The sequence below is a fragment of the Papio anubis genome, chromosome 19, assembly GCF_008728515.1.
Source record: "Papio anubis isolate 15944 chromosome 19, Panubis1.0, whole genome shotgun sequence".
NCBI lineage: Eukaryota > Metazoa > Chordata > Mammalia > Primates > Cercopithecidae > Papio > Papio anubis.
In genome coordinates this window covers 57434184-57506272 of record NC_044994.1, presented here as the reverse complement: position 1 = coordinate 57506272, position 72089 = coordinate 57434184, and positions in this window count along the sequence as shown.

Below are 72089 nucleotides of genomic sequence, written 5' to 3'. Positions count from 1 at the left end.
AAAGAATTTTAAGATCAGGTATTACCGCATTCAGTAAATTATTCTATTTTCTCTAGTCAGTGACCTGATTTATTCTCTTTTGATCTGTATTGATATGTACATTTCATACCAAAGGCCATATTGTAAAATAAAAAGCATGTAGGGATAGATAACTAGCAAAGTTAAAAGAATCTATCATGACAGCTGAATGGGAGAAGGCTGAGTGCAGTATGTACCTTTTTAAATCATCATGGGTGTCTTTCATGAAAAGAACTGAAAAGCACACAATGTGGGAGGTCAGGGGCAATTCAAACTTAAGTGAGTCAAAAGAAAATTTTAGGAGCACCTTTCAAGGCAATACAAATCCCAATAAAAAGGCTCTTTAAATACATCAAAAGGACTGATTCATTCAATAAGCATTTATCCTGTGCCTATTCCACAAGGATCAATAGAACTAGGGAAAAATCATTGATTTAAAGAATCCTAAAGGCCAAAATAAAAATGGAATGAAGGACAGCTGTGAAAATCTGTTCCCATCTATATTGAAGAAAATTATCAGAAAATCCCCCAAGTAAATTTACTTTCATGTCACATGATACACTTTTAAACAATTTTGAAGTTTTGAAATAATTTTAGAGAAGAGTTTCATGAAGATAGTATAGAGAATTCCGATGTACCTTTTCCCAACTCTTCTTATAAGATTTTACACAAACATGGTACATTTGTCAAAGCTAAGAAATTAACTTTTGTTTAATACCATTAAATAAGCAAGGAATTTTCATTTTGTTAATCAAATTTTTACATTAGCATTCTTTTTCTACATCTTTCTACATCTACACAGCAGGTAGAAAAGTTATCTTCCAGAGACCAAAACCTGTAAGAAAGCCATAAACCCTTGAGGATACAGCATGTGGCATATCATGGAATACGGATCCCAAGAAGTTACTAGTTTCACCACATCCTGGTAAACCGGCACCTTTACTACACAAGCAAGAGACTTGTACATCTCACTTCTATATACTGTGAAGTTATCCATTCTACATTAAACCACTGTTATGTTTAAACAAAGAATAAAGAGATAAGCATTCTATGCAAAGAAATTGTATTTTCTTAATTTCTTTAAAAAGTTGAACGAACGTCATCTATTGAATATTATTCAGAATAACCTAAAGGCTCAAAAAGTAACTCCATATAAAGGATTAATATTTAATCCTGTTCTTTTGAATTTGTCTTCACATCTAGGCATAATAAACCTATGTCCAAATAGTGAATATTCCACGAAGTGACCAAGTGGTAAACCCTCAGGGAATATTGGGTGAGAATATGCTGTATATTCCCAGCTATTGCTTAAGTCAAAACAGACTCCTATCTGCTGTCCCTCTGGCGGGCTAGAATGAAAGAGATGGATGTTGTAGAGCTTTTTTTTTTTTTTTTTTTTTTTAACCCCTAATGTAGCCAAGAACCAGTGCTGGAAGTCATATATACCCTTCTTTCAATCAATGCTAGGTCTCAGATTCTGTTAACCATCCTAAGTCTACTTTGAGTATTTTTCTATCATTTAGTACCATAAACATAATTTCTGCTTTTCATCACCACCTGTTCAGGCAAGTGTTTAAAATATTGTTGGTTTTTTTTGTTTATCTTGAAGATTGGGCCAATGTAGTCCTTTTACATTGTAAATATAAGGAGAAGCACTTCATGGAAAGCAAGAGCTGTAGTTTGCATAATATGCTGCAGGTTGCCAATCTTCCTTTTGACCTTTTTGAATTATTATTTTGATTTTGCGTGAACCAGCTGTTGCCAATTTTTCCTTATAAGTGTGGTCTTTGTGCTATTGTTTATAAGCCTTTTATCAATATGATGTGAGAATTTTTGAAGGTCCTAGAGAAATTTAAAAATTAATTGTGATTTTATGACCAAACTGGAGAATGATCTACTTTTGAAATCAGTTGTCTTCAAATTTTGTACATGAAGATCACCTGAGAAACTTACCACAAACTTGAATTCCCAGGCTCCACATATATTTTCATTGTTAAACAGCTCTCAAAATTACACTAGCCTTTGGGAACTACTAAACTACTTGATATAGGACTGTGAAAGGGTAGATGTAAAACATAAAATGACGTTTTTGCCCAATTTCTGTAGTAAACACTTCCAATAAAAACTAAAGTTGAAATCAGACGTAAGCATCTGTTTTGAATATGATGCTTCCTTTCAAGGATATGACCCGAATCTTTAATCACATTTTCATTATAATCATTATGCTTTCCAAATAAATTTACACAAAAGTTTATTTGCAATAGTTCTAAGTCTTTGCATATCTCCTTCATGATACGTTATAAGATATACTGAAATCATCATGCGAAAATGAGCTTGTCATTATATAAAGAGAAAATTATCTTGTCATTTCTACATACAGCATTACAAAATTTAAAAATACGTGATTAAAATAAAATTTCCAATCAAATTCTCACACTCCTAGATTAATCTATTTATCAATCAAATGTAAAAAATGTTCTCAACAATGTAATAGGCTGGGCGTGGTGACTCACGCCTGTAATTCCAGCACTTTGGGAGGCCGAGGGGGGCGGATCACGAGGTCAGGAGATTGAGACGACAGTGAAACCCCGTCTCTACTAAAAATACAAAAAAATTAGCCGGGCGCGGTGGCGATTGCCTGTAGTCCCAGCTACTCGGAAGGCTGAGTCAGGAGAATGGCGTGAACCCAGGAAGTGGAGCTTGCAGTGAGCCCAGATCGTGCCACTGCACTCCAGCCTGGCCGACAGAGCGAGATTCTGTCTAAAAAAATAAAAAAATGTACTAAATGGCTAATGATTCAAAGAAGACTATACACGCTTAAACATGCGTCATGTGTCTCCTTTCTCCAAATGTGGGCATTAAATTATAGTTTCTGATAATAACTGAATGAATAAGACTATCTTTTCTGTCATCAAAAATGACAAATTCTGAAAAAAATATACAAATCTATTTTCTGAAAGTATTAGAAAGCATACAATAACAGGTAGAAACTAAAAGATATAAAGTCCTTCAAAGATGGAATTCACAGTGTTTATGACTCAATTTTTATCTAATTTCTCTCTGGAGATACTCACAGATATGCCTGGTAATCAGGTAATACTCATGCAGAAAGTAAGAGTATTATTACATTGAAGAATACAGATGAAGATTTAAGCCCAGCAGAGTGGCAGCAAATTCAGACCAGAAAATCCAAAATAGAAGATGCTACAGTGGGAAAGCCTAATCTTTCTACATACAAAATTCACTCTAACACTTAGCTGAATCCTGAACTGCATGTATAAAAGGCAGAAATCTAGGAAATCCAGAGTAAAAAAAATAGGTAGAAAGGCTAAAAATACTGAGCAGAGATTTCAACATCTATTCAGTTCCAAAAAAGTTATATTTTAAATTTCAAACCTTAAAAAACTTAGGGGCTAGATAAATACCTTAGAATTTCCATTTAAACCATCAAAAAGCCATGCCATGGGAATAAAGATTTTATAGCACTACTAATAACTTGGAGAAAAACTGAAATATGCCAACTGAACCAAATCTAAAACTAAATTTTTAGAGTATGAAGGTGATCTGTCAGTAAAATAATTCCTCCTAGAGAAAAAAAAAAATCAACACATTAGACAAAGATAAAAATACCCAGGTTCTCTTCACAGTAACATCCACAAATTCCAGTAAGAAAAAAAATAATCAGACTTATGGAGTAAATAGAAATATAGAACTAGGAGTAATTATTATATTACATATAAAAGGCAAGAATTTTTAAATAAACCTAAGACTATGTTATTAAAAACTGTAGGAAAGAAAGACTATAACAATAAACAGATAGAAAATTTCAGGATATCTATGACAAATAGAACCAGTTGCAAATATTAGATCTGAAAATTAAAATATCTGTTATTGAAAATACATGGCATGGAACAAAGAGCCAATTGATTAGTAAATCAGAATAAAATGAACTTCAAGGTGAATAGAGAGCCATTATTAAAACTAAAGCACAAGGAATAATGTAACCAAACAAAAAACTGAAAACAAATGTAAACAGTCTTAATAATCCATAAAAAATACGCTATTATAAAATATGTATTAGGGCGGTGCAAAGGTAATTGAGGTTTTTGCCATTGGAAGTCATGGCAAAAAAAACATAATTACCTTTGAGCCAACCAAATATAATTGGAGCTGGAGAGTAAAAGCAGAAATGGACAGAGCAATTAGGCAAGAGAAAGAAACCAAAGGCCTTGAAATTGAAGGAGTAACTTAAATTGTCTCTTTTCACAGATGACATAAACTTTTCTATAGAAAACCCTAAAGACTCCACCAAAAATTGTAGAACTAACCAAAGAATTCAGCAGAATTACAAGAAACAAAATAAGCACACAAAAATTAATAGCTTTTCTATACATTAAAGAATGAACTATCTGAAAAAATAATCAAAAAACAAGCTTATTGGGAAGCTCAGGCAGGGGAATCACTTGAACTCAGGAAGCAGAGGTTGCAGTGAGCCAAGATCACACCACTGTACCCCAGTCTGGCAAAAAGAGCAAGACTTTGTCTCAAACAAAGAAAAAGAAAAAAAAAAAAGCATATTAACAATAGCTAAAATATATATAGTAAAATACTTAGAAATAAATGTTTAGGAATAAGTTTAACCAAGGAGATGAAAGACTTATACACTGAAAACTATAAAATATTAATGAAAAAAATTAAAGGAGACACAAACAAATGAAGACATGTTGCATGCTCATGAACTGGAAGACTAAATATTATTAACATGTTCATACTATTGAAAGCAATCTACAAATTTCAATGACATTTTTCACAGAAATAGATAAAAACAGTCCTAAAATTTACATAGAACCACAAAAGTTTCTGAATGTCTGAAGAAATCTTGAGAAAAACAAAAACTAAAACTAAAAAGCTAGAGGCATCACATTACCTGACTTCAAAATATACTACAAAGCTGTGTTAATCAAAACATCATGGCACTGGCATAAAAACAAACACATAGACCAGTGAAATAGACTACAGAGCCCAGAAATAAATCCACCCATTTATTATAGTCAATTTATTTTCAACAAAGGTACAAAGAACACCTAAACGGTGTTGGAACAACTGGATAATCACATGCAGAATAATGAAATTAGACCCTTATCTCTTATCATATACAAAAGTCATCTCAAAATGAATTAAAGATCTAAATGTAAGATTTGAAACTGTGAGACTACTAGAAGAAAACATATAAAAAAAGCTTCATGACTGGTCTGGGCAATGAATTTTTTTTTTTGGATATGACCCGTGAAGCACAGGCCACAAAACCAAAAACAGACATATGAAAATACATCAAACTAAAATGCTTCTGCATACCAAAAAAAAAAAAAAAAAAAAAATCAACAGACTGAAGAGACAACCTACAGAATGGGAGAAAAATTTTGCAAACCATACGTCTGATAACTAGAATGCTTGTGCAGAGCAAAGAAAACGATCAACAGAGTGAAGAGACAACCTACGGAATGGAAGAAAAATTTTGCAAACTGTACAACTGACAAGGAGTTAGTACCTAGAATATGTAAGGAATGGGTACAACTCAATAGGAAGAAAACAAATAACCTGATTTAAAAATCTGGTGAAGAACCTGAATAGACATTTCTCTAAAGAGGAAATACAAATGGCCAACAGGTATATGAAAAAATGTTCAACATCACTAATCATTAGAAAAATACAATTAAAACCACAAGAAGACATTACCTCACACCACTTAGAATGGTTATTATCAAAAAGACAAAAGCTAACAAGTGATGGTCAGAAAGTGGAGAAAAAGGAACCCTTGCATACTTTTGGTGGGAATGTAAATTAGGATAGAAATTATATAATAGAAAACAATATAAATGTTCTTCAAAAAACTAAAAGTATAACTAAAATATAATTCTGTAATCCCTTTTCTGAGTACATATGCAAAATACAATATTTAATTTAGAATTTTATACTGCTTTAAAGTCGTGATTCAGAGCATCAAATCTAATGAAGTAGTAAACACAGGCAAATAGTGTAAAAATTTGGGTTGGATTTGTACTGCTCTGAAATTTAGTGTTTTGGGGAAAGTTAAGATATTTGAAATATTGTAGATATTGTAGATATCTAAATATTGTAGATAACTGAAATACTGTAACTGAAAGTGACAATGGAGATCTCTAGCTCGGTGCTCTGGTTTTACTAGGGCTCAGAGAGGTTTAGCTAATTTGGTTTTCTAATGCCCAGAGAGATTAAATACTGTACTAAGGATCCTACAGTTGTCCGATGAAGGAGGAGATGTTATTATCAGGGATACAAAAGGTAAAGTTTCAGTCTATTTTTTTTCTACACTTTGAAGATACAATTCTTTGTTATGCTGCTTTATTCATACTATTTTTCACAGTAAGAGTTATGTCAGAAAAAATAAGCAATGGCTTACATTTTTGGTTGTTACCTACTTTGCCAACATTTTATTATGTTTAACTATTTCTTTATAAAACTATGTGTTTATGTGGCACATATACACCATGGAATACTATGCAGCCATAAAAAAGGATGAGTTTGTGTCCTTTGTAGGGACATGGATGCAGCTGGAAACCATCATTCTTAGCAAACTATCACAAGAACAGAAAACCAAACACCGCATGTTCTCACTTATAGGTGGGAACTGAACAATGAGATCACTTGGACTCGGGAAGGGGAACATCACACACCGGGGCCTATCATGGGGAGGGGGAGGGGGGAGGGATTGCATTGGGAGTTATACCTGATGTAAATGACAAGTTGATGGGTGCTGATGAGTTGATGGGTGCAGCACACCAACATGGCACAAGTATACATATGTAACAAACCTGCACGTTATGCTCATGTACCCTAGAACTTAAAGTATAATAATAATAATACTAATAAAACTATGTTATTTTCTTTGTTATAAGCCCAAATAACTTTCCCTTGTAATGTGTTGTTCATCAAGAAAAAGAAGTCCTATGAAGTTGAATAACTTAAAAAGTGGGTTAGAGAGATAAAATTAGAGATCATAAGGATTTATACAAGTTTCCAGTGAAAAATTATATAATTTATTATATCTAGAAAGTAATGGATGGTGGCTATGTGGTAGTTCCAGGTGACTAAGAGTTGACCTTTATCTAATCACGTCTCCTAATTTCTCTCATCTATCATTCAGAAGGTAAGTCCAAGCTATCTGAAGTTGAAAGTTTTAAATAAAAATCTTAAGTTAAAAAATCACTCATTTGAAGGTACAAAAGTAAATTCAATACTCGTTAGGGTTATGGAGCACTAAACAATGATGAGAGAAACATAGATGTTAATTTGTATTCTAAAATATGTTAAAGATAAAAGACTGAATAAAAAATTAACTTAAGGATTAATGAATAGCATTATTCACTTACAGGCATGGCTTTTTGTGTTTGTTATTCATAGAGTTTTTTATTCTTTTGTATATCTATCATTCAATAAGTAGAGCAATAAATTCAAAAAAGTATATTATATGGTTTCTGTTTGAATTATGTTATTTATTCATTTTTTAAAATGTTAATTAAATTTTCATAATGTGTCAGGAGGAACAGTGCTACATAATAGGGCCCAAGATGAATTAGATGTATAATTCCTATGATTTATTCATTTAATCTAAAATTTATTTAAATGAGTGCTTTCAATAACATGTTTTCAAAAATGAAGTATGCCATAGACATCATAGCTTGTGTTTACTCATACAACATGTACAACTACCACAATCATGAAAATTTGATCTATTTTATATTGAAAAAGTATAAACCGCTCTCTCTCCTGAGATAACCTTCTGGAGTTGTTATTTAGAATGGAGAAAAGCAGTGATTACCAGCATAAATGCCTCAGAATTAGACTTTAGTTTCCCAAACCAGAAATGATGCCACTTCCAGGAACCATTTAACCTGTCGGGTGTGAAATTGCATTGGCATCTGTTATGGTTAAGTTTGGCATTAATCTGGGCTAGTGCAGTAAAATATCGTATAAGGTGAAATCCAAATTCTTGAATTTTTTTATTGCCAATATGTTATTTAACAAACTATCAAGGATTATATCCTGTTTCTAGACATAGGAAAGCTAATTATTTACTGACAAAGACTTGAATTATGCATTCATCATCAGCAAGCCCTGCTCCTTCACTGTGGCTTTCGCAACAGCTCTTTCCCTTGCACTTTTAGTGCATATTCCTGTAGTTAACTTTGTTCATGTACTGTAGGTCTTCCTATTAAATGAAGTGAGTCTTTCTCTGAAAATTCTGTTTCAAATTGCAGCTTCACGCCTGTAATCCTAGTACTTTGGGAGGCCGAGGTAGGCAGATTGCCAGAGCTCAGGAGTTCAAGACTAGCCTGAGTAACAGGGTAAAACCCATCTCTATTAAAATACAAAAAGGCAGCGTGCGCCTGTAGTCCCAGGTACTCAGGAGGCTGAGGCAGGAGACTGTTTGAATCCGGGAGGCAGAGGTTGCAGTGAGCTGAGATGGTGCCCCTGCACTCCAGCCTGGGTGACAGAGCGAGACTGTCTCAAAAAAAAAAAAAAAAAAAAAGGCAGCTATTCATCCTGCACTCCCTAATATTCCCCAGCCTTTCTTCCCTTGCTAGCCTTAGAACCACCTTTCATCCTAGGTGGTCTTGCTGACTGATACGCTGTGTTGCCATAAACTGGAATGTACTCACCAAGAAACTTTGGTCTTTTATATTTGCTGCCACATTTCAGCCTAGAACAATGCCTGGCACATAGATCACATCAAATAAATATTTGCTATGCAACTGAACATGCTGTGTAACTCCAATAAGTATTAACAAATAATGTGAGGTCAAGACTTTGACTTAGTTAACTTTAGTGCACAAATTCGTTTAAATTCCCTCTTCATGCATAATAGTATCTTTTGCAACAATAAAGCATATGACAGTCTGAGGAAATGATTTTTTTTCTTATTGTAAAAACTGATTTCATTTGAGGATAAAAGTAACTTACCACATAACTATGATTTGAAATATTATACACAGATGGTTTCCAGACTACAGACCATATTACATCATACAGGTCGTATTACATCGATATGAGAAAATGTTGCCAGCACATGGGAATGTGAGCTAATTTGTAATATTTAAGTGATTAGCAGGAAGTGAATAAAATTTAGTTAACAGATTTATGGAATAAAAGAAAATAAAGCATAGCAAAGTTAATTTTTTCAGTCTAAATATAAGTAAAAAAAGGTATTATATACATAGGTCCTAGCAAAGTACATTGCACGTTAGGGTCTTCTTGATCAGTGATATAAAATTTTCTTTCTTGTTTTATGCATTAAAGACAAATATAGTTTCTCATGAAATGAGCTAAACAAAATATTAGGTAAAATGAATATACAGCTTTTGAGAATTATAGTGAGAGCCTGTTCAAGATTCATCTTGTTTATAGCAAATGCTTCAAATTATGAATTAAAGCATATTGAAAGCATATTGAAAACATGAATATTAAAAAAGGAAATCTTTCTTTAGAAAAGTTACCTGAAATATGGAAATAGACAAAATATATTATTGAGAATCCTTTTGATGTGGTTCTGGACTTGCACCTCCGATCAACTCACCATAAATTAGGCTATTTTATAACACTGTAAAGGCTGGCTTGAACTTACAGTTTGTTTTGTGAAAGTACAAACATATTTTACTCAAAAATAAGCCCAGCATTTACTATTTATGATCCTGTCAGACATTAACCAGTTTTGTATCTTTTTTTCTTTTTTCTTTTTCTTTTTGAAACTGTCGCTCTGTTGCCAGGCTGGAGTGTAGTGGTGCAATCTCAGCTCACTGCAATCTCCCACCCCCTGGTTCAAGCGATTCTTCTGCCTCAGACTCCCGAGTAGCTGGGATTACAGGCAGGTGCCACCACACCCAGCTAATTTTTAAATTTTTAGTAGAGACGGGGTTTCAGCATGTTGGCCGGGATGGTCTCGATCTCCTGACCTTGTGATCCACCTGCCTCGGCCTCCCAAAGTGCTGGGATTACAGGTGTGATCCACCGCGCCCGACTCAAATCAGCTTTGTATGTAACTCAGCAAATCTATCTTAATATTTCTTTATTAATTGCCTATGAATATTCCACTCTTCAAATGTACTTTAAACCAATTTAAACATCTTAATAGTTCCCTCTTTAACTACAGAGTTGAATAAAATGTTTGCAATGTGTGCATTTTATATTTTCAAGAGAATCTTCATTTTATTTTTTTCTCCTTGTGTAATATATATTTGTTGTTAACAGTTAAATACAAAAATATACAAATATATATGTACACACACATTGTTTTATAACTGGCTTACAACTAACACTACTTGTTTAACGTGTAAGAGTTGAAGCACTTTGACATATTTATACAGACATTACACCACTGCCCAAGTTAGTAAACATACTGAACACCTCAGGAGTTTGAGTTTAAAACACAGCTGCTCAACTTACGGGGTAAGTAACCATGATTCAGTCCCTAAAGCTCTGAAATCAGGTGGATTATCGATAAAGAACGTTTAGTCTTTTACCTATTGAAAAGGAGTCCTGTGAGGAGCAAAAGAGAGAGTGAACACAAAAGTACAGGGTGAGAAAAATATATTTAAGGCATAAAAGTTAGCTACGATGTAAAAATAACATTCTTTAAAAAATCGGCCGGGCGCGGTGGCTCACGCCTGTGATCCCATCACTTTGGAAGACCAAGGCGGGGGTATCACGAAGTCAGGAAATCGAGACCATCCTGGCTAACACAGTGAAACCGCATCGCTACTAAAAATACAAAACAAAATTAGCCGGGCGAGGTGGCGGGCGCCTGTAGTCCCAGCTACTCGGGAGACTGAGGCAGGAGAATGGCGTGAACCCGGGAGACGGAGCTTGCAGTGAGCTGAGATCGTCCCACTGCACTCCAGCCTGGGAGACAGAGCCAAGACTCCGTCTCAACAAAAAACAAAAACAAAACAAAGCAAAAAAAATTAAATTAGCTATAATAATAATAATCAATTAATAATTAAAAATTACAAATATTTCTGTGTGTATATATACACATATATGCACACATACAAGTTTATATATATAAACTTATATATGTTCTATATATATAAACTAGTATTGTTCTAGTAACTTTACATACAGTAAGCAATTTAATTTTTAGCCCACATTATTTCAATTTACAAACAATAGAGTTAACAAAAAGAAATGTTCAAGAATTTCTGTGGTGGTGTGAAGGCATTTGGCTAGGTAGAATATAGATTTTTATCTTAGCTCTCTGTAACATTATTGTACACATGACTTGTCTTAAAAACTGATGTTGATAATAAAATATTTAATTAAAGATTATTAGTTCTTAAAATATTAGTTCTTCTTCACAGGAAATTTGTTTCAGCATGAAATATTTTATTAATTCTGAAGCTAGTTACCAGAATACTGACATTTTTTATTTACTTTTGAGGTGTCTACAATGTCATAATCAAAATTATCAGATATTCACGGAAACCCGATTTTAAGTTCAACAGATGTTACAGATTAAAAAGCTATATGATATGAGATCTTTTGTGGCTGGCTTCTTTCATAATAATAAAAGCACAATATTTTTAAGGTGCAGCCACACCATGGCATATAACAGTACTTGATTTCTTTGTAAGGCAGAATAATATTCCATTATATGTAAAATCACAATCGGTTTATTTATTCATTCATTTATGAACATTTTGGTTGTTTTCACCTTTTGGTTATTGTGAATAGTGTTGCTATGACCATGTGTGGGCATGTATTTGATTATCTGTTTTCAATTTGGGGGGGTGTATATAACTGGGAGTGGAGTTACTGGTTCATACGGTAATTCTTTTTAACTTTTTAGTAACTGTCAAAATGTTATATAAAATACTCAAAATGGTAAATCTTTGGAGACAGAAAGAAGACTGGTAGTTGCAAGAGGCCAGTAGGAGGAAGGCAAGGGAAATGACTGCTTATTGAGTGCATCAGTCAGGGTTCTCCAGAGAAACAGAACCAATGGGATATATCTGTACATCTATATCTACATCCATCAATCTATTTAGAATGAAACTTATTGTAAAAAGTTGGTTCATGTGATTATGGAGGCCGAGAATTCCCACAACGCCATCTTCAAGGTGGAAACCCTGGAAAGCCAGGTGTAATTCACTCGCGGTCCTAACTGCTTTCCCTGCAAGCAGTGCTTTTGCCAAAGCTACTATTCATGGACTCAGGGAACACCTTATCCATGATCATGGTCTAACCCAAGTGTAGCAATGGGCCTGTGCATATGAGATTCATTGTGCTTACCATCTTACCCACCATCCTGAAGCAACTGGCTTGATGGAATTGTCAAATGGCCTTTTGAAGACTCATTTACAATGCCAGTGTGGTGGCAACATGTTGTAAGGCTGGGACAAGGTTCTCCAGAAGGCTGTATGTGTTCTGAATCAGCTTTCAATATATGGCGCCATTTTTTTCCATAGCCAAGATTCACAGGCACAGAAATCAAGAAGTGGAGATGGGGTACCTTACTATTACCCATAGCAATCCACTAGCAAAAGTTTGACTTTCTGTTCCTGTGGCTATGCTCTGCTGATTTACATGATTTAGTTCCAGAGGAAGAAATGTTTCCACCAGAAGATACAACTATTCCACTGAATTTGAGTTGAAGACTGCCCCCCAGGGACTTTGTAATCCTCATACCTGTAAATCAACAAGCAAACAAGGGAGTTGGCTGGGGTAATTGATTCTAATTACCAAGAGGAAATTGGACTGCAATTATACAGTGGAAGAAGAAAGAATATTTCTAGAATACAGGAAATCTCGTAGGGCATCTCTTAGTATTACCATGTTCTGTGGATAAGGTCAATGGAAAACTACAACTACACCATAGTGACAAAACTACTAATGACCCAGGCTCTAGATATGAAGGTTTCAGTTACCTTGCCACAAAAAGGACCATGACTAGCTGAAATGCTTGCTGAAGACAAAGGTATTGCCGAGTGAGTAGTAGAAAAAGGTAGCTATAACACAAGCTAGGACTACATGACCAGTTACAAAAATGAAGACTTTATGTCATGAGTAGTATTTTCTCCTTATTTCATTAGAAATATATTTGTGTGTGTGTGTGTGTATTAAAAATGCACACAGGGAAGGCAAATCTGTATTCAGAGTAAGTGTTTATTCTTGTAAGGAAAAAACACTGCCCTGTCCATGAGGAAAGTGGTCTAAGGTAATTAACTTGCCACAAAGTATTTGCCAGATCACCCTAGAGAATACTGCCATATTGGAGACTTAGGATCTCTGATGCTGGTAGACTGGGTACTGAGCAGTGGCTGAAGCCAGGTCGACCTTGATAAGTGAAAATCCATGCATCACCTCCATCCCTGTCACCATGGCCACTTTATTGATGAGCTCACTGGGTGATGACAAGGGTGACTGGGGAAAGGGGCTGACTGATACACACCAAATAGGCCATGCTATCCACTTGATTACTAAAATCTTTCTCTGCTGGAATCACCCTTTGATGAACATTACACGGAACACAAATATATTCACATTTATGTAAAAGGTCTATCTACATATCTATTCCCTAGATTTCCATGTCACCAATTTTCCAATTAGTTTTCTTTCAAGTCCCTGACTATCCAGAAAAATCACAACCAACATTACAATATGATCACGTATCTATCCATTTCTCTTTAAAAGCAAAGTGAACAATCGGGTGCACTACGGATGTTCTGCCCACTAAAAAAAATTCCCTTCACAACTGTCATATAGGGATGTCCAAGAAAAGGTCCCTAGGGCTGTAGCTGTTGACTTTCCATGAGATGCCTGCATTCTGTGAAGAATCATCTGTAAATCATGCCTGAGTTTTCTCTTCCTCCCCGTAGGTGAAGGCTGGGAGAGAGAAGGTAGTGTGGCGGAAAAGGAGACTATGGGCCTTTGGATCACTTTTTTGTATAACTTATCTGTGCCTTCAGGGCCTGCTGAGGCCCCATCTTATATACACCACTTCCATTTGATGATAGAATGCTTCTGTCCATCCCTAACTTTATACCACCCAGTTCATGATGGGCAGCTCAGGTTTCTGGGTAACTTGATGGTTACCCAGAATGGTTGTATTCAGTCCCTACTAAGGTCCACTAGTGGACCATTAGCTATTTCTTAAAAGGAGAGTAGTTTTCTGTGTCTGATGGCTGGGCTTTGCTCCAAAATCCTAAGCATCTGTGCTGTAATCCACCTATAGAAGCCTGACAGTGTCTCCATACACATCTCCATCTGCCACTGACACCTCAAGCATCATTGGATCTATTAGATCATATGGCCCAAGCAGCACAGGGGCCTGCATAGCAGCCTGGACCTGTTGTAAAAGACTTGTTTTTTTTGGTTCTGGGCCTCACTAAAAACTAGAGGTTTTGGAGGTCACTAGGTAATGGTTAGAGTAACACATTGAAATAAGGAATATGTTACCTACAAAATTTAGAGTCCCAACAGGTATTGTGCCTATTTTTTGGTTGTAGGAGGGTCCAGATATAATAACTTATCCTCCACCTTAGAAGGAATATTTTGACATTACTCATACCACTGGACCCTTAGAAATTTCACTGAAGTAAAGGTCCATATATTTTTTGTGGATTCATTTTCTACCTTCTGACATGCAAATATCTTATCATTAAGTCTAGAGTGGTTGCTACTTCTCACTCACTAGGTCCAATCAGCATAATGCCATCAATGTGATGGATCCGTGTGATGTCTTCTGGAAGAAAAAATTGATCAGCATCCCCTTGAAATAAATTATGATATAATTATAGAGGGCTGATATACCCCTGAGGTAACACAGTGAACAGATATTGCTGGCCTAACAGAAACAAAACTGCTTACAATGATCTTTACTAACAGATATTGAGAAAAGAAAATTGTCAGGTCCATACTACATACCAGGTACCAAAGAATGTGTTAATTTGTTCAAGCAATGAAACCGTATCTAGAACAGCAGCTAAAATTGGAGTCACCACCTGGATAACCTTATGATAACCCACTGTCATTTTCTAAGATTCATCTGTCTCCCGTGCAGGCCAAATAGAAGAGTTGAATGGTGATGCGGTGGGAATCACCATCTTTGCATCATTCAAGCCCTACATGGTAGCACTAATCTCTGCAATTCCCCTAGGAGTGCTGGATTGCTTTTAGTTTACTATTTTCTTGGGTAAAAGTAGTTCTAGTAGCAGTTCAGGTCCACTGTGAGATGGACTTGAGTTAAAATTCCATTAATTACCTGACTTCCTTAAACTCCTACTTTTACTAGTGGACCATAGTGATGTTTCGGATCTCCTAGAATTAGTATCAGTTCAAAGCCAGTGTCCATTAGTCCCAGAAAGAACTGATTACTTCATTTTTCCTAATGCAGTCACCCTGGAAAATGACATTACTAATGCCATTAAGTCTAGGAGAAAGATTAACAGTATAAAATTGATATGGTATTGATGAGGTCATTCCTCAAGGACACCAAGCTTCCCCTTCATTCAAGAGGTTCTGGGTCTGCGAACTCACTTAAGTCTAGGAATTGATTGAGGGTCCTCGACTCCACTTTTATGATTCAAGTTAGACTTTTTTTTCACTTGACTTAGTATTTTCCTGCTTTTATGGAACAAGTAAGATTTTAGTAAGTTTCTTATCTATTTCACTTCAAGAATCACCATGATGAACTAGTCAACATTATAGGGAAATGAGAGTCAGACCATTCTGATTGTTGCTTTAACTCTGTTGTCCACCATGGTGATCACACCTTTGCCTTTGGTTTTTTGCCACCTGGCCCCTACTATCATAAGAACCAATTACTCCCATTGTTTTATGTTTCAACAACGCAATGACTGCAGTTCCTACTGTGAGGTCTGGCCTACAAGTATAATCATAGAGTTCTTCCAATATGTTGGGACTCCCCAGACAAGTCTATTTCTCACACTATCAGTAAAAGGTTTGTTTTCTGAATGTTCCCAGTGTGGGCAAGTAGATTTTAGATAACAAATCCACTCTAAAATCTACATTAAAATAAGTCAGTTCTATCTTTTTCTTTGGGTGATGGTTGCACAATATTGTGAATGAATTAAATGTCACTGGACTGTTCACATAAGAGTGCTAAATTTTTAATATCTATTTCATCTCAGTAAAAAAAATTAAAGGACATTCAGTAGTAGCTGCTGACTCTTATAGAAGTAAAATTTAATATTTTAAGTAGGTTTGTATTCCTGAAAATATTGTGCTTTCTTCATGAATAACAATAAAAAATTCTCAATGTATATGATTATTCTATTTGTTGAACTCATTTATTATTTTTTGTATTATCTAAATCCTGTGTATTACTGGTTTTGTTAAATTATATGATGCTAGTCAAGAAATATTAAAATTATAGCCTAATTTATTAATAAATAGAAGTGACATACTTTTTAGTTTCCAAATTGGAATAAGTATATTGAAATGTTCATCTTCTGGAATGTACTTACTTATTCACATATTTTTAGAGGAATATTCACATATTTAAAAGAGATAATCCTGGTTCTTTTAATGCAAATCAATCAAAAGCACTCAATAAATATCTTTTAATGGAATCTGTATGTGTGCAAATGAAACTACAATTAAATACTTTTACATGCAATGCCAAGAGCCAATATTTCTTTGTATGTCTTGAATTCTGTATATTCATTCTACAATCAGAAAACACACTAGAAATAGCATGTTATGTGCTATTGGCTTTCTAACCTGTGTGTGTGTGTGTGTGTGTGTGTGTGCATGTGTGCTATATAATAGTCCTACAGTAATTATTTAAAGATAAGCTAAACAGCTTTAAAAACAAAACTTTCCCATGACAAACTATATTAGAATGATGATAATTTTTTCAAATTGAATAAGGAAATTAAATGCACTACTTCTAAATTCTAGAAGTTTTTATAACTTATTTTTCTCTTATCTATCTATGCAAACATACTCATCATAGCCTTTTAAATCAAAATATTAACATAGTTATTTTTTTTAAAATACATGTTGAGTTTTCAGATTATTGTTTTATTCTATTCTTATATTCTCCATCACAATAACATTACCTGGTTATAATTACAGGACCCATTTTTATATCTTCTTAATATGCAATCTCCAATCATGAATTTCATTGCTATTTATTTTTGACACCTAAATTTCTACAGCATGCTAAGATATTGTCAATAAGATACATCAGAGCTATTAAAATACTACATATGCTGCTAATTTGGATAATTATCTGTTATGTCTTTCAAAGGGTGAAAAACCATTTTATAGCATTTGACTTCCTGGAAGGAATAGTACTTTCAAAATTTGTCCAAATGAAAGGTGCCAACACATAGTATTTTATGTGTTGCATGCAGTGTATTGGTAGTTCTCATGTGATTCTTCCCTTGATCATGCTATGATTATCCTAGCCTGCCTAAGGAAAAAAAGGAAGAACAAACTTAGAACCTCCAAATGCTTACATACACTGTTATAGGGACAATGTAGTATAGGCTACAACTGAGGATGTATACAAAGGAATAAATAGTAATAGGTCAATTCATGGCCACTGGACAGGAATTAGTCTTGTACATTTAAGTTTGGCCCTGTAGTATTTAAAATAAATTAGAATATGTAAATCGGTTTCTTAATAAAATCTTGCAACATCAAATTTCATTCCAAATACTATTAATAGTCTCCTTTAAGTAACGATCTTCTTTAAATTTGAATAAGAATTTGGTGTTAAAATCAGAAAGTGGTTACTTAAAATAGCACTGAATTCTGAAAAAGGCCAATCGTTCAATTAATTTGACTTTCACGAACTACAAAATAAGTCACTGCATACTAGTCTAAATTAGTTAAAGGCCTATAGGGACAATAGAAAATTTACCAGCTGTGCATCACTACTGCAAGGACATTAATTTCATATATGAAGACAAACACAAGTGTTGTGATAAAGCTACATGATGATTCTGAGATTACATGAATAATGGAACTCTAAAATTAACCTGAGAGTCACCGGTTGGCAGAAGCTGCCTCGTTCTGTCAGTCAATCTTAAATCAATTAATAGATTCTGAATAAACTGTCTCCACAGAGAGAATCCATTCATTTTAACATGTCAATCTCATTGAATATTTTTCACTGCACACTAAAAATGACTTTAAGCAGACACACATTTAATTTAGACCACCTAAAGATTGTTTCTCCTTCCTATACCTTAAAGTACTGACCATAAAAAATTATGAAATAATATTAAATTTTATTCCTTAAATATTTGAAGTTTTGAGCAAGAGAGAAAGTGATAAAATTGAAAAGAGAGAATAGAATTTATGATTAAAATGGGAAGGGGTACGATTCAATTGGCATCTAGTCTGTAATGTAAAAGTTGTATACAGTATTTACTATCTTATTATTACTGTATTAGTCCATTTTCATGCTGGCATAAGGACATACCTGCGAGTGGGTAATTTATAAAGAAAAGAGGTTTAAGGGACTCACAGTTCCACATGGCTGGGTAGGCCTCACAATCATGGCGGAAGGTGAAGGAGGAGCAAAGTCACGCCTTACATGGTGGCAGGTAAGAGAGCATGTGCATGGGGACTGCACTTTATAAAACCATCAGATCTCGAGACTCAGTCACTCTCATGAGAACAGCACGGGAAAAACCCGCTTCCATGATTCAATTACCTCCCACTGGGTCCCTCCCACAGCATGTGGGGATTATGGGAGGTACAATTCAAGATGAGATTTGGGTGGGGACACAGTCAAACCATATCAATCAGGTACCACCAAAGTGAGCTAAAAGTAAGGCAGAGATAATTGATAGAGGTTTTCAGGAATAGAGAAAGAATATAATTTTTGATCATTTTAAAAATGATTATTCTTTGACTCTAATACAAATATTCATCTTGTAAGGCAAGTTCTCAAAAGAAGTCAAGAGAATTTGATGACTAAATGCACTACTGCTAAGTATCCGGTATTTTTATAACTCACTTTTTCTCTCACTATATCGATAAAAACATGTTCATCATTACTTTTAAAATCAACATATTAACATGCAGTTATTCTTTAAAAATGTGCATTAGTTTCCAGATTGTTATTTTATTCTACTGTTATATTTATGTATTTGACACAATTGATCTTTACCTGAATAATCTTCTATCAAAGGGTAATTGGCATAGGCCAGGAAAAATTGGTGGTCTAGCTAGGTCAATTCAGCCCAATTCCTTGCACTTGTCCTATAAATATAGCCAAGATGTCTTTTGAAGTTTTATTGCCTTTGAGACATGAGTAAGACATTTCCAATCTGTTGGCCTCAACCATTTGGAACTATTGGAATTCCACACCAAGTAGGACTTCCAGCCCACCTTCAGATTTCTGTGGATACTTCAGGGGCTTTCACTGTCATGAGGACCTGCTGAGCTTTTCTTCTCCTTCTGCAGAATCAGGTTCGCTGATGGGCTGGTCTGCTCTCCTACACGTTTTGTCCCTCATGGGTGTCTTGTATCTCAGACCCACATATAAAACTTAGCCACATCCTGCACCTCCAGACACACATGGAATCCTTCAGTTTTGTCTCCAAATAATTCTCTGCAACAGCGTTTACTGATGATCACTGAGATAGCTGAGGTGGAGTATGGCTCAATTGAGGAGAGGAAGTACAGGCTCGAGGAAGGAAGGAGGGATATTTACGGGGAGAAGGCTATCTTCAGAAGCACGCCAACTTCACATTAGACACCTCTGTTCTCAAATGTCTTTAAGGCACAAAACAAGTGTCCTGGCAATTTCTCTTCACTCCTTCCTCTCATTCCTTCCAGCCTGAAATTCCTCTTAATTCCAAATGTGGATCAATTTAACTATTTTTTAAATAATACTGTTCTCATCTAAGGGTTTTGATTTTCACTGGGGTCACTAAAATAAATTTTTCGTGGATCATCAGGAGGTCAAGAGTGACATCATAGCATCATAAAACAATTTGGTTTTGGTTATGTTTCTAAAGTGATAAATAAGTCATCAATTCCCCACATGTTTGGAGTGAGTACTAGTTCGGAGTTAATACTATAGGTATAGGGAAAGCAGATAGATGTTAACACTAACCAAGGAGAAAAGAACCTGAGAATGTTATGTCTCTAAAATACATATGGCAGTGGAAATACTGTCAAGAAATTCTCAGGGATGGCACAGGTATAGACAAAACCTACATCTGTTTCCACTGTTAAAATTATTCATTTAAACATAGAGAGACTTTTCAACAAATATATTTTAGTGTACACATCTCAAGGACAAACACTTGTAAATGTTATTTTATGTCACTTATTTATTATGGATAATATTGTAGTTTGGATTGTCATAGAGCCACCAGCAGTATTTTGTAATTATTATTTAGATAGTACATTGAATTGGGAAATTTGGAAAATGATTGTTTTCTGTGTATGGAGCCACTATGTATTGAGCCACAGCAGAACATCTCCTGACTTCTAAACGTTCACACTAAGAGAAACATTTGCTTAACTCCATGCTGTGAAGTAACAGTATCATCAATGATAGACAAATGTGTACATCTATAATCATATTTCATATACATGCACACACATACATAGACAGATGTATACATTAGATTTGAAAAGAATAACTTGTTTCCTTTTGGGAGTAAGAAGTTATTTCATTCCAATATGTGTTGGATTTCCTATATTTTGGCTAACCTGAGAAAGTACAACCCAAATCACATCCCAAACTAATGATTTGCAGTATTGTGAACATAATTTCAGAACTGTATTATCTAGATGAAATTTTATCATGTATCCCTTCATCTCTTTATTCACTCAGCATACGCTTTGACTTTAATAAGCCATCAATTATAAGATACACTATTATTTTATGAATCACTTATAAAGGAAGAATACTTCGTGAATTCAAGTCTAGCATAAATTAATAAGCCTAGGCTACACTTGAATCAGTTGCGCAATCCTCTCATTACTTTGTGGTTTCTTTTATCTGTTTCAAGGGATTTTGTGATTTTTTAAATCTTTATTTGGTTTACAATCCCTGGTATGGGATTGGCAATCATTTTACATGTATGTCAATAGTTAAACATTATCTGCTTGTGGGTATTTTTCTTTCTTACCATAAAGCACTTGGATGCAGCTTTGCGAGACAATATGGACTATCTGTCATTCTCTCTATGAAGACTATTTGTTTCACTAATATCATGTTATGCCCCACTGCTCCCTTTCTTTTCCTTTCTGTGAACACAATAACTTTTCATTTCAATGATGAGACATTTTGAAATTTTTGAAAGATCTTAAATGGCAATTAAACCAGCACACAAAGTGACAACAATCCATACAACTTGATTGTAGTAATGAAAATCTAACAAGTTTGACCAAGTTCTCGCATGCATAGACAAGGACAACTGGTTTACACCTGCTGTTTAGCCACTGTGATTGTAAAATGTTATTGATTGTACAATAATCATGCACAGGTAATTACATGAAAAAGTAAACTCTTATACAATGTACTGTAATTTTTAGTGAACTTCATTATGTACCTGAAGCTGAGGTAGGTGCTGGAATTTATCAAAAGAATATGCTGCCAGCAAGACCTGTGTAGTCAAGTATTAAATGTAAGTCCTCTACGAGATGATAAAAAGTGTGGCATAGTTTTTTAAAAAATGTTCTCAAGGAATACAAAGAGGATAGTCCTTTAGGGTGGCAAGACCAACAAACACTTAAATAGTAGTAGAATTTGGGTAAGTGGAGATCATGAGAGAAAAGGTATTTTAATTCAAAAACAGAGCCTGAGCAAATATTTGAAAAAACAAGCCACCAGGAGGATACTCAAGAAACAGTGGTTGGGTTATATGGCTTAAGGTTAGCCTGTGAGAAGCAATAATTACAGTTGAATTTGGAATGGACTTTGAATAGGGAAGATTCTTGAATGCATGGTTACAGAACAAGGTGAGCCTTGAATTGTTCTGGAGTTGCTAACATATGCTTGGTGATATTTCAGGAAGCCAAACCTATGTCCTTGACTTATGGAAGCAAACATGTTAACTTGACGAAAGTCAGATTTTTGGTGCATAGCAATAGCCTAGATGCTAAACAAGGCAGAAATGGGGGCGACAAGGTGAGGGTGCTAATTTTTCTCATCTCTGTCCTCAATGACAGACAGTGCTTGATAACAAAAGCATATTAGAACAATCACCTTTCCGATGTCAAATCTCCACCAAAAACGTTGAATGAGAGATTTGCCCCAAAAGAGAGAAGAGATGATTCTTCTGGCAGAATGGACAAAACTTATGGTCAGTTTCAACAGCAGGAGCTTGCATAATGAGGAGTTAGGCAAGACCAAAATCCTCTAAAGTTGAAGGACTAGCCCCAGTGGAGTTGATGTCAGTGGTTTTTACACCTTCTGAAACCAAGCACTACAGATAGTAGCATACCCAAAGGGCTTCTAATAAAGTAACCAACCACAGGGCATACATGAAAATTAGAATTAACTGGTATATGCAAATGCACATATGATACATTGCTCCTGATCAAATGTTTCAAACTAAATTGAAAAAAATACACACACAATATAAGTTGGAAGCAATGCAGTAAACAGATTAGTAGCTGGAGAAACTGCTAATAGTGTTTCAAGTACTGAAGTGTTTTAATGAGCCAATATGAAAATTAATGAGAAATTGAAATAGGACAATAGTCATGGAAATACAAAGGATGGAATATGTATTTTTAAAAGCCTCTGTGAATAACCTTCCTAAATTCAGTAATAGTTCTAAATACATGCTTCTTTTCTTATGAACTGAGAATTGCACAATGAGCTAAAACTTATCTAAAATCTAGTTAGGCTCTATTTCCCATGAATGTAGTTTGGAATTGAAAAATAGAAGAAAAAGAAGCAACAGAGCAACAATGAGCACATTTCTAAAGACTTGAAAAAATGAAAAACTACTGGGTTATTTGTTGTCCTTAGGTAACAGATAATCTAGAAGCAGAAAACCCTAAAATTTTTTTAAAAAAAAAACATGACTATGAAATTCACGAATTTTTCAAACCATTTCCCCATTCTAAAGCTTTCAAAAAAATCTAAGATTTTATTTAAATCAGTTGTGAAAAAATGTATTGTGTTTATTCGTTTATTTCATTCTCTCCACACACACTAAGAAATTATGGAAAATAGAAGGGAAAGAAATGTTGATAAACTCCATGAAAGCAACAAGTAGTCCTGATGACTTTTACTTGCCAACTTGTAGTCCTTAATTGCCATGCAAGTACAAACACAAAACCAACAAAAAAAGAAAAAAATCTACCGAAAATATGCATTATACTTTTACAATGAATGAGTAGAAATTTGGCAGTCCTTTAAAATTTTGATCCTGTCTGTATATCCATTGAAAATCCCCTTGGTTAATCTTACAGTCATTCAGTTCATTTAATGAAGAGTACTAGGCATAATAAAGAATGAGTCAGAAAATGCTTGACATGGAAACCCTCCATTATTTTTTATTTATTGAAAGAAAACATTTAAAATGCTATTTTCAGTCTGCAATTATTTTGTTTCTTAATTTCCCCATTTTTATTGCCATACAGCTTTCTGTGAGTTTTCAAATATCACAGGAGCCCTTACCTAACCATTCAATCCCAGAATATCTGCTGACCAAGCCACAGAGCATGACTTGGGCTCACCAGAAGGACCTGTTAGTCCCATGGAACCCACTTTACGTTGTATTTGACACACTTGTGTCACTGCAGTGTTAAAATGCTATGAAGAATTGTTTCAATAGGATTTGTTTCAAATCTAAGCATCTCCAAGGACTAAACCTTGCCAAAATCTTTGCATACGAATAAAAGTGACCTGAACAGTGTTTAAGCATCACTAGTCCACAGACGATGTGGACTCTCCCTGGCTAACTGAAGTGAGTTAAAACAGAACCAGGCAGTTGGGTGAGGGAGGCAGTCACATACTATGTTCTCAGAAAGATTTTGTAAAACTATCACAGGACTTCCTTGTCTATAAGCAGCCGAACCAGCTCCTCTTGTCAGTGCCAAGATAAATTACAGTGAGAACCCACCTCTCCCCACAGTCTTTGACAGAAACGTCTGACAGAAACTTTATGATTTGGGGATTGGAAAGGAACCAGTCAGAGTTCACCTGAACTAAATAATCAGAGCTCACCTGCCCCTGCCGCTCAGAGCTCAGCTATATTGACCAATCATGACTCAGTTGTGTTGATCAATCAGGTGACTTTGAATTCTTTGTTTGCATAAACAAACCTAATTGGGAACCGGACTGGAACCTTTGCTATAAAACCTGAACCTGGCCGGGCACCGTGACTCACACCTGTAATCCCAGGACTTCGGGAGGCTGAGACTGGTGGATTGCTTGAGGTCAGGAGTTCAAGACCAGCCTGACCAACATGGTGAAATCCTGTCTCAACTAAAAATACAAAAATTACCCAGGCATGGTGGTGGGCGCCTGCAATCCCAGCTGCTCTGGAGGCTGAGGCAGGAGAATCGCTTGAACCCAGAAGGCGGAGGTTGCAGTGAGCCGAGATCATGCCGTTGCACTCTAGCCTGGGCAATAAAGCGAGACTCTGTCTCAAAAAACAAACAAACAAAAACCTGAACCCTCTGTTCTCTGGACAGCACCTTCGATTTCCACTGAAGGCTGTCTGCTGTATTTGCAAACTGTTCAAAGGAAGAAAATATCTCTTTCTTCCAAATTCTTTTTCAGAGAACTTTTGTTCACAAGTCATAATTTTAATAGCTTTTGAAGTTAGAGTACTTCAAAAGTCTGAAGAAATATTCAAAACACAAGGACCCAAAAGCATCCAGAGTCAGCTACATCTAAGTTGATTTGGAAGATAAACTTATCCAAATGTTGAGGACAGTAAACAAAAATGTGCTCAACTTCACTTGTTATTAGGGAAATGCAAATTAAAACCACTCCAAACATCAAGATGGCTAAAATGAAAAAGATATATACCAAGCGTTGGTGTGTATCTGGAGTTAACAAAGATTTTCATATATTGCTTACACTATTTTTAGAGTATTATAAAATTATTTCTAAAAGTCAATTAAATATGCAAATACTATATTACATGACAATTCTAGTTTTATTTATGTACCCAAGATAAATATATACGCTCATCGAAGCAAAACAAAACAGTAAGAAAAATATGTGCAATTCATAGTATCTCAAAACTGGGTGTAACCCAAATGTCCATCAGCAATACAATGGACAAATACATAGTGAATTATTCAATAAAATGACACGCTATGTAACGAAGAGAACGAATGATTACAATAGTATGCAAAAACTTATATGGGCCTCATATAATATGGAGTAAAAGAAGTCTCAGATATATCTATGAGTTTACATACATAAAGAATGAAAATAGGCCAGATGCAGTGGCTCATGCCTGTAATCCCAGCACTCTGGGAGGCTGAGGTGGGTAGATCACCTGAGTCAGGAGTTCAAGACCAGCCTGACCAACATGGTAAAAACCCCGTCTCTACTAAAAATACAAAAAATTAGCCAGGCATGGTGGCACATGCTTGTAATGCCAGCTACTTAGGCGGCTGAGACAGGAGAATCGCTTGAACCAGGAAGACGGAGGTTGTGGTGAGCCAAGATCACGCCACTGCACTCCAGCCTGGGCAGCAAGAGTGAAACTCTGTCACAAAAAAAAAAAAAAGAATGAAAATAGGCAAAGAGCATACTGCTAGACATCAGGATACCAACTATCCTTGAGGCAGCAGTGAATGCCAGGGAACTTCTAGGTTGTTCATAATATTCAAATTCATAATTCCTACCTATTTATACTGGTATGGGGTGTTCATTCTGCAAGAATTCAATTTATACTTTTGAGTACTACAAATTGAATATATGTGCACTTTTCTGTTTACATATTTATTTATAAAATTAAAATTAAAAAGTTTTAGGTTTGTTAAAGTAGGAAAATACACTAAGTGGCTGCACAATCACGTAACATAAGGTTAAGATTAGATTTTTGCCAGGTGCAGTGGCTCAGGCCTGTAATCCCAGCACTTTAGGAGGCTGAGGTGGATGGATCACTTAAGGGCAGGAGTTCAAGGCCAGCCTGGCCAACATGGTGAAACCCTGTCTCTACTAAAAATATAAAGTGGTGTGCACCTGTAGTCCCAGCTACTCAGGAGGCTGAGGTGGGAGAATCACTTGAAACCAGGAGGCGGAGGCTGCAGTAAGCCAAGATTATGCCACTGCATTCCATTCCGGGCAACAGAGTGAGATCTTGTCTCAAAAAAATTTAAAAAGATTAGATTTTCAAGCATTGGATGTTGTTGTCTCTAGTATTACCAGAGAGTGTTGAAAGAAACATTATCTTCATGACCATTTTAAAATTTTACCTTTGCGCTGAAAATTAGTATACATGACATTAAATAACCAAGCTAAATGACAAACTATGTTTAAAGAGAAGAAAAAAAATATGATTTTAAGCAGCTGGTGTTATAGATGAACCACTTACCTAGGACGCAGACACACTGCAGACCCAGGCACAAATTATCTCTTCATAGTAAGGTGGATCCAAGAAAATTTGCTAGAAGAGTCTTGGTTCATTCAGGCTTTCATAACAAAATCACTTGGAAACTTATACACAACAGAAATTGACGACCTTCATTTCTCATAAAGGAAATGCATTCGTCATAAGGAAAGTCCAAGATCAAGGTGTCAGCAGAGCTGGTGTCAGGTGAGGCCCCTCTTCCTGCATCCTCACATGGTAGAAGTGGCAGAGGTATCTCCGAGATCTCCTTTATACAGGCACTTTATATCTCCTTTATATAATCCCATTCACAAGCGCTCTGCCCCCATGACCTAATCACTTCCCAAAGGCCCTACCTGCTAATATCACCTTAGGAATTAGAATTTCAACATGTAAAATTTGGGGACACATGAACACTCAAAGCCTAAAGAAGGGAGACAGGCCTAAAAGTTGTGGTAAATCTGACTCCCCACATAGATTGAAATTTAAAATATGCTCAAATGAGTATATAGGGTTAGTTCACCTATGTTAAAAGAAGTTATAGATTACAAAAACATTGGTAATGAAGGATGATGCACATTTTTTTTTTTTCCTTTTCTGTTAGGAATAAGGTAGCGAGGGCTACCTGGGCTCGGTGGCTCACACCTGTAATCCGAGCACTTCAGGAGGTCAAGGTGGGTGGATCATTAGGTCAGGAGTTCAAGACCAGCCTGACCAACATAGTGAAACCCTGTCTCAACTAAAAATACAAAAATTAGCTGGGCATGGTGGCAGGTGCCTGTAATCCCAGCTACTCGGGAGGCTGAGGCAGAGAACTGCTTGAACCCGGGAGGTGGAGGGTGCCGTGAGCCGAGATTCTGCCACTGCACTCCAGCCTGGGTGACAAAGCAAGACTCCATCTAAAAAAAAAAAAAAAAAAAAATGGTGGTAAGGCAAAGTGTTTCCTTGACCCCTTTGCTGGACTCATGATAAGGGAGCCTTGTTTACTTAGCCCGCAACTGTCAACTCCTGGCGGGAGGGAACTGGAGTGCTGGAATCAGCTGGCCGCTTAGGCGCACGTGGGATCGAACTCCATTCACGCAGACCGCTGCATTCCACCCCTCCTGGAAGGAAGCGCGCAGGTGAGCGGGTGCAGGAGCCGGAGCAATCAATCACTTTTGGGCTCTGAAACAAGCACTTTTGGGCTCCAGCAGAAGCAAACTCCGTGCAGGACCAGCAGCGTCCAGGCAGGATGCCTGCGATGCCTGAAGCCCCAAGGGGCGCCTTACAGTGCTCTTTTAGCTGTGCTGTCCACAGACGGCTTACGTGTTAACAGCTCAGTGGGCCCTCCACGCTTTCGTGTGAGACAGCTGCCCTCCACCAGTGAGGGCAAAGGGCCAGCTCACTCCTGGCTCCTGAGCTCTTGTCCGGCATCCAGGATAAATGAGGTCACAGGAATGAATTGAAGGATGGTAAATGCAGAAGAATTTATTGCTAATGAAAGTGGTTTTCAGTGGAAAGGGATGCTGAAAAGGTGATGGGGGGTGGGTAGGTAATCTTGCCCTGGAGATACTCTGCAGTTACACCAACAAGCTGTTCTTCTGAAGTCAAGCTGCTTCTCTCTGGCAGCCAGCTACTTCTCCTGTATGCCAGCTGGGTCTGAGGATGTGTCTCCTGTGTGCCAGCTAGGCACAGGATGGGGGTGGGGCAGGCCATGGGTAGTTTAGGAAAAGGCAACATTTGAGCAGGAAAGCAGGGATACAAGTTCTCACTTTTGACACAGCTTCAGGCTTTGTGCCTTGAGTGTGGGATTTCGTTGGGGACCCGCCCTTTTCTGGCTAGAATTTCTCTGCCTCTTGTCCCTATCAGTAGTATCACTAATTTGTGCTGCAATAACTCATAATGATTTAGGAGTTACCTATTACTTCCTATCATCTTATATTTAATAAATCAGGGTTAAGATACATTTATCTGATGTCAATGTATTTGTAAAACTACTTTGTTTAAAATAAAACATACAAATATTTTAAATTGTGAATAACTTTGAGTGAAAGGAAAATTATCTAAAAAGATGTGCTAAAAATAAATATCATTTCCAGTAAACTTTCTTTGTTAATATGGATGTTCATTCCCAGTAGTTTGAAGTACAGAGATAATCAAAAAGATGAAAAAAACTGCTTAGCCTGGAACGAAGAGTTAAGCTTTCCTCAGCTGTTATCAGATGTTGGCATCCTCAAAATTTTTTGTACCAAAAAAGTAGGACTAATTTGCCTTTCTTAAGTGGTTACTTTACTCTCGCCCCTGGAAATTTACATTTATAAACACCAATGCTTAAATTTTAGTTATTCTAGCCTATTGAATATAAACATAACTAAAGCAACAAGGAACCAGTTCTGTCATCCCCAAATAATGTGGAACATTTTGACTGTAATGAGAGAAGAAACTATATGAGGGCTTAATTTTACATAGTCATTTAATAGAAAATTGTTATATAACGCAGATAATTGAACAATCCATTTACACTTAGTAACAAAGGAGAATAAGTATTTAATATTTGATGGATAACCTAATTTCACATTTTCCTTTTCGTTTGCACCAGTTGCTTTAACTATAAGTTCATCTTGTCTTAAAGAAATGAGAATATAATCACATCCTAATTACATAGCTTTGGGTTATTTGCACAATTATGTTATCTGTTACAAAGTTAATGAATGTTAATAATGCAATTCTCTTTGGTGACTTGATGGATATACTAACATTTATTGTATAGCACAGTCTATTAACTGTGCGTGTGTGTGTCTGTATATATATCAACACATTTTTCCAAATCACAATGTCATTTATGGCAATTGTATTTTTAGACAGACTCTCAACTCTTAAAGTTCTAAATATTTTTGAAAAGAGCACTTATGCTAACATATTTATGTTAATTTATTTAAAAAAGAAAAAAAAAAAATCCCTCTTCGGCATCAGTGTAAACCAATCTCCTAAAATTTGGGGGGAAATGTGTCCTTTATCGCAGCTAGGGCCAAAAATTGAAAAGTTACATAGCCAAAAATGTGTCTCAAAGATTAATGCTCTTGAAAAAGTAATGCAGAAAAATTTGGACAATAATGGAGAAAAACCTTCTTTATAAAACAGGATAAACTTTTAAAAAAATCAGGTTCACAAAGTTAGCACTAAGCATTACAATCACTGGGGAAAATCTTGTTGCCTTTTTTCTTCTACTTAGTGTCAGCAGTCGCAAATCAGGTTAGGGTTTAGATCACTGTGTGTCCTAAATTATATTTATGCCCTTGTAAAGCTGTGCAACATGTTGCCTTGTGTAAGAAATCTTTAAACCACATGTTCTGGCAAGTAACTGCTGATATTTACTTCCAAAATTCGATCTGGTTGCCTTAGATACTTCAACAATGATCTTTAAAATAATCAATTTTAAGACTGTCTTTGAGATGCTTTATTGTATTGTAAGTCATCACTGGCTTCTACCTTATTATGATAATTTTGAAACAGTTACCTTATTTCTTCTGATGTCTTTTGATACCTAAGATTTCTAGAGTTAATTTTAGATCAAAAATCTTCATAAAGTACAATATATTGTGTTAAAAAAATTTCCCATCACTGTAACCAGCATGCCAATGCTGCATCAAGATTAAAGTTGAATGATGTAAGTAATTATAACCTAAAGATTCCTTTCTTCTGAAGTATCCACATAATTGAAGCAAATGTGATTTCTGCTTGTGGGAATTATCTCAGTTTTCCACTTCAGTTGGTTAGTGTAAAAATAAAGAATTTTAACATTTTACATTCTCAAGCAATTAATACTTAAGCACAAATAATATACTACTGTTGATTTTCCATGGCCTTCTGTTTAGCATTGAAAATGTATGCTACTTAAATGGTTAGATAAAAGTGTTGAAACCTCTTACTTGTTGACATTCAGAATGCATCTTAAACTACTTCATTATGAAAGTTGAGAACTTAACATTTTGCCACTATTTGTTCTTTTACACAATTTGTATAATAAAAATAGATAAAAATATATAGTTCCCTAGATGTCGTCATACTGGAATTAAATTTTAGAAATGGTTTTAAAACAACCTATGTCCCCTCAGGAGTGGAATTGTAGCATCGTTTGCACAAGTTTACACTCAAAGATGTTTCTGCCACCTTACAACAATCTATTTTTTCATATTTTTTATATATATATATGAAATTATAACTAATATAGTTTTAGTTTCTCTAGTTTTATTATTTTCTAACTATTCACAGATATTGGTAAGTGAACTTTTGGCAAATGTGAAAATATAAAGTTCACTTTTAGAAAAGTAAATCTAAAAAACGTGAATAATTTTTAATTGACTATGTTCATATAACTAGATTTTCAGCACATTAAGCAGATAAATTGATATGAATTTATGAAAATGAAATTATTTTTGCTAGATTGATGGCATCAGCGTTTTCCAGAAAAAAGACATACAAACATGCTCCAAATAACCTGTTTAGATTTATTAACATGCCTTTGACATACACGGACATGCCTAGTTTTGAGCGGAAATTTTTTAGAATGAGAAAAAACGGTGTTGGTTACAATTTTATAGGAAGATGTTACTTAGATAAGCACCATTTTTTGGCTTTTGGAAAGTTTATTCATTTTTATGTATTTAATTCTTTGAGACAGGTTCTCTTTCTGTGACCCAAGCTGGAATGCAGTGACACAGTCATGACTCACTACAGCCTCAAACTCCAGGGCTGAGGCAACCCCCTTACCTGAGTCTTGTGTACCTCGAACTGCTGGTGTGTATCACCACACTAGTGAATTCATTTTTTGTAGAGACGGGGTTTCACTATGTTGACCAGGCTGATCTCAAACTCCTGGCCTCAAGCAATCCTCCTGCCTTGGTCTCCCAAACTTCTGGGATTACAGGCGTGAGGCTTTTCTCCCGGTCTCTATGGGAAGTTTACATATCCAACCTATCGTAACTTTAACTTCTAATGGGTACGATGAAAGTACGGAAGATATGTGACAGAATGTATTGGATTGACCAATTTTTGTAGCCTTGTTTTATAAGAAGAAACAATTTTTAACTTATATATACTTCAGAAAATAAATTGTGATTCCTTTCATTGATCTTAGTACCAGATAGTCCCTTGGAATGTAGTCAATGGTAATGATAAGAATATTATAGTGATGAACACTCAGAAAGTTATTCTGTGCAAGAAATATTAAAATTTAACATATAATCTTAGGGACTCTTTCTCACTTTTTCTGAATTCAGTTCCACAGTTTTCCATTGTTACAGAGGTGAATCCTAGTCATGAAGATAATGACCCTGAGCCACAGGTGCCTAATCTGATAGCAACGTATATAATAGACAAGATAGAAAATTGAAGACATATCAAGGCAAATTTAATCCACAAAAGTAAAGTAATAAATTCAGTCCTAAAGGAGAATTTATAGATGTAATTGACAGTGAAAGAGTAAGAAAACCACTCTTTAACAAGTATTTTTGTCATTTTTCCTTTTTTAGTAATATAACAAGACGATGTAAAACTTACATTTTGTTTCTCATGGTATGACATGACTCTGTCCTCAGACTATGTTAATTAGATAATTTCTCACTCCCCAACGGTGGAACAGATGTAAACATAAAAACAATTAAAATCATAAGTGTTACTGTAGTGATTTTATATCTATATATCTCTCTTATAATGTGAAACTTTAATATCATTGGTTTTATATATATAAGTGTACATATACATAAATATATGTGCATATATACGTATATATGTATTCAACCCCAAAACAAGCAGTTCTAAGGACTCAAAAGTTAACTAATATTTATAGAGTGTGAGGTAACATCTCACACATGACATCCCCTTTTTATTGATATGAATGCTGTATTTCAGAGTAGTTAAGCAACTTTCTGTAGGTTATGTGAGTTCAAAATGATGAAGCAAATATTCAATCTAGATAGGACCCTGAGGTTCATATTTTTTCCATCAAACAGGCTGTTAAGCTACATGCCAAATCCTGATCTTTCACCATTTCATAGAAAGTTGAAATAAAACTAATTTTACATATGCTTTCTTTTGACAGGGCTCTATTATAAATGTCAATATTAAATAGTGGGTAAAATTGCTGAAAGTGTGAGACATTCACAGCTGTGAGTTGGAAATCCATTATCTCAAACTGTGTTCATATTGACATGTTCAAGCAGCATGTGTATCTACCTACCTACATTTATCTAGGGAACAGTGAATTTCATAAGTATAACTAATTAATCATCAAACTCATGCACTATACCCACAATGCAGCCTAAATGTGCAAAATGATAAGAAAGTGCAGAAATGTATATATTTGCTATTTACATATGTAGGAGAGAGAGACAGAGAGGAGAAAGAATATTAAAATATGTAAGTGTGCACATCTTTTGTCCGAAACATATTTTTTCTCTCTTGCTTTCCCTGTCTCTTTCTTCTATGCATTAATCTTTAATCCATGTATCACTTTCAGTTCCTTGACACGCTGATTAGCTGTCCTGTATAATGGCTACACCAATAGCAAACGTTGCTGATTTTGTTCAATTAGGCTGACTATGGTGTCTACGGATATATCACAGCAAATATTTTGGTTTGATCACATTTTTTGGCACAGTGAAATTGTTCCAGATTCATGATAATTTAAACAGTAATTAAGTCCATTTTATATATAGAAACTATAAAACTAGTTAAAATTTTGCAACTTATGAGGCATTCAGATCTATATTTCTTCAATATATGTGGGGATGAGAAAGAATATGTCACCAAAGAATAGAAGCCATTCACCTATCTTTTTGAAAAAGGCAATTTCAATAATATTTTGTTTAGATATCTGAAGAGATATAAAAGGTGTTTATAATATAAAGTAATCCAGTTATTTTTATTAATATTTTTACTTTATTAAAATTATATATATACATATAAACACACACACACACATATATTAGGAAAGAGGTAGAGCAAACTATAGCATTTGCCTCAATGGATGCTCAAGTATTTTTTCCGAAATGTATTTGGATACATAGCTATGGGGTTGTGGTCTTTGTGCTTTTCTTGCTTTGAAAAATTACAGTACTTTGGGATTTAAATTTATTTCTGATTACTTTTAATTCAAAGAGTTCCTGAAAATGGCCTAGTCTTACTTTGAGATTTTATTTACTGATCAAAAGAAATGAATAAAGCAAAATTTGACTGTGACGTTTCTCCTGATGGGCAGTGTAAAATAATTTTGCAAAAATATATTCACTTTCATAAAACAAAGTTACTCTAAAATTAATTTACATAATTAAGGAAGTTAAGCAAGAAACTAAGGCTACATTCCTCTTTGGATTTAATTAAAACAGTATTTTATACCGCTGAGCCTGAATTTTCTTTCTCAACCACCTAAACAGAAAAAAATATATATTAAATTGCCCCCAATGTGACTTTGCAAAGGGCTCAGTTAATTTAATTAATCTATCCTGAGTCTCCCTAAATTCAGTATCAGCCAACATGGATCAGTAAGAGAAAGGACAAAGCCATGAAGCCCTTTCTGCAAGGCTGAGGTCCATTTAGATGGAGGAAGTTGATAAATGAAAAAGAATCACCTCTTCCCCACTTTGGAGATGTAAATTAATATGTTCCAGTGAACTGTTAATCACTAAACTTTCATGGTTCACAAGCTACAGAATTCTCTAGAAATGTAGGATCATTTAAATGATTATAAAAATGAATGCGTCCTCAGATTATGCACGATTTTCATCCTTTCTGGTATCAATAAAGAATGTCATTTTTCTTGTGTAGGCAAGGAAACAACTTCTCTCTTTCTACAACTAACAAATCCCTACCTTGTCTTGAATACCCACCAAAATGATACCTCCCCTGTAAACTCTTCTTTGGCAAGCACAGGCAATTTTTAGATTTTTCATCTCTCTGCACGCCAGAATACTTACTTGCATTATTAAATAGTGAACTGAAATTGTTTACATGTGTCTTAATTTTCCAAGGCATTGGAGGGAACAACTTATTTTCCACTGAGCACTTTATTTTAATTATTTTATTTACCTTTCTGCCAAAGAAGAGAAACTCATTGAATTTATCTCAGTTAATGGGATCTAACTTTAAGGCATCATTTGGATCTTCAATAATAATATGGTTTTATGTCTGTCTGGTGTTGTTTTTTGGATTTCTTTGCCAATAATCAGGCTTAGGCCATCTGTGCTTATGAAACTGGTTCAATTGTCCCATTGAGCTAACGTTTATTATTTCTTGAATAAACATAATTGATCCACCCAGTTTTAAAACTTAAGAAAGTTACATTTGTATTATTTGAGTTCCTTTGTCAGGAAACCAATAATCAAGCCTTGCAGACAGAATCAAGGAACTGAAGCTTACAAAATCTTTGCATTCAATGAGATGCCAAACCCTTCACCCACCACAATTGCCTGCATGATCACCGGCTTCCTGTTGACCAATTCCTCTTGCTTATGCCTCCTTAAATCCTGTTTTGCCACATATGGTTACATTTCTTCCCTGTTATATAAACCCCAAATTTTGCTCAGTCAGGGAGATGGATTTGATACTGATCTCCCATCTCCTAAGCTACGGCACCCAATTAAAGCCCTCTTTCTTGGCAATACTCATTTTCCCAGTGATTGGCTTTCTGTGCAGCAAGCAGCAGGACCTAAACTGAACTCCTGGTGTTCCAGTAACCTTTATACGTGGGAACAGCAAAAAATCGGTGTGGAGCAACACAGACCTAGTTTTAAATTCAGCTCAGCACTTAGTAGCCGAGTAACCACAAGCAAGTTATTTAAGTAAACCCTAACTTTCTCATCTATAAAGATTAATGCCTACCAAACAATGCCTACCTCCAGAGTTGTTTGGAGAGTTAGATGTGTGTGGAGGTGTCTACATACACATACACACTCACACACTCAATATATTCATATTTTAATCATATATATAAATTTCAATAAAAATTATATCCATCATCCCCTTATCTTTCTCCCCAGTGATTTCCAATTGTAACTCGGGACTGTGGGGATTTCCTGTACAATAGATTTCACAGAAAATAATACTGTGTCCCAGGAAAAGAAAATACTTTTAGTTCTTCAACACAATTTTTGTTTGTATTTATCACGTACAACACAATGCTTTGAAGCATATATACACTGTGGAATGTTTAACTCCAGATAATTAACAAATGCATTACCTCACCTTGTGATTATTTTTGTGGTGAGGATACAACATCTACTCTCTGTGTTTCCCAAGAATGTAATTTTAACATGGTGTTGTTTAAAGTTGAGGGTAGATTATCTATTTGACCAAGAACTTAGCTATTCTTTCCTTTCTTCACGCAACCAATTTTTGTTTGCCTTTCCTGTTGTTTCCCAACAATACTCCTCATTGCAAATCTCTTTTCTTGCACAGACAGGAAGATAATGAGACTCAGGTATATTTAACACACTTATATGATGCCAAAATAATCTGCACAGAAACAATCAAAACAACATGCTTATAAAAGATAAAAGCTTAATTATCATCAATTTATATAAAAACACTGAATATTAGAGTTTGTTATTGCAAGCATGTGTCACTTCACAGTGATACATTCTGAGCAATGCATTCTTAGGTTATTTAGTCATTGTGCAAACATCCTAGAGTGTACTGACAATAAGCTAGAGGGTATAGCCTACTACACACCTAGTCTTTATTGTACCACCTATTACTCCTGGGCTACAAACCTGTACAGCATCTGACTATATTGAATACCGTAGGCCATTGTAACATAGTGGTAAGTATTTGTGTATCATATCCAAACACAGAAAAGATATTATAAATATATGTTATAAGAAATAAAATATGATACACCTGTATATGTCACTTACTATGAATGGAGCTTATAGGCCTGAAAGTTGCTCTGGGTGAGTCAGTGAGTAAGTGGTGAGTGAATGTGAAGCCTAGAACATTACTATATACCACTGTAGGCTTTATAAACACTGTACACTTAGGTTACCCCAAATTAATATAAAACAAGTCTTTCTTCGACAATAAATCAACCTTAGCTTACTGTAAAATTTTTACCTTGTAAACTTTTATTTCTTTAACTTTTTGACTCTTTCGTAATAACATTTACATTAAAACAAAAATACATTGTACAGTTGTGTAAAAATGTTTTCTTCTTTACGTCCTTATTGAGTAAGCTTTTTTCTATTTTTAACTTTTTTTTTTACTTTTTAAACATTTTTTATTAAAAACTAAAACAGAAACATACACATTCACCTAGCAGGATAAGGATCATCAATACATCCGTAGGTGACAGGAATTTTTCAGTTCCATCATAATCTAAGACACCATTGTATGTGTGGTCTGTCATCGGCCAAAGCATAGATACACGGCTCATAACACCATGTTACACTGTACATTATTCAACTGTTTCCATCAGCCATTCTGAATGCTTTCTCTCATCGTATGCCTAAAACTTAGGAATAATATTTCCTCTAAGTCCTTCCATATTATTGGAATGATGTAGCTGGTTTCTAATTTTAGTCACGGTGCTGGGGAATGGCCTCTCTGTTTATGTACACCATGGCAGCATATTCTGTACCAGTTGGTGGGTCTCTGTTCAGCTACCTCATTTCATGCTGCTGAATTTTATCTGCTGCTGCTTCTGAGAGCAAACATAACATACATATTGTAATTCCCTTCCCACCAATTGCACCAGGTAATAAGACCTTTAATATTTCCCGTGAGACAGGAGGCTTAAATATTTATTTCTAAAGCCTTGTAGGTTTCTAGTACACGCAGTTACCTGAGAAATGATAAACTACCTTTACTTACCATAGTTGTTATCAGCCACATTTCATCCCAAAGGTCAAAAATTGAAATAGGAGTAATAAAATCCACATATATAAAAACCATCTTGATGTCACATCAAGGAATCCCAATGTACCTCTTAGGAAGTAGTAACATACAGAGAGATTATCTCATGGTTTTTTCCCCCAATCCTTAAAGTTTTCCACATAAAGAGAATAAAACTGGAAGACTAAAAATAATGGAAATGTATGCATTTTGAGATTATCAGAATCACAGGAAATGCTTCTTAGAAAAGAACCTTCTTGTCCTCCTCTATAATCCATTCAATAAGAAGTGGGGGGATGTGGCCTTATCTCTGAACTTGTAACTTCTGCTGATTTGTGAAGTCCATTACATTTTGAAAGCTGCCATGCTCTCCATAACACTGATGCCTAACTAAACACATTTGAATGAGGCTCAAGATACATTCTCTTTCTTGTCAACCCTAGGTTTTACTGGAGTTTCAGAGCATGGGCATGAGTGGGTGTGGTTTTATGTGAGTGTGTTGGATAAGGAGGTGAGTGGTGTTTATTTGAATCATAGTACCAACAGAAATTTAAATAAGGTAAGAAAAGATAAGGTAAATATTCCTATATATAGGAATAAAGAATATCAGCCTTCTTGAAATACCAATTTTACTGTACTAACAGTGATCTTGGATTCAACTTTATAACCACATGGATAAGGCACAATGGGCTGTATTCAGCACCAAATATATTTACTTTTAAGGCAGCATGGAGAACAGTAAACACTATAGCCTATTCTGAATCATCACAGCAGGACTCCTCTGACTCCTAGGCCTATGATCTGATGTCTAAATCATCCCGATTTTGGTATGTGCTCAGTCATGAGAGATGAGGCTGAGTCTGTGCCTATGATTTCAGCTCAGAGCTCTGGAGTCCCTTGAAGGCTTAAACTCCACAGGAGTGCACAAGGGGCCTTCCTCACAATCCCTGGAGTGCAGAAGACATCCTTCATTCCCACCATCCTCCAGGACAGCCGTGTATCAGTGTTGACTCTCAGTCCTTAACAAACGCTGCCCACCAAAGAGCAGGTGTATGTTCTTGGCCTGAGTTTCATTGATCTTGGATCTGGTATAGGTATGCTCCTGATAATCTCTTGAATTCATATTAGAAAGAAAATAAATAGATCAAAGCTCAAAGTCTCAGGTTTTCCTGAGGCTAGAGAAAGCCTTTAGAACCAGCTGTTATCCCTTTTATTCTGGATCCAGAGCTAGATATTTGTCTACATCTTCCCAACTGATATCATAGATAAGATGATAAAGAAAACAAACCTAAGAGAAAAGGTTAGAAATAGTTACATTTTCCAAAATGAAGAAGTAAATAAGTCCAATTTATGTCTTTTGACAAAGAACCTGGAAGGTTACATAATATTACTTTTTAATAAATGATGTTCTCATCCATATATGTGTGTGTGTGTGTGTATATATATACACACACAAATCTGAATCTGGTATTGGTATGAATAACCTTATTGGACAATGACTTGAATGCTCTTATATTACGTGTGAAAGAAAGGAATGCCCTTTCCAGTTGAACAGTTAGTATTTATCTGCATAGGGTGCAGATAAGGTATTTGGTGAGATTTAGTTTCAACTTACTATCTTAGTGAAATTCAGTAACTCACTGTTAGCTTAATTGTCATTAATTATCAACTCCCTGTTAGTGAGTTATTGAATTTCACTAAGATAGTAAGCTGAAACTGCCTCACCAAATACCTAATACATAAAACATATATAATATGATATATAATATTATATATTATATGTTATATGATATATATTATATTTAATATTATATAGTATATAATATATATTACATATAATATATATTATATTATATAATATATATTATATATTTATGTATAATATATTATATATTATCTATTACATATAACATGACATATATGTTAGTGAGTTACTGAATATATGTGTGTATACTAACATATATACTAACTTATGTATATATGTATATACTAACTTATGTATATGCAAACATATATGTTATGTATATAAGCTATATATAACATATATGTTCATGATTTATTGTATATATATGTATATACTAACTTTGTTGTTACTGAGTTACCAAATCAACAAGATTAGCATATATATACTGATAGTACATATATAATACATCCTGTGTGTATGTGTATATATACTAATCTTGTTAATAGTTATACCTGTACTTGGTGAAACTAAAATATATGTTTTTAACAACATCCTGAACGGCAGAATTTTTATTAACATGAATTTAGATGTATTTAAGCCATATTTAGCTATGAAAATAAATATTTAAGAGATTTGTCTCATTTGCAATTTTGTTTTATTCAACTTTTAAACAAACAAGCAAACAAAAAATCAAAACAATTACAGGAGCAGTTTCTTCAGGGTTAGATAATGCATTTCCTGAATCAAAACCAGTGTACTTAGCTCTTAAAGTTTTGCCAGAAATCATTTTTTAAGTCTTGAATATATTCCATAAAGTGTACCACTTAGGATTTATAGTGATCTTTAAAAGTAACCTTATTGGACAATGACTTGAATGTTCTTACATTGTATGTGAAAGAAAGGAATGTCCTTTCCAGTTGAGCAGTTAGTACTCATCTGCACAGGGTGTGCAGTGCAGCTGAAGGATTTGATATTTGGTGAGAATTAGCTTCAGCTTACTAGCTCAGTGAAATTCAATCATTTAAGTGGAAAACTTGTTTGTTTTCAATATGATGATTAATATAGTATCACATTTCCTTCAAGCTCAAAAATGTAATATCAGCTGGCTCTCTTTTTATTGGGAGAGAAGAGATTTGTCCCTGCCAATTCCAGAAGTCCAAATTAATTTCTGACAGCTGGGAGATGGAGACATCTAATGAGAATTGTATTAATTCAGAGTGTAGCCAGAACTAAACTACTCACGAAGGAAGAGTGGCAGAGTGAAATGCGATGTGATCTTCTAGATAAAGTCTGAAATTTAACTCTGGTTTGGCCACTAGTGACTGTGGTTTTATGCAAGTGATTTAACCTTTGAGGGCTTCAATTTTCCTAACAATAAAATAGATTTATTCACAATCCCAGGGAATTAGAAAAAATAAAATAATATGTCTTAAAGGTCTTTGTATTTGGAAAAAAAAGCTACAGAATCACACTATTATGGAAGATTCAATATGCTCATTTGAAAAATAAGTCACATTTGTTTTATATAAAAATAACAGCATAATTCATGCAATTCTTAATCATGAAATGCATGAGTGTCACACAGTACATTACAAGTAGAAGAGTAGGAATGGTTTACCTACATGTGAACTTGGAGCATTCCAATGAACACTTAATGCCAGCCTTATTTGGATCTAGTGTGATATCATTTGAAAAGGGATATTCAATATAAAAAATTACAGTTTTATGAATAGAATGGTTAGGCTCAAAACATAAAAAGCATCTTTTCAGAAGAAAATGTTATTGAGATTTTTATAGTGTTAACTATAATCTGTAATCTACAGACCCTAAAGGTAAACCAAGTAGCCACTGTAAAGGCATTACCTGTAAATTTGTTATCAATCTATCTATTTTAATTTGGTGACCCAAAGGTATAGTTTTCTAAATAATATGATAATGAGTCAGAAGCTATGGTATTAAATATGTATATGTTCAAGTTAGTATAGCGGTTCTCTTTTTACTTACATTCATGTTGCTGTGAAATCATTTAATATTTCTTCAGAAGCTGGGAGACACTTTGTTCTGTGGTATTGTTTCCCATTCAATACTTTCACCAAGTCAGTTTTGCCATCACACACACACACACACACACACACACACTCACACAGACACACTCATGCTGTTTTCATATTTTCAGCTTTCTTGGCAGTTGCAGAGATCTAGATTTTGCTGATATCTGCACTATGCTGGTGTTTCTTCAAGTTCTAGTCTATACATACACTTTTTCCATTGGTATTGCTCAGGTTGACACATCATTGCATATTCCCTTGTATTATTGTCAGTAATATTGCTAATCCTTCCATATATTTATGCACTACATACACAAAATGCCTTTAAACTCTCAATTCTTTTCTGCTGATATTGCACTTTTTACTGTGTTAAATATAAAAAGGCAATAAATAAACCTTAATTAAGAGGAAGAAAGCCTGTAATTTCTGCTTCAATCTCCTACCTCATAGCTCTGGGAAAGTTGTTTCACCAGCCTCTAATGAAAAGACTCGGAGATGAAGTAGGGGAGAATTCAAAGGGTACTACCTGAATAGATATCAAGAAATATTCTGGGGAAAAAAACTAACATAAAATCAGTAATCTAACTGAACTAATTTGAATGTAAACCACTGGTTTATGTTAACAATGACTGAAAATTGGATGTGGGTAGATGTTAAAGTTTTCTTCTGTTAATGAGAAGGGAAGTGCAAATATTCTAGGAATTTTAAAAGATGTAATTTAAAGAAAGCATTTTAAAGAATCCCATGGTTTTTGTATTATGTAGCATGCTGGTGTATAGGAGATAGTTAATATATATTTTTTGATCCATATTAAAAATATCTAATAGTATTAAAAGTTGAAAAGATGTTTCTATAAGTACTTCAATGATACATAAAAAATATCTACAAAAGAAAACTGAAATAACAAAAAATTTTTAAAATGTATGAAGAAGAATTTAAAAATGTATGAAGAATAATAAAAATGTAAGAAGACAGAATTATTACTAGATACTAGTAATACTAATAGATGTGAAAGTGTTTAAGTCCTTATTAAAAAAATGACCATTAAAGTTTTGTTATTGTTGTTTCTTGCTGAGAAAACCTGAATTTTTCCAAAATTATGAAACATGTAAGTTTGATAATTGGTCCACTTTCTATTTCCAGTGATTTATTTTCCAGCTTTAGATGGTTTTCTTATAGCCTACACTGACTGGTAGATACTTAGCTGAAGATAGAGAGGTACGCTCTGAACGTAGCTGCAACTCTTCTCTTGGGATAACTCATTCTTGTCGCAGCTCTCTCCTCTCTGCCACTCTGCCCTGTGGATTCTAGCCACCTTGGTTTGTCCAAATACTACCCTTTTCCCCTAATTTCAGATAGACTTTGGAGTTATCTTAGGGTTCCTGGTCCCAGGGCTGCATCCTGGCATCTCTGTCAAGATAGTAAACCTGGAAATCTTAAGTTATACCCTATGTATTTTCCTTCTTTCAGAGACTATTCCTCTATGTTGCCTGTTGTCCAAAGTTTGAAACATATATATACACACACACATATATGTGTGTGTGTATATATGCTTATATATGTTTATATTTACGTTTATATATATGTTTATATATATACACACACACATAATTTGTTCTGATATTTAGTGTTTTTAAGTACAGGGTAATTTTAGTCTCTGTTATCAATTATGGTCAAAAGAGGAGCATTGGCGGATCACGAGGTCAAGAGATCGAGACCATCCTGGTTAACACGGTGAAACCCCGTCTCTACTAAAAAAATACAGAAAACTAGCCGGGCGAGGTGGCGGGCGCCTGTAGTCCCAGCTACTCGGGAGGCTGAGGCAGGAGAATGGCGGGAACCCGGGAGGCGGAGCTTGTGGTGAGCCGAGATCGTGCCACTGCACTCCAGCCTGGGTGACAGAGCGAGACTCCGTCTCAAAAAAAAAAAAAAAAAAAAAAAGAGGAGCATTTTTTAACTTCTTTTTTGTTTGTTTTTTTTGCTAGTCCCATTATCTCTGTCATTTCAGAGCTGTTTCTAATGATTGAGTTTCCTTGTTGGTATGTATCATAAATCCCTTCTTTCTCCCCCTGGTAACGTTTTGCAGAATGCCAGGTACTGTAAGTTTTACATTTGTTGTTAGATATATTTTATTATTTTATATATTGTATTATTTTATTATCTAAAAGATTGTGTTATTTTAGATAGTGTTGTTTGTTGTTGTTTCTGGCAAGCAGTTAAATTTGAATAAAGTGGATCCATTTAAGGTTTCCTTTGAAGCTTTGTCAGGAAAGGTTTAGAGCAGCCTTTAATCTGATGCTAATTGGGCCTCCCTATTAAAGTGATAGCCTTCTGAAGATTTTACCCGAAGTCATATAAATTAGGATGTCTGATGTGAATACAAACTATTCCCAGGCTTGTGTTATTTGTGCGAATTGTTTTGCCTAGTCCTCCCTCGTGGCTATTTTCTGGCCTTGTGTAATAGAACATTATTCATAATTACCAAAAAGATGGAAATATCTATCAACGGATGGACATCAAATAATGAAGAGATACATTTTTTAAATAAGGCATGCTCATACAATGGAATATTAGTAGGCCATAAAAAAGAAAGAAAGTTTTAATACATGTTACCACATGGATAAATCTGGAAAAATAGTATGCTACATGGAAGAAGCCAGACCTAAAAGGCTCCATATGGTATGACTCCATTTATGCCTGATGTTCAGATTAGGCAAAATTATGGAGACAGAAAGCATATTTGTGATTGCCACAGCTGGGAGAAAGGGGAACTTTAGTGACTGCTAACATGTAGAGTTATTCTCTTTGGGTGATGAATATGTTCTGTCATTAGACTGTGGTTATGAATTCACAACTCTGAATATTCTAAAACCGTAAACTGTATACTTTAAAATATCAACTTTGTAGCATGAAAATTTTATTCCTACAAAGCTATTATTAATGAATGATAATAATTAAATAACCTGGTCATTGTTTAGCTCAAGATGTATATGATGAGAAGTGTGCAGAATTATCTGTGAAGTAGTCTTGACAAATTGGTTTAACATGAATTTAATCAAACTTCAATGATTTATTTATTAGTGCATAGAGGAGATATTTGTAACAGAGAAATAAATTAAACTACACCACAAGCAACAATCTGAAAATTTCAGAATGTCAAACATTCTAACAGTCAGCTGCTCTGATTTTCTCATCAAGTCAATGTCATAGAGGAATAAGGGTATGGCAAGTACAATAAAACCCTAGATGAAAGGTACAATCATCTAATTTCTATGTATGAACTTTTATTGCCATCAAGTTCAAAAAAATCACCAAAACAAAAAGACATTTTGGAGAGAAACAGAATACTGTGAATACATACTGGAGGATGAATTATATTAAATGATTACAAGAGGTGAAGAATGGAAACTATGTTTAATATGGTATTCTCTTCCATGCTACTACTCCTTCAGGAAGAAAGGACATATAAAATTGAATTCTAATATTGCTTTGTAGATTAAGAAGAAATATTAAGTGTACACAGGACAGTTTTTCTCCAGAATACCACTGCTTTATGATTTTTTTTGTTTGTTTAGAGCATTTATTAACTGGCCATCCAACCCAAAAGTGTACGCTGTATGTTGTCACACTGTCTTTACAAAATCATGCTACCTTGACTCCAAGGTAGCATCTGCAAAATCTGCAAATCTGGTACATATGTGAGTCTTCATTTTATCTTGAAATTAAGAGTACCTACATAAAAGTTTTTAAGGATAAGTTGTAGAGGCTTAATTGCAGTTCTCCATCCCAGAATATGAGAAGATGAAAGATGGTAGGCCTTCAAATAAAGCCTTGAAATGTACTCACCTTTCATTTATTTGTGTCAAAAACCTACATCTTCACAGTTCTAGTATAATGAGCTATGGCAGTCATGGGAACAATTCCAGCTCCTATTTTCATTATATTGAACCTGTACACATAGTCTATTGATAAGTGGTTGCTGTGTCAGGTGCTTAAAAATGGGGGTCAAAGAAAGCATAAAGGAACTTCAAGAACTGGATGAGATGGCTCACACCTCTAATCCCACCGAATGGGGAGGTTGAAGGTAGAGGATCGCTTGATGCTGGGAGTAGGAGACAATCCTGGGCAACATAGACAGACCCTGTTTTTCCAAAAATTTAAAAAAAAAAATAGCTGGATGAGGTGACGTGCACCTTTAATCCCAGAGTCTCAGGAGGCGAGGACAGAGGATCACTTGCTCCCAGGAGTTTGAGTTTACAGTGAGCCATAATCACACCACTAAACTCCAGCATAGGTGACAGAGCAAGAGATAAGAGAGTACCATTCACAGAAATATGCTAATGCAGATAATAATTTGGATTCAAATTTTTGCACATTTGTGTGTAGATGAATAATTGAATTGACACAAATTAATCTAATTGCAAATAAAATTAAGAAATTCTAACTGTGTTTACCAATTATAGGAGATGGAAAGTAGTGCATAATTTTCATGTCACCCCTTGGTTGGACTCACCTATTCCCTACTCCTTGCTGGGAAGGACAAATATCAACTCTTAGATTAAAGAACATCATAAGCCTAAGAACACTCTTTCTTTCTCTGTACTCTTTCTCCAAACTTTTTGTTGTTGTTGTTTTGAGATGGAGTCTCACCCTGTCACCCAGGCTGGAGTGCAGTGGCACAATCTCAGCTCATGGCAAACTTCATCTCCTGGGTTCACGCCATTCTCCTGCCTCAGCCTCCCGAGTAGCTGGAACTACAGGCGCCCGACACCATGCCCGGCTAATTTTTTGTATTTTTAGTAGAGATGGGGTTTCACCATGTTAGCCAGGATGGTCTCGATCTCCTGACCTCATGATCCGCCTGCCTCGGCCTCCCAAAGTTTTGGGATTACAGGTTTGAGCCACTGTGCCTGGCTCAAACTTTTTAAGTTTAAACTCATACGTTTGGGAACCAGGGGACATTAAACCTAACCCCTAGAATTAAATATGAAAATAATTTAGCAAGTTGGAATGTTAAAATTAGAAATTAATATTTTAAGTCATTAATTGAAAACAAATCTTCCTTTGAGTAAACCACAAAAGAGATTTTTGGACATTTGAAGCTATCCTGAAGTCATTACACAATAGTTTTGAGATAAAAAGGAAGACATTGACTAAAGTTATGCTATACAAAATTCTAAAACATGAAGAAATAAGCTAAAATAGTCTTCAGAAAACAATCTATTTGTATTAGAGTTAAACAGAAGTAAAAAATTTCAAATGACCAGTTCCTTTTGCTACCGTGGGAAATGCAAGGGACTATATGTGTATCACTTTTTTTTCTCTCTCTAAGAACGCAGCATCCAATGTCCTAGATACCAAGCAATTTTCATGCTTCCCTTGCAGTATATGATTTATTCATGATTCGTACTATCAACCAGAATAGTTATATCATTTTTCATGAATTTTTCTGACATTGCTCATCCTTCCTTTAAAGACTGATTTCTTTTATAGCACCTCAACCTTTTTTTCTGATTTTTTTTGAGGGGTGTGACACGGTGGTGTTGAACTGTTGCAATATCAGCAGTGTCTCAGTTAATGAAAGCTCTCAGCTCAAAAACACTTCATTTCTCTTTCTATCCCTCACTTGCAATTGCATGCTTTTAATCCCCAAAACTATTAGGCAAGGGAAGGAAAAATGCTGTTTTCGACAGTGCATTTCGACAGGAAGCCTGGAGAGAGTGGAAGATCTGTATATTTAGAATAAGATGCCATCACATACCAGAATATGTGTAAAGTTTGAAATCCCTCCTTTTCAAAATTATAATGTATACAGGTATAGTGGAAAAACAAACCAAATGGCACTAACAAATCTCAACTACAAAAGTAAAACGATGTCTTTGACATGAATATTTGTGTGCAGTGATTTCACCCACAGACATATAGAGTTAGTGCTGTATTCTGTCATTCACGCATGTCGACTGTAAACTTGCATGTATGTGACACGCTTTGACAGTGTGTATAATTTCTCTTATATCTAAATCATATCCCTTGATTTTTTAGATAGTTCTGATCTTGTCATTTAATCTTATCATGTCTTTATAATCAGTTAAAACTAATTGAAAATACAACTATCTCTTAGAAATTATCAAATAAAATTATGAGATGTATGAGATCTCAAATAAAAATTACTGAGAATAATACAATACATCCTGTCCAGTAACTCATAAAAATGTAAAATACTTGAAAAGTTAGCGAGATTGTAGGACTAGTTTTCCCTATTCAAAAATGACATTCTAATGAAGTTTACATTTTGGGTCTATTTTATATTTAAAATTAATTACAGAAAATAACCTCTGTATTTAAAAAAGAAAAAAAGCAAATATATTGACCATATTTTGTGGGTAATTGGCATAGAGAGGCTGTTACTCAGCAAACCCAGAAGAGCCCTTAGGCAGATTACAAGGCAGATATAAAGATATTTGTGTAAAAGTTGGAAATTGATGTGTTCTCCAATGCATTGTTTTCTATTTTGAAACCCTAAGAATGAAATGATTAAGAAAGTCTAATTCTTAAGGAAGGACATGTTCGCTGAAAACTAACTAATGATGTTTCAGGCATGTATTGCACATTTGCCTTGCATTTCTCTAAATGTAAGGGTCGTACATCTCATTTTACTGCGCATCCTAAGAAGTGTCTAAGAATGTGAGAATCACACTAATCTATTCCATTACTAATTTGTATCTAGCAACACAATGTTTCTTTTTATTAGAATATTTTTCTCAAAAGCCTTGAGACAAAAGTTAGAAGCAAGTTCCTAGGTGGACTTCATCAGTGAGTACAGCTGAGATTGACAAATAATTAGATTTGTCTTCCCCTAAATAAAATTCCATGAGTGCATTATTTCAGCAGGACTTATCTGAATTTATAGACTATATGCAGAAACTTATCAAAATAATTCAAGAGTCTGTTTCATATTTTGGCTAGTCATAAGAAACATTTGATAACGATGTTGACTGCTATGCGCATAAAACAGAGTGTATTGTCTTGTGTGGTGAGTATTGAGGGCTGTAATTAACACAAGATATTTTAGATTTATTCCTAAATTATTTTCATAACATTATATCCCAATTAGGTATTTCTGTGTTTTATGATAATGCACTGAGCATACTTTCTTTCAAATGTTTGCTGTTGCCTTTTACATAAATATCTTGTGAAACATTATCCATTCTCCTACTTCTTCTAAGCCTTATGGTACGTAGAGAAAATTGTACTTATATACAGAGTATTTATTCAGAAGTTATGTGGAAGAGCCACTATGTGAGAAACCAACATGTTTCAAGGACTGAAAATGTAATTAGGGCAAGTCACCAGCTACCTATTCTTGAAAGGTTGAAATATAGCAACTCTGAGGCTCTGTTTAGAAGGTAATAAATTTGAAGAATAAACTGGAGATATTAACATATGCCTTTATTCATTACAATTGAAGAAACTGAGTATAATTATGGGCATACTGTTGGGATTGGTGTTTATAGTGCTATGTAATGCACAGACATCCTTATTAGCTCTGAATTTTTATTTCTTGTGTGCAAAATTGTATTGCACAGTTTCACAGCTTAAAACCATAGCCCTTAATAAACCAGAGGTGTTCCATCTAGTCAATGAGATCACTAACTGAAGTGTCAGCACTGCTTGAAGAGGAAGTCATAAAACACAAATTAAAAGCCTCTATTTTATTACCTAAATAAAACAAACTTAGATGGGGAATATAAAACTCTTTCCCAAAATTTCACAGAGGTATGATGCAACAGTTCAGGATATTCCATGATATCTTTCAAAGCCAAACATAATTAGAAATAGAGAAATCTAGTTATTGCTTTATGGGAAAAAATGTCACAACAGGTATGTTCTTACTAAAAATGGACATGAAGCTTATCTCTCACTTATATCTTTCAGGGGAAAGAAGTATTATGACTTTCATGTATTACCTTCTTCTTGCTAATACATTTTGAAATTTCAACATCAGTCCAAATGATTTATGTCACTGATTAAGCAGACATTTGGGGATGATTTTGCAAAGGCTCATGTGAGCCATATCTTGCATGAAACTGTCCTCTCTAAGTCTGGTTGTGTTTAATGGCCTAGCATATCAATGATTTAGGCTATATTTGGTGGATTACAATAAGTGTGTTAGTGCTCAATGAAAAATAGCATAAACACCTATGAATTCAAAAGTACTATGAAGTAATTAGAATGTGTTGAAATACAATCTCATAAAATGTCCTACCTTATATGGTTTAGATGTTTGTCCCCCCAGTATCTCATGTTGAAATGAGATTCCCTGTGTTGGATGTGAGGCCTGGTGGCAGGTCATTGGATCATGGAGGCAGATCCTTCATGAATGGCTTAGCACTATCCCTTGGGTGATTAGTGAGTTCTCACTCTGTTAGTTAACATAAAACTTGGTTGTTTGAAAGAGTACAGGATCTTGTCTTTCTCTCTTTCATGTTGCCCTTCTTGAAATGTGATGTGCCTGTTCTCCCTTCAACTTCCTGACTAGAAGCTTCCTGAGGCCTCAGCCAAAGCTGAGCAGATGCTGGCACTACACTTCCTGTAGAGCCTGTAGAACCGTGAGTCAATTAAACCTCTTTTCTTTATAACTTACCCAGCCTCAGGTATTTCTTTATAGGAATGCAAGAACAAATTAACACACTACCTAAGACAGAAAAATAAATTAAAGAAAATGCATTGGCTTGCAGGTCATTCTGGTACTTCCTAAAACCATAGTTGTCTCAGTGATCACTAAGATCTGAAGTTAATTTATTGTCAACATTGCAAATGTACAATAATCATAACAGTATTTGTAAGAAATGAACAGAAACAAGGAACACAAATACAAATGAGGAACTTACAGAATATAGTTGCTACCACAATGTCCATGAAGGGTATAATGTTTATATTTGGTGCACAGAAGAGAAGAGAAATTATAAGAAAACTTATCCATCTGCTTTCTGATGAATTTAAGAACGTCTATTAATTGTCATAAATAATATAAAAAACTAGGAGGTAAAATTAGCAATATATAACTCTCATAAAATACTCTCTCTCATAAAAATATTGAGTCTAGAATATATAAAGAAATCCACTATGTCAGTATGAAAAAAGTCATTCTACACTAAAGCTGAGAAAGTATTTCACAAATATGGAAAAATAAATGGCTAATTTAAACATGCTCTATTTTATTACTAATCAGAGATTAATACCATGCTTAAGTCCATTTCACAAACAGAAATTGGGAATATTTTAAAAGTCTAAGAATAGCAAGGATTGTCAAGAATGTGTACAATCATAATTCTCATATACTGTTAGTAGAGATACAAATTGGGAGAAAAATTTGGAAAGCAGTTAGTATATTTTAATAATGTAGCTTTTTCAAATCTATTTCATTCCTAGATATATACCTTATAGAAATTCTCATGCACAAGTACCAAGACACATGCACGAGAATATTTATAGAAATATTGTTCATATCAATTAAGTTAAAATATTAAAATGACCATCAGTATTAGGAAAAACTATGTGTGTGTGTGTGTGTGTGTGTGTGGTTATACTCATATATCAAAATAACATAACAACACTAAGAATAAACTAAAGTTGTGCACAAAAACATTAATGAGGCCGGGCGCGGTGGCTCAAACCTGTAATCCCAGCACTTTGGGAGGCCGAGACGGGCGGATCACGAGGTCAGGAGATCGAGACCATCCTGGCTAACCTGGTGAAACCCCGTCTCTACTAAAAAAATACAAAAAACTAGCCGGGCGAGGTGGCTGGCGCCTGTAGTCCCAGCTACTCGGGAGGCTGAGGCAGGAGAATAGCGTAAACCCGGGAGGCGGAGCTTGCAGTGAGCTGACATCCGGCCACTGCACTCCAGTCTGGGCGACAGAGCGGGACTCCGTCTCAAAAAAAAAAAAAAAAAAAAAAATGAATATTTAACAAATAATATGCAAAATACACAAGCACTTTTCCATTGATATTCTGTTAAGATAAACTTAAAGGAAACATAAATAAATATTAAAACTATAAATCAAAACAAGGAGCTAAGAGACACAAATATCAGGCTGGCAGTTGCCACATTAAATAAACAGGAGGCCATTACCCCGAAGCTGCCTTTATACTTTGAGTTACTATGGAACAAACCTCACCTAATTTAATACATATACAAACCAAAAGCTAACTTAGGAGTATATATTTTTGTAACCCATAGCTAGATTTGTCATTCACAGGCAGACAAATGTTCAGACTATGTCCAAACAAGACAAATGCATCATCATGCCAGTTCCAAATGAGGCCAATCTGTAGCCAATCAAGTGTTTTCTCTTGTTTGCTTCCATGTTCCTTATGAAAGCTCATTGCTCATGTTGCTGAGTGGAGCTTATGAACCTGTTCTGGTTCTAATGCTGCCTGATTTATGATCCTTCTTTGTTCACAAGAACTCTGCTAAATTTTATTTTTCTAAATGCTTTTTCTTTTAATATAGCTCATAGATGATAAAATAAAATAAAATAAAATTGGGGAGGCACATGGAGCTCCTTTATGTCTTAATCTGAATGGTGAGTACATTGATGTTTTTGTAATTTTCATTTCTCTTTTTTATACTGTAAATCCAATGTATATACACTCTGTATATTTCAAAATGCCACAACTCATCACTTCTCGGCCTTTTGGTTAAGATCGAGTGAAAAATGCCACAACTTCAAGACAAATCTAATGGTAGTAATTATGTGTAGATTCTGGATTTAAATATGCTAGAGTTCACATCTTCATTTTTTATTTAAAATATTTTTGTGTATAATATAACCATAGCCACTATACAAAAGTTGGAAATAAAAGCCACTTATAACATGTTGCTGAGATAGAGACACATTCAGTATTTTATGTGTTATGCTCTAGGGTTAGGTTTTGAGCCTTTTAAAATGCTAACACATGTCAAAAACAAATGTACTACATAGAAGAATTCCAAATACTTTATATAATTTACTTCCTACTCATGGAAGTGGACCTTAATGCCACATTCTCCAAGCATAATCTGTACTTAGTGATTGATATGGTTTGGCTCTGTGTTTCCACCCAAAACTCATGTTGAATTGTGATCCCAAGTGTTGGAGGTGGGGCCTGGTGGGAGGAGACTGAATCATGGGGGTGGATTTCCCCCTTGCTGTCCTCATGATAATGCGTGAATTCTCACGAGATCTGGTTGTTTAGAAGTATGTAACACTTCCCTTTTTGCTCTCTCCCTCCTGACACCATGAGAAGAAGATGATTGTTTCACTTTTTACCATGACTCTAAGTTTCCCCAGACTGCCCTAACCACGCTTCCTGTACAGCCTGCAGAACTGTGAGTCAATTAAATCTGTTTTCATTATAAAGTACTCAATCTCAAGTAGTTCTTTATAGCAGTGTGAGAATGGACTAATACAGTGACTTATTTTATATGAATGGAGAATGGAAAAGGGAGGGAATAAGAATTTAACAGAGGAGGCACCTGGCTAATACTACCTGAGTCAGCTGATCAGGGTTTACATCATCACTGAACAGTCATGTTGATGGTTGACAGCACGTACCCAATCAATGATGTGGTTAGAAGGGCCCTTCACCTCTGTGTTCTTCCTCCCCAAAACTCACAACCCCAAACTAGATATGAGAAAAACTTCAGACAAACCCCAATTGAGTGACCTTCTACAAAATACCTGAGCCACACTCCTCAAAACACCCAAGATCATAAAAACAAGGAAGGTCTGATTAACTGTTCCCATCCAGGGAAACCTAGGAAAACATGAGGACTAAATGCAATGTGGTATCCTGGATGAGATCTGAAACAGAGATAGACATTAAGAAATATTAATAAAATCAAAGTAAAGTATGAAGTACAGTAAATAATAGGATGGCAATATTGTTTTATTGCTTGTGAGAAATATACCACACTAATGTAATACATTAACGATAGAGGAAACTGAATACGGGTATATGAGCACCCTTTGAACTATCTTTACAGTTTTCCTGTGATTCTAAAACAATTCTAATGTAAATAATTATTTTATAAAATCAAAACGAAAATCAACATCATACATTTTTTCCCCTTTCTTCTTTTGTTTTTTGTGTTTTCGTTTAGCATATTAATTCCTACCTGTTCTCAAATTATAATTCAATTTACTACTTTCTGAGGGAAGATTTTCCTGACCATACACAATTGCGATTTATTCTATTATATTCTCTTATAGTACACTTTCAAATTTATATCTGTTTTAGTAACTGATTAATATTTTTTCTCCACCAGATGAAAATCTCAATAAAACCAAATCATAGTGTCTGCTTTTGGTAACTGAACGTCTTGGGATCTGACACAGAACCTCCTCATTTAATATGTTGTTTTAATATTTAATATTTAATTATTAAATAATTTAATTAAGTAATTTAATATTTAATTAACCTCCTCATTAATAAAATGAACATAAGGATTTAAAATGGAATGAAAACATTTTAATAGTGTATATATTTTTTTTCTTGCTAATTCAGATTATCTAGCATCCTGTGGCACTAGAAATAAAAATAGGGTATTAAGAGCTACAGAAAGCTCATGACTATGCCAAATGCAGCAGGCCCAGTACGAAAATGTACTTCACAGTCGGGCGTGGTGACTCATGCCTGTAATCCCAGCACTTTGGGAGGCTGAGGTGTGTGGATCATGAGGTCAGGAGTTTGATCCCAGTCTGACCAACATGGTGAAACTCCATCTCTAGTAAAAATACAAAAATTAGTTGGGTGTGGTGGCGGGTGCCTGTAATCCCAGCTACTCAGGAGGCTGAGGCAGGAGAATTGCTTGAACCTGGGAGGTGGAGGTTGCAGTGAGCTGAGATCACACCACTGCACTCCAGCCTGGGCGACAGAGCAAGACTTCATCTCAAAAAAAAAAAAAAAAAAAAAAAAGAAAATGTACTTCACAATCTTCTTTATTTTGTAGTGTAGCAGATTTCTGGTGCAGTCACATTTCCTGTCTTTAGACTAACTGATGGGAGGGAGAAATTCCAGGTTTCAGTTTGCTACATGGTATAATTTTCCTGGACAAGAACCTACACCCTATAGCATAACCTGTAAAACTTGCAATAAGACCATTGCCGACCCATCTCTGCTATTGTATTTAAGGAAATGAGTTTAGGAAGCACAGTACCTATTTAAAAATGCTTCATACTAACACTCTAAAATTTCATAAGCTAATATTGAACTCAAATTTTTTTAAAAAAATGTACCGTGCATAAAATAAGACCCTATAATGGACCTTAGAATATAAACAGCTAGAAAAGTAAAAATAGTGTGATAAATTTTTAAATTACTTTTTGCTGGTGATTTTTTTTTCTTTTACCGGTGTGTTCACAGTAAGTTATATTTCAAGTCATCTTATTCTGGCGACTTGGACATTATGGCTTTCAATGTAATTCCACAACAGAAATATACCATCTTAACAGTATTTGAATAAGCCTAAGAATTACAATGCATTTTAACTCTGTTAGTCATAAGGAATGAAGCATACACAGCTACATTTCTATAATGCATCGCACTTATACAACTCTAGGATGCCTTTAAATTTAACCAGGGTCCCCTTCCTCCAGGACTGCTTTGTTGAAAACCAGGGAGTTTGCATGTTTAGGGATGATACACTGTGCTAGAGACAGGCACAGTGATGCCGTGTACCAGATCATAATTTTAGAAGTTAAAAGTTAACGTCATTCCAGGTCTGTCATAGGAACCACTGAATTGTGAATTTTCAAAATTTGTTTTAAAGTGAGGCAGGCAATTTTGGTGGCAGGGGAGGGTTCTATCTTTCTTTCTTTCTTTCCTTCTTTTTTTTTTTTTTTTTTTGTGAGACGGAGTCTCGCTCTGTCGCCCAGGCTGGAGTGCAGTGGCCGGATCTCAGCTCACTGCAAGCTCCGCCTCCCGGGTTTACGCCATTCTCCTGCCTCAGCCTTCCCGAGTAGCTGGGACTACATTTAAAGTTGAGTGCAAAATGAATTCAGCTTCTTTGGGGGCTACGGAATTTGGAAGAGCACGATGTCTACTAGGCAAGCTTCAATTTCTTAAGTGCCTACAGACACATGCATGTGTGCATGAGTGTATGTGCTTCCAGTAAAGAATTTTAGGGTTTATACTATGTGTGGTACTAGAAATCCAGGTCAGCTATGCTTTCAAATATGCACATGCAATCTTTTTGAACAGGCGTTGTTATTTGAGCATCACTGATTCAGAAAACATCAATTGAATGTGGTTGTAAAACAAATCTTACTGCTTTCTGTGTGCCATCAACCAGGAATGATTAGTTCTCGAGGTTTGCAGACTCTTAGAAATGTGATACAAATTCATAGAGTAGGACTTTTCCTTTGACATATAAACATGATCAAAAATCCATCTCTCCAGACAATATTTAGTTCAATGGGGGGACTCTTAAACTTAAATCTAGCTGTGTCTGCAAGGCTGCTCTAGGTTATATTTCTGCTGCTTCAAAAGGAATTCCGATGAACATTGATTTCCAATAACCTGTAAAATCTGTGACACCTCCCTACAGGCTCAAGTTGAGGATGTCAAACCTGGGTTGGCCTTTCTGCACCTGGCATCTTTTAGAAGCATAGCAAGGCACATTTCCACGGAGTGGGAAGAAAGCCAAGTGCATGTTAAGCAAGTCATAAAGATAAGACTTACTGTTTCCAGAGGATTGGTGATTTTCTATGACCCGAAAATAAAAATCAAAATAACATTCGAGCATCCTCACTCATTTGAGAGTCACACTTGGGTAGTTTTGATGGAACTGGGTCACTGCTTTTAAGGATGATGCTTTCTAAACTGGAAACAATGTATATTCAAAGAAGCTGCAATCTCTAGGATTTTGGGGGGTGGGGGGAGAAGCATTTTTTCAGTGAAATTGATTCTGTGATAAATATTTTTTCTTTCTTCTCAGGTTTTCTTATCTAAATCCATACAGTATAAACTGGCCTCTTCAAAGCTTCAAAAATTGACAAGACTCTAAGAAAATGAATGGACTTGAAATAAACCATGTCTTTTAATGCAGGCTTGGACTAGGTGGTAGCAATGAATCTGTAACATCCGAATTTAAATGCTTTCTAGACAATGTGTAGGACCTACTTTTTATCTTTCTTGTAAACTTGAGGTGCTGTTTAAGAATCTCATTGCCAACAGGATCAAAAGAATTTCTCACCCTTATGTATATTTTACTTTCCTTTCAACTATTTATTTTTCTTAAGAAAATGTCTTATCTTTTTCCAGTGAATATATTCTTGTCTGACTTTCTTGAACAGCACATTAACAATGAACTTATAATATACGGACAAACTCTATCAACTTCTTTGTTTTTGAAGACTTTAACTGAATTCATTTCTTTTCAAAAGCCATATTTTTGATAGTAGACTGGGAAAACAGCACTACAACTTTGGGGGAAAATTATCGACATATATTCACAAAAAAGTCTTCTTAATCCTGATCTAAATTACAATAATGTGTCTTATCCACTGAAGTCCAAACTCACTTTTTCAACTTCCAACTTGAAATATCCACATGGATGAAAGTTATTGTACTTACAGCAGAACTCCAGACTTCCAAGTTCAAACCTGCTCCTTTACCGGCCATTTCCAGCTCAGCCAATGAAACCAGTTTCCCAAAGCAAATCCTAAGAGCCATTCTTCATTTCTCTTTTTTCTATACCTTTTCTCTAATCTACACCTTCACCATGTTTCATCAAGTCTATTTCCAAAGTTCATAGTTTATATTTTTCCCCATTTTTACCACCAAGACCCCAGTTCAAGCCACCATCGTCTATCTCAGGACTATCGTGTTAGTGTTGCAACTGGTTTTTCGACTTCTATTCTTTAAAATCCCTCCGTAGAATGCACTGATGATGCAGAAGAGGGATAGTGGGTAGGGATGGGAGAATGGAGAGGGAGTGGGACTATTTAAAAATGTAAATCAGATCTTTTTTACCACTAATTGAAATTTTATACTGTCTTCTTATTTCATTTGGAGTAGGTCCACTGTCCTTAATATGGACCCTGACAATATCTCATAGTTTTCATGCTACTAAAATCCCCTTCCCTGCTGTTAATCTAGCTCCACTGAGTACTCTGCTGTTCCTCAAATCATGCAGTTTTGTTCCTTCCTGAGGGTCTTTGCTCTTGTTGCTCTGTCTGCCTGAGCCCACTTGTCTCAGTTCTTTCCTGAGAACCACATTTCACGTAAAGAATCTCCCATTCACTCCCAGTCCCTGCAAATCACATTATGGCTGTTCCTTAACTCATGTATCAGTCTGTGAAATTATCTGTTTTATGTACCTGCTGACTTGCTGTTTCCCTTCAGACCCTACAATGTAAGTTCCACTAGAGCAGAAACTTTTTCATCCACTATGAAGACCATGAGCCTATCAGCGTGCCTGGCATATATATTAATTAATAAAAACATATTGGTCAAGTAAATGATGAATCCATAAGATATCTTACTATTAGTATCAAGGGTAGTGCCACACATAAGACCTTTACTTAATTTCAGAGTTCACATATCTGGTTTGAATAAATTCATTAACTTATGACTTAATTATCAGTTAGCCTAAGGATGAACATCTTTTCAAATGCTCTTACTGCTGCTAAAAACACAGATGAGTTCGTGTTCTTCAACCCTCTCCCCTAAAAAAAAGGGAAGTTTAAGTAATCAAGTGTTATAACGTTTGCTTCGTTTTTACAATACAATGCTGAAATCACATCTTGAGCTCTGTTTATAAATCACAAGCTTTAGGTATTTGATTTAATATCCATTTGATGTAATGCCCATAGTTCTCTACTGTTGGAGTTTTTATTTCGTGGAACATCTTTGTTGCCCTGCATGTGCTGTTTATGCCTGGAAGCATGCATGAAACCTCCACTGGTGGCAAGAGGAGATAAGCTAGTCCACAGCCAGGTGACGAGGCATCTAAATATGGCCGCAATAAATCAGGAATAAAACGTAGCTACACCAGCAGTTTTGTATTTTCATCCCTGCCAGAAACAACAAAACATGTTTTCTGGTCTGAAAACAAGCCTTATATGGAAAATTGACTGCAATAAAGAGAACTGGTTTTAGGTTTGGTTTAAATATTACCAAACAGGTTATTTAATATAGAAGTCATCATAAATTCCACAAGACAGAAGCACCATGGCAATAAAAGGTTAATATCTTATTTTTTGTTTTAATCACAGAATCTGCTAATACAGTACACAGAGACAAAAGTTGGTAATTGTGAATGCATGTAAGAATACAGTCATTCATACTTCAATGGTAACAAATCTACTTTAAAATTAATACCTGTGTTACAAATCCAGTGTGGAGATCCTAAACACTGAATCATGATATTATTTTGTTTAACACAAATGTGAATGCTTAGTAGATCAACAGGTAAAAAATTACATTTCAACTGATATAATAAAACAGGAGCCAAGAGCAGTGGCCCATACTTGTAGTCTCAGCTACTCGGGAGGATGAGGTGGGAGGATCACTTGAGCCCAGGAGCTTGAGGCCAGTCTAGGCAACACATAGATACCCCAGCTTTAAACAAACAAGCAAGCAAGCAAAAAACAATAAAATAAAAAAGTTATAAAACTGTATGTATATAGTTCATTGAAAGTGCATATAGGCAATTATATTCAGAATCACTATTAACACTCATAACTTTTTGCCACCCCTAAATCAGAATGAAATAAAAAATTATGAGTAAAATAACACATTTAACACCTATTGTGTGTTTTGAGTAAACATTGCGCTTATCAATATTATTTTTGTAAGTCAGGTTTATTGAGGTATAATTTACATACAGAAAGACCTATCCCTTTTATGTGTACAGTTCGATAACAATAATTGTGTAAACTCATGTAAGCAATGAAGATATAGAATATAGAATATTTCATCATCCCAGAAAGTTCCTTTGTGCCCTCTTGTAATTATACCCTTACTACTTCTAGCTCTTGAAACCACTGATATGATTTACGATACTATGATTTTTTTCTTTGCTAAAATGATGCATACATGTAACCATATATGATGTAGCCATTTGTGTCTGGCTTCTTTCACTTAACGTAATGCTTTTGAGATTTAGCCATATTGTTGATTATATCCATAATTCATTATTTTTCGTGGCTGAGTAGTATTTCATTGGCATGGGATATAATAAAATTTTTTTAGCCATCCACTAGTGGATAAACATCTGGGATCTCTGGTTGTGAGGAATTATAGATAAAGCTGCTATAAACAGTCACATACTGGTTTTTGCAGAAACATATATTTTCATATCTCTTGAGTAAATTGCTGGGGTTATCAAGTCTTATGATAAGTATGTATTTAACTTTATAAGCAATCGGCAATTTTTCAAAGTAGTTGTATCAGTTTGCATTCTCACCAGCAATACATGAGTTCACTGCTCACCAATACTCGGTATTGTCATTTAAAAAACAATTTCAGCCATTTTCAAAGGTGTGAAGTGGCATATCACTGTGGGTTTAGTTCATATTTCTCTAATAACTAATGAAGTTGGGCATCTTGACGTGTTTATTTGTCATCAGGATCACTTTAATTATTATTGCTTAACGCATTCCCCTTTCCCACTGCCTAGACAGAGCCAATTTATCAAGACAGGGGAATTGCAATGGAGAAAGAGTAATTCACACAGACCGGGCTGTGTGGATAACCAGAGTTTTATTATTACTCAAATCAGTCTCCCTGAGAAAACTCAAGGATTGGATCAGAGTTTTTAAAGATAATTTGGTGGGAAGGGGCTCGGGAAGTGGGGAATGCTGACTGATGGAGTTGAAGATTAAATCATAGGGGGTCAAAGTGAGTTCTTCTTGCTGTCTTCTGTTCCTGGGTGGAATCGCAGAACTGACTGAGCCAGATTATGGATCTGAGTGGTGTCAGCGGGTGCATCGGAATGCAGGGTCTGCAAAATATCTCAAACAGCAATCTTAGGCTTTCCAACAGTGATGTTATTCTTAGGTGCAACTTGGGGAGATTCGGCCTCTTGCAGCCAGAGGCCGCATGTCCCCTAACCGGTAATTTCTAGTCTTGTAGCTAATTTGTTAGTCCTACAAAGGATGACCGGTCCCCAGGCAAGATAGAGTCAGTGAGGTCTTATCTCTTTCACTGTCATAATTGCCTCAGTTATAACTTTTTGCAAAGGTAGTTTCAATATCCTACCTTTCCAGATAATTTACAATTCATAAATGTCAGTTTTATACAAGTAGATCACTTACATTGACACAAAGCTAAATGCCTCTCTGAAATAAGTAAGGTAAGGATTATTTGATTTTTGAAACAATAGTATGAATCTAGAAATTATGTGGATTTTCATGAGAATCATTCAAGTGAATCCAGAGGTCAAGTTCTTAGCATTTCCATGAAAGAACAAAAATAGAATAAGTTAGAGTAGAACTCAGAATCCTTACTAAACCATAATCCTTAAAAGGTTCATTTTTCTCTTTCTTTCTTGCTCTCTCAGTATTATTATGAAGATTTCCATGATCTGTTAGTCATACAATGTATATACTTTAAAAGGGAAAAACAAATTCAAACCACAATGAATTACCGCTATAAATCTATTAGTGCGACCCAAATCCAAAACAGCCAAGACACTAAATGCTGGGAAGGATATGGAGCAACAGGAACTCATTTATTCCTGCTGGGAATGCAAAATGGTTAGCTACTTAGGAAGGAAATGTCTCAGTTTCTTACAACTAAACATACTCTTACCATATGATCCAGAAATTGCACTCCTTGATATTTACCCAAATGAACTAAAAACATGTCCATACAAAAACCTGCAAATGGATGTTTATAACAGCTTTATTCATAATTGTGAATGCTTGGAAGCAACTAAATGTCTCTCAGTAGGTGAATGGATACATAAACTGTAGCACATCCAGGCAGTGGAATAGAATATAGTTCTTAAAATACAAAAGAGCTATCAAGCAACAAGAAAACACTGAGGAACTTAAAATGCACACTTACTAAATGAAAGAATCTCCTTTGAAAAGGCTACATACTGTATAGTTCCAACTCTATGACATTATCAAAAGGGTAAAAATATAGAGACAAAAAATATATCAGTGAGACCAGAGGTTAGGGGGAGAGGAGGATGAATAGGTAGAGCACAGATTATTTTTAGGGCAGCAAAACTATTCTTCATGGTATTACAATGGTAGATACGTGCCATTATACATTTGTCAAAACTTTTAGATCCACATCACTGGAAATTAATCTTAATGTAAACTATGAACTTTGGGTGATAATAATGTACTAATATAGGTTCACTGATTGTAACAAATGTATCACTGTAGTGCAGAATGTGGATAGTGGGGAGGCTGTGTATGTATGGGAATCAGCGTGGATATGGGAACACTGTACATTGACTCAATATTGCTGTGAACCCGAAACTATTCTAAAAACTAGAATCTATTAATAAAATCTTGCCAATGCATTCTAATTTGAAGAAACATGTTACAACATCTTGGAAAAAACCACAGTTGCATATATACAAAATGCATATACACATATCATTTGTGGCGAGCAGAATTGGCATTTTATTCTAATATGTTTTTAAATCGATCTGCTGTAAAATATTGACTGTCAACAAAAAGATGAATAAATATAGACACAGAGATATGCTTCTTTCTTTCTTGTTTTTGTCTTTTGTGTTTTTTTTAACTTGTCTTTTAAGTTCAGGGGTACAATTGCAGGTTAGTTACATAGGTAAACTTGTGCTATGGGGGTTGTTGTACTGAATATTTCATCACCAGCTATTTAGCCCAGTACCCATTAGTTAATTTTTTGTACCCTCTCAGGGGCTGAAGAGACATGCTTATTTCTAATTTTCACTAGGTTTGATTGAGTCTCAGCAAAGACACATAAATTCTTATAGAACAAATAGAAGTCAGATTCAAAATTCCAATTAGTACCTACACTTGTTCTCCTTGCCTTAATGTCATTTTATACTTGTATTTTACTTTTGGTGATTGTACTTAATTCTGTGTATGCCTCCTAGATTGAACCAAGATATCATCATTGCCTCTTGTTTCTACTATTAAAAGAATAACATTCAGGAAAATATTTTCAAAATTTCTTTTTTTAAAATAAGCAGAATATCCCTTTGTTTTCATTTTCAAGGAAAATCTTCCTCAAATATACTTCTTCTAGGATTTCCTGGTTCTCAAATCTCCAATAAGTACTATCTAGTGTACCATTTTCTTTTCTTTTCTTTTCTTTTAAAGATATTTACCTTATAATGATCCTTTGGGCTTACCCATAGAAAGTATTACAGTTTAAACTGTTAGACAAAAAACAGTTTTCAGAAAACATTCATGGTAGTAATATATGTATTTGATGAATAAGGTTTCTCTTAGGATTTTCATACATGTCTAAAGAAACTAAGAGAAAAATAAAGTTTAGTTTTTCTCTAGGAAAGTATTTCCTTAAGTATTTCATAAGGAAACTATACATTCAACTTCCATTAATACAACAAAAGAATAAATCTTTACGTAAAGTATGTTTAATGTTTAAAACTCATTAAATTCATATCATACCTATTATAATCAGGCCAAGAAGGAAACTCACACATTCCCTTGAGTAGATTGATTTTTCCTATAATATTTAAATGAATGGGTGGTGTATTATAGTCATAAATAACATCAAAGTGTACTATTCATGTGCTGGGATTAAAATTCTGCTGTTACTGTGAAGTTAATCATCTTCACAATTATACAATCAGATGAAGAACTTTGAGTAGTTTTTAGAGGGAGAAGAAAACCCCCTAAGGCTCTTTTTCTTCACACTTGCAAAAAGAACTTCTGTGAAGAAAAGAAAAGGAGCTTTTTAACTATCCACCCTTAGGGAACCTTTTGGACACTATGGGCATTTATGAAACACAGCAAAAATGAAGAAATTAAAATACTCTAGATTGCCAGGTTTTTCTCAAGGAAAATAAAACTAAACATAGGTTAAGATGAGTTATAATAAGGAGTCCTTACATTTCAAAAAATAACAATCTTCCATAGAATGTATACTATTATTTTTTTTCTGATAAAAGAAAATGATCACAAAAAGGAAAAATACAGTTTTTTGTTTGTTTGTTTGTCATTTCCGCACCTTCTTTTTTGGATGATAAAGGAAAAAAATAAATAAAAGCATAAAGCTAGGTTAAAAGATTATTTCCCATTCATAGCTAATTCATGCATCTGATGAGAAGAAATCTCTTTCATATTCAGTCCACAAAGTAAACGTCCTGGTGATACCAAATTAAGAGGAGGTATATTAGATACTATGAATTATTCACAGGAAGTTCTAGAGAGCTGAACAACACACTCTTAATTCAGCTTTAATATTAAAATCCAGTTGCAGTAAATAAGTATCCTTTTTCTAAATATCTATGTGGTTAATACCTTTTCTTTCACAAAAGAATTTCCTCTTATTCAAAACTATTAAAAAAAAAACACGGAGGATTAGGCTTATGACTTCTCTAGACAATGAAAAGAAATCGCCAATCTACTTCAAGTATGTATTGAACTTTCTCTTCAGCTTAATCACATTTATCATAGGAAGCAACAAATATGGCCTCTTATCAAATCTATAGATGGAAAATTGGAAGCTTAGAACAACTCATCATGTCTGCACAAAGCGATGTCTCTTAATATGTTTAATAGTCCATGTTTTCATCTTTAAAGCAGTATTTGCTCAATTTAAAATGTTTAAAATCAGGTAACATGAGCAGCTGTGTAAATATCCTGAACATTGACTTTGTCGTTGATGGATGGTTATGTTTGGTTAGTTTCATTTCAAGCAGGCTAAGCGTAGGATGCCTTCTGCCTGCAAGTGGTCTATTTGCATGCAGTGCTCAATACTTCTTTCCTTTCACCTAACTCTTCCTGTTGCTTTTGCTCCCTAGAGCAAAAGAGCTGCCTTACTAGCTGAGTTGCCACCCAAAGAGAAGTAGCTAAGTAATGAATTGTGAAGAAATAGATCACTGGCAACAGGTTAAAGTAACCAGGAAGCGACTAAATATAAAAGCTGCTGGCAAAGATGACCTTCTGTTGAGTGGTGCAGACATCTCACCTCAATGCTTAGTGCCACAATGCTCCTTAACATCAGATAGAAGCATCTCTTCCAGCATCTGGTAGGGGAAATTGCCCAGTACTGCAGAAGAGATTTGCATTTCTAGAGTGCAACTACTGGGGCTTTGCCAGAACCACATGAGTCCTACTTGGCAAGCCTGTTTGAAGACACCAACGCGGGTGGGTGCTATGCATGTCAATCATATAACAAGTACCCCAAAGAACTTCAGCTAAAGAATGTGCTTAAGTTTCACCATGATAGGAAACATTCTATTATTGAAACAAATAAGGCCGGGCATGGTGGCTCACGCCTATAATCCCAGCACTTTGGGAGGCTGAGGTGGATGGATCGCAAGGTCAGGTGTTCCAGACCAGCCTGGCCAAGATGGTGAAACCCCGTCTCTATTAAAATACAAAAAATTAGTCAGGCCTGGTGCTAGACGCCTGTAATCCTAGCTACTCGGGAGGCTGAGGCAGAGAATTGCTTGACCCCAGGAGGCGGAAGTTGCAGTGAGCCGAGATTGCGCCACTGCACTCCAGCCTGGTGACAGAGCAAGACTCTGTCTCAAAAAAAACCAACAAAAACAAAAACAAAAATAAATAAAAATAAACAAACAGCAAACCAGAAACTAAAACAATGTATCTTTCTCCTGTATCAGGAAGACATTTTTGTTGTCGTTCATAGTGTCAAAAGATAACTAAATATAGGAAAATAGGAGATAGAATCAAACATTAAGGTTTTTCCTTTTAATTTATGTGTAAATTTTTCATATAAACAGGAAACCATGAGGCACTAATGCAAGTCAAAATATTTCAGTGGACAAGATTGAGCATTTCAACTTCATGACAGTATAAATAAACCCGTTAATGTTTTTTAACATGCCAGCATTGGGATCTTTTAAAGAAACTAAATATCTTCTTGCTAGAAATTAAATGATATTTGTGGTATTTTATCATAAATAGATTCCATTCATACACTCGATGTTTCTAACTGAATTGTTCTAGACAAATGTACATGTTTTTGAAGTTGTCTGTCTTCTGCGTTCTTCCATGCAGTTTGTTAATAAAATATATTGAACTAAAAAAACATTTATTCCATACAAATTTCCTGCTAGGACCATGCACAATATACAATTTTTACACATCAGTAGTATCCTCACCTATTCTGGCTCTCCCAGTTCTCTGGTTCCCAGATTTATTTCACAGTACATCCACACTTGGGGATGGGGAATCTGGTCTGTCTTTCACAATATTAACTGAGAGCTCACTAGATGCACATTGTGCTAAATATGTAGTTATAACAAAGAAAACAATTATACATACATATATATATATATATATATATATATATTCAAACAAAAACTTTGAAATGCTGGGCATTCTGCTTAGCACAAGAGTTTATCTCTCAAGAGGTTAACTGCTTTACTTAGAATATATTAAGTATATAAATTGAAATTTATATAAAATACAATAGCATATGGCCAGGTGCGGTGGCTCATGCCTGTAATCTCAGCATTTTGGAGGGGCAAGGCAGGTGGATGACTTGAGGTCAGGAGTTCAAGACCAGCCGGGCCAACGTGGTGAAACTCCTTCTCTACGGAAAATACAAAAATTAGCTGGGCACGGAGGTGGATACCTGTAATCCCGTCTACTCGGGAGGCTGAGGCAGGAGAATCACTTGAACTCAGGAGGCGGAGGTTGCAGTGAGCCGAGATGGCATCATTGCACTCCAGCCTGCGAGACAGAGCGAGACTCTGTCTCAAAAAAGAAAACAACAGCAAAACCAATAGCATATTGTTACATTCCAAATGAATCCTTCATGTAGGGAATTCAGAAGTGAAAACACTTTTCCTAGATAGAATAGAAAAGAATGTGTTTGTTTGTTTTTGTTTGTTCACAAAGAGACCAAGTATGGGAAAGGGTTAAAACCAACACATAGATAAAGGAATTAGAAAGATGTATTCAAGACAAAGTGTGCTTGCAACTTTTGAGAGAACAGCCAGCTTATCTTAGGAAACAGTCAAACATTGGTTGATAAAAGGCTTATCATGTTAACATAATGAAATATTGGTTAAAGGGGAAATTAATGATATGATACTTTAGTATAATGTAAAATCAATTTAAGGAAATTTAATTGTATTCATATAGCTGTTACTTCTATGCTTTTTATTAAGTGAAAGCGAAGTTGTTAAAGGTAGTCTGAGATATTCTACATGGTAAATTATGGGAATAGAATCTCGAACCAGAGAATGTTATGGAGCAAAATTTACTTTATTCATGCCTGAGTTCTGGATAAAGTTCTGAATTGCCAGGTTTATCTTGGGAAAGATAAAGGAATAATGAAAGAAGCTTTACCAAGAGACAATGGACTGGACTGGAAGACTGGTTACATCTGAGAAACAAAGGACCAAAATGAGGCAGAGATGGTGCTGAAGTTTCAAATGTGCATGATGATCTGTGGAGAGAGAGTTGTGCTGGCAGCTGGGAAGTCATCTGGAAAGTGAACTTAAAAAGGAACATGATGAATTATGTTGAAGATACGCCTGAGCTGAGCAAAGAATGGAAAATCCAAGGGGATCATAGCACAATATTATCTCTGGGTTGCAATGGACTTTAAAAGCTACAAGGCTGTGTCTTCATCTGATCTATCGATCCCCTTAAACATCATCCCTAGCAAACTGTCATTCCACGTGTGTTTGACATTCTTTTAATGACAGGAAAATTTCCTGTTTTTCCACCAATTTAATGTTTTATTGCCAATTCAATTTTTATAAATGTTCCTCTTATACTGATCCAAAAGCTTTGGTGGTAACTGTTTAAAATTCTACGCTTTGGTGGTAACTGTTCCCTGTGGAAACACAAAATAAACTTAATCCTTCTTTCACATAACGGCCTTTCAAATAATTGAAGGCACTTTTCATGTCCCATTGAATCTTCTCTTCTTTAGGTTAAACATCATTTGATGTGCTTTCAATGCTTTCACTGTGTCTTTCTTTAAAGTGTAGCGCCTAGAACTAAACTGAGATTTCAGAGAAAGAATAGAGCTAAATTTAAAGGAAAAAAAAATTAAGATATTATTATGAAGATTTCCGAAGCTGTGACCCAGGGAGAGTGTTCAAGGGAAAAACAAACACAGAGCAGAAAGCAGAGCCAAGGACTGAAGATTACACCTCAGCAAATGACACACGAGACTTCCAAAGAAAAGAATAAACAATCCAGGCAACAGAGAGATGAGACAGACACAAAGAAAGTGGGCACAGGCCAGGGCCAGCACAACTAAAGAAAAAGAGGTTTTTATGATGATGACAGCAATAAAAATATAAAATGCTACAGAGAAACTGCTATTAAAAAAAATGCCAAACAAAGGCCATTGGGTCATTTATTAATTATCTTATGAGTTTTAGGAGAATTGGGCTCAAGGCAATCATATTTCAGAAATTTAAATTGTTGAGTCTAGAAAACATTGACAGTAAAAGGAATGAAGAACATGACACAACTACTAGAGTAATCCTGTTTGAACTTAGACGTCCAGATGGAAAGGGCACTTCTTCAAGTAAACTTTATCACATACACTTTTCCAAAAGCAACCAGCGTCCCTGATTTGTGATTCCAGAACATCTGTGCAATGCCCTGCTGGAGCATTCCTTATCATGATTTGCAGGTCCTGCCCTGTCCCCACCGGATTATACAATACTGATGACAGAAACTTGTTCTTAACCACCTCTTTGTCTTCAGCATTCGACCTAATGTCGGAAGAATAGGAGATGGTTGATAATATTTTGCTGAATCAGAAATGGAATGATCTCTAATGCAAGAAGTTCAAGGGAAGTGCTCTGCCCAGTTCTGGAGTGCAGTGGTGCCATCCCGGCTCACTGCAACCTCTGCCTCCGGGTTCAAGCAATTCTCCTGCCTCAGCCTCCTGAGTAGCTGGGATTACAGGCACCCGCCCTCCTGCCTGGCTAATTTTTTGTATTTTTAGTAAAGACGGGCTTTCAGCATGTTGGTCAGGCTGGTCTTGAACTCCTGACCTCAAGTGATCCGCCCACTTCTCGACCCCCCAAAGTGTTCAGATTTTATTTCCTATCTTCCCTGAGAACTTTTCCCATTTCCTGTGTGCTTTTGCTTCCAACTGCCTGCACCTGACACCACTTTGGATTGCTGTTTTAGGGTGAATGGATCCACGTTGCACATGCTTGGACAACAAGAGTGTGCTGGGTTTCATCCGTCCCTCTCAGGCTGTCCATAACATATTATACCTAGGTGCAAGAGCAAGAAAACCCTAAGCCGTGGCCTCTGGAAGAAATCGCCCTGTGGCATGAGTTATACTCCACAGTTGCCTTGAGGGACAAGACCCAAAGAATCTGCTTGGAGACTTTTGAATTCACATCCATGCTTGGCCTCTCTTTCTTCCGCAATTTCTTATCAGTTTGTCCTCTGAGTACCTTCTTGATAAATCACTAGCACACCAATGCCTTATCCCTGGATCTGCTTCTGTAAACCTGATTTAAAATGAAACTCCTCTTAATATGGGTAATAACTAATTATAGTGAAAGGCAGAGAAGATGGGTCAGTACAGAAAGATGTTTCTTCCTGTAGTCTATATAATAAATATATTATCCTCTAGCTGAGGATTTGTACCCTTTGAACATCACCTCCGTGTCTCTCTCACTCCCCAGCCTCTGGTAACCAAATCATTCTACTTGCTGATTTTTTTAGTTAATTGTTTTAGATTCCACATATAAGTAAGAACACATGGTATTTATCTTTCCGTGTTTGTGTTATTTCACTTAGCATAATGTTCTCCAATCTCATCCATGTTGCACAAAGGACAGAATTTCTTCTTGTTTTAAGGCCAAATGGCATTCCATTGTATACATGTAACCACGTTTTCTATATCCATTCATCCCTGATGGACGCTCATTTAGCCAGGAGAAAAAAAAATTTTTTTTTTTAGATCAATTGCACAGCATGGAGAATATAACAAATAACTGAATTCTATGAATTTCAATATCACTAAAAATATAAATATCTAATGCCCTCATTACAAAAAAAAGCGTTAAAATATTTGAGGTATAGAAACTTAGCTTAATTTATTCCTTCTAAATTATATTCAAAAAATCATAACATCCCCCTTTACCTCATAAATATATGCAACAATAATTTGTCATTACATAATAACATTTAAAATTAAAACTTAAAATATGTCATTGTGTAAACTTTACACTACAGAAAACTGATGCAATAGCTGAGTACAAGGTCAAATCTTGGGGGGAAAAGGCTTGCTACTAAACATTCTAAGCTTTGGCCTGGAGAAGAAAGAAAAAGGAAAATTTTGATTGACTAGGAATATATCCTCTCATTGTTTGAAAATCCTGAAGAATTTTTTTGAAAATCCTGAAAAATTTTCCAATTCTTTAGGATTAAAAATAAATTTCAGTTACGTAAATATAGACCTGAGTACAGATATAGACCTTGACATGATGATGGAACTGAAAATCTGAAATAGATCTAGGCCAGGTGAAGTGGTTCACACCTCTAATCCCAGCACTTTGGGAAGCCAAGGTGGACGGATCAGTTGAGGTCAGGAGTTCGAGACCAGCCCGGCCAACATGGTGAAACCCCGTCTCTCCCCAAAATACAAAAAAGTTAGCTGGGCATGGTGGCACACACCTGTAGTAGTGCCAGCTACTCGGGAGGCTGAGGCATGAGAATCATTTGAACCCGGGAGGCAGAGGTTGCAGGGAGCTGAGATTGTGTCACTACACAACAGGTTGGGCAACAGAGTGAGACCCTGCCACCAAAAAAAAAAAAAAAAAATTGAGTAAGATGTAAGTATGTAAGTACATACAGAATATACTAAAAAAAATTTTTTAAATAGTACTTTAAGTTTCAAATTCAGGTTGTTTTGAGGAGTTTCTAAATCCCGCACTGAGTGACAAAAGGCAATGTGACATATATTAATATTATGCTCTAAAACTCAAGGAGATAAATGGCATTAAAAACCCTATGATACTCACTTTAACAAACACTTCAAAGTCATTCATTGAACATGTTTATGAGATTCATGTTTATGCAATGGATACCAAACTAAATTAAATCTAGGCTTGTACCATGTTGTTAGCCTATGGCCAAGAGCAAGGAATGATTTAAGCACATTGAATTGTAAGAAGAAGTTTGTCTCATTGTGTCGGGAATTTATTCCTTCCGGGGGTTCTTGGTCTCTCTAACTTCAGGAATGAAGCCGCGGATCTTCACGGTGAATGTTACAGGTGTGTCCAGAGTTTGTTCCCTCAGATGTTCAAATGTGTCTGGAGTTTCTTCCTTCCAGTGGGTTTGTGGTCTCGCTGACTTCAGGAGTGAGGCCGCGGACCTTCACGGTGAGTGTTACAGCTCTTAAAGGTGGTGCGGATCCAAAGAGCGAGCAGCAGCAGCAAGATTTATTGCGAAAAGTAAAAGAACAAAGGTTCCACAGGGCTGCTAGCACGGATGGCCAGCTTTTAGTTCCTTATATGGCCCCACCCACGTCCTGCTGACTGGTCCATTTTACAGAGTGCTGATTGGTCCATTTACAATCCTTTAGCTAGACAGGAGAGTTCCCCAAGTCCCCGCTTGACCCAGGAAGTCCAGCTTGCTTCAGCTCTCATTATGCGATGTATAAACAGTAAAATTAATGCACAATGAATTTAAAGTATAGGTTTGCAATTTCATGATAAGGCAAGAGAAGGACTTCAACACCTGCAGTGTTGACTGTGCCTTGTTTAAATATACCACACATTTAAAGGATGTTTCAATCAGAATGGGAATGGTCAGCTGTGAAGTTACTGGAAATGTTAGTTAAAAGGTAAATCTGGGCTGGGCCATGTGAATGCTGCCAGAGGAGAAAAACTTATCCACATATCCACGTACTTTGGCATTCCAGAATCTTTGGTGTGGTCCTTTATTCCTCTGTGGGATGGATGCAGTGTGCTTATTCTGGTGCTACGAACACTTACATCATCTGCCTTTGTTCTGCTCCTAGGCTAACCAGGCATACATTTATTTAGTCATCCCCTCAAAATGGTGAGCGGAGGAATGAGTATTCCATTCCATGTGATCGTTATGGGTGTCATTCTTTTTTGACGGCGTCTCATTCTGTCGCCCAGGCGCGATCTCGGCTCACAGCAAGCTCCGCCTCCTGGGTTCCCGCCATTCTCCTGCCTCAGCCCCCCTGGTAGCTGGGACTACAGGCGCCGCCACCACGCCAGGCTAATTTTTTGTATTTTTAGTAGAGACGGGGTTTCACCGTGTTAGCCAGGATGGTCTCCGTCTCCTGACCTCGTGATCCGCCCGTCTCAGCCTCTCAAAGTGCTGAGATTACAGGCGTGAGCCACCGCGCCTGGCCTATGGGTGTCATTCTAAGTTCAAAACCAATGTTGTCATTCTCCCTTCATCAGCTGCATGTGAAACCATCTATTTATAGATGCTTTGGTCTTCTTTTGAGGTGCTAGTAAAACTATCAAATTCACCAAGAGCCTGTGAAGCTCCTTGGGTGACAGCCAATCAATGCCCCTTGCCATCAACAACAATGTCTTCCACTTGTACAAAGCAGCCCTCCAGTATCCATTCTTCTCTCTTCCAGATATACTTCCTCTCAATGGCCTCAACACTTAGAATCAAATCAGATATAAATCCTGAAATAAAACTGTAGTCAGACTCATTACTAACCTTCCTAACTAACCCTTTTTTTTATATCACATTCTTCCTGGTTCATTCTCTTATA